The sequence below is a fragment of the Myxine glutinosa genome, chromosome 1 (assembly GCF_964187855.1).
Source record: "Myxine glutinosa chromosome 1, kmMyxGlut1.1, whole genome shotgun sequence".
Lineage (NCBI taxonomy): Eukaryota > Metazoa > Chordata > Myxini > Myxiniformes > Myxinidae > Myxine > Myxine glutinosa.
Window position 1 is genome coordinate 398879122 of NC_136261.1, and position 72089 is coordinate 398951210.

Here is a 72089-nt window from a genome sequence, read left to right on the forward strand (position 1 = left end):
CGATCCAACTTTCATCATGAAATCATCCCTTGTTCGAGCTTGGTCACCCTTGATGTCGCTATATATGATAATAAATCTTTATTGTCCCATTTTCAGGGAAATTATTCTTTGGTGACACCGTAAGTTGACCATCATTAAAACATAAAACACAAAGGGAATAAGAAAACAATATAAAAAGACATAAAATATAAAATAAATATAAAATATGGAAGATTGACGAAACAGCAAAATGTCGAGGAATTTGAATTTAACATTTGAATTGCACATGGTACAAATGACCTTTTGAAAATGTTCTTCTTCATCCTCCTTACACGAAAGCGTCTCCCTGATGGCAGTTTTTCAAAAAGTCCGTTCAAGAAATGACTTTCATCAGCACACACCTGCACCGCCTTCCTTTTCAATGCTCGCAGGTATAGAGACTCAAGACTAGTTGAAGGCCCACCTCCAGCTTTAAACGCCAATGTCATGACCTTTCTCAATCGTGACATTCCGCACATTAAGATAACTGCACCAGGAAATCAAATTAAATGATAAAACACTGATCAGTAAGAAAATGTTAACATCCGCATCACACGAGAGCTAACACCAAATGAATTCAACTTCCTGAGAAGATACAATCTGTGCATTGATTTCTTGTACACAGCATCAGTATTTCCATCAAAAGTTAGCTTGTTATCAATAAAGCTGCCCAGGTATTTAAATTTGTTAACAATTTCTACCTCATCACCATTTATGGTTGCAGGCTCATGATTGTGACCTTTCCGAAAGTCCAAAATCATCTCTTTTGTTTTGCACACATTCGGAGTAAGACAAAAGTCCCCACACCACTTATTCAATGTGTCAATCTCGTTGAGGTAAAGATACAAAAGATGATTTATCGGAAAGACAGCCAACAATGGCGGTATCGTCTGCATACTTCATAAAGTTACAAACTTCTTTAAGAGCCACGCATCCATTGGTGTACAAACTGAACAGTAGAGGTGACAATACACCGCCTTGTGGAGCATCAGTATTCAAGATTGATAACTTTGATAAGCTCCCATTCACCCTCACCTGCTGAGGACGGTCCCGTAAAAAACTTTCCACCCAGAGTATGATATGGGGGTTCAGGCACAGGTCACTCAACACGTTCAGAAGGGTAAATGGCTGCATGGTGTTAAAGGCTGATGAGAAATCAATAAATAACACGCGGACATAGGTTCCATTCTGGTCAAGGTGACTTGTGATTAGATGAAGTAAGCTGAGCCAGGTATCTTCAACACCTCGTCTTGGTTTGTATGCAAATTGTAAAGGATCCAGTTTAGGAGTTACATCTGATGCTATAAACTTCACCATCAATTTCTCCATACATTTACACAAGATGGAGGTAAGGGCAACAGGTGGAGAATCATTGAGCTGTCTTGGGTGAACCTTTTGTGGCACGGGAATAATAATGGACTTTTTCCAACAAATAGGAACAGTGTGAGTCGCCAAAAGTAACTGAAATAATCGAGTAAAAACATCACTCAAGTTCTAAACAGAACTCTTTCAGAATACAAGACTTAATGCCATCTGGGCCACAAGCCTTCCTTTTACTCAACGCCCTAAAACACCTCACGACATCAGGTTCACAAAAAACAGGTTTGGGACACGCTCGAGTATCCAGATCCTCACAGAGAGCTTCACATTTTACTCGGTTTCCTGGAACATCAAATCTCGTGTAAAAGTCGCTCAATTCATCCACAAATTTGGAATCTACAACATTAGTGGACAATCTACCATCCTTGAGCCTCTCATCCATGCCCATCATATGCCTGAGTCCCCTCCAAGTGTTACGAGCAGCACCATCGTGTCGTTGTTCTTCAATCTTATCCTTGTACGACCGTTTACACCTGCCAATGACAGAGCGCAATTCTTTCTTCGCCACCTTGATGGCCGAGTCATCCATCTTCAGGAATGCACGCTTCTTCTTCTTCAAACAAGCCTTCACTTCAGCGGTAACCCAAGGTTTGTTATTGGGAAACATGCGAATGGTTCTCTCTGTGGTCACGACGTCCTCACAGAACCTCAAAGAATGATATAAGAGTTGAGGTTGGCCCTTTGGAATAAATTGAAAAACACCTTCCGATACCACTTGTGGCAGCGGGCTTCCTTCATATAATTGGAAATCTTTTTGTCGCCGAGGTCTTCACCCCCCATCCCTGAATTGTACTGTGGTGGACACGAAAGCTCACTTGCGTGATGGCATCATTCCGCGCACCAAGTGGGCGGCGGCCACGCCCGAGGGGTAGGCGTGGCCTCGGGATATACACCGGGCGTGCAGCCCGGAGCGCTCGAGTGCTACAGTGGAGCTCTTGTAATAAAGACTTTCAACTTACCGCGTTGTCCGCTTCCTCCTTGCTAACAAGTAGCACGAGTAGCACCGCGCTTCATTGGTGACCCTCCGACGTTCTGGTCAGCCGTCGCTGACCACCCGAACCCACCACAGCAATGGCAACCAACGTGGTCACAATCAAACTCCCCGAGTTCTGGGAGGCTCAAGCTGAAGTTTGGTTCCTGCAGGCAGAAGCCCAGTTCCGACTTTGAGGCATCACGGTGGACGAGACCATGTACTGCCACGTGGCCGCCTCCCTCGGGCCCGGCACGGCCGCCCGCGTCGTGTCGGTCCTGAGGAACCCACCGGCCGACGGCAGGTACGAGGCGATCAAGCGTCTCCTCCTCGCCATGTTCGGCCTCACGGTGGACGCACGGGCCGACCGCCTCCTGGACCTCCCCGAGCTCGGTGACATGCGACCGTCGGTCCGCATGGACCATATGCTGTTGCTGATGGGCGACGAAACACCGAACGCTCTATTCCGGGCGTTATTTCGACGCCAGCTGCCAGCACGAGTACGCCTCACGTTGGCCGGTTCTGCGACGACAGAACCCCGAGCTCTCGCTGCCGAGGCCGACAAGTTCTTTGCGGCTTTGGACACGCAGGCGAGTTTTGGCGTGGCCGTTGCGCATCCCGAGGCTGATGCACACCTCGTGGCTGATGCTGATGCACACCTCACAGCCGCCGCCATGCCCCGCCCACCACCGCCGCCGCGGAGAAAACCGCGGCCTCCGCCGCCTACGCTGCCAACCTGGTGTTTTTTCCACGCCAAGTTCGGCCACGAGGCTCGGCAATGTCGCCCGCCGTGCTCATTCGGCAGGTCGGGAAATGCCCAGGCCGGCCCTCGGTAGTGGCACTGAGCGCCGGCCATTCAAACAGCCCACTGTTCATCACGGACACCTTATCCGGGTGCCGTTACCTGTGCGACACGGTAACGTTACCTGTGCAGGTGAGTGTCGTTCCCGCCAGTACGTCCGACAAGCAGACCGCGGGCCGGGGCCCCGCGCTGCTTGCTGCCAACGGTACGTCCATTCGCACATACGGAAAACGCTGCCTTTCTCTGCAGTTCGGAGGGCAGGTTTTCCGGTGGTCGTTCGTCACTGCCGACGTGCCTATGGCACTGCTTGGCGTGGACTTCCTCTGTGCCAATGGCCTGTTGGTGGACGTAAAGCACAGAAGGCTTGTCCAGGCCGAGACGTTCAGCTCGCTCGCTTGCGCGCTGCCCACCTCATTGAGCAGCTCCCGGAGCGGCTCGCCGAGCGGCTTTTTGAGCGGTTCGGTTCCGGCCAGGTTGATCTGTACTCTTCCGGCAGCGGACGAATTCACCCGCCTCCTCGCCAGCTTCCCGGCCCTCACGCGGCCCACCTTCTCGGCGGGGGCCGTCGAGCATGGGGTGGAACACCACATCCCCACCGCTGGGCCACCGGTCTTCGCCCGGGCACGCCGCCTCGAGCCGACGAAGCTCGCGGTAGCTAAAGCGGCGTTCGCTATGCTGGAGCGGCTCGGCATCGTGCGGCGCTCCGAGAGTGCTTGGGCGTCGCCGCTCCACATCGTGCCAAAGCCCGGGGGTGGATGGCGACCGTGCGGGGACTACCGGCGCCTCAACGACGCCACCACCCCCGACCGCTACCCCGTCCCCCACATTCAGGACTTCTCCGCCCGGTTGGCGGGCATGTCCTTCTTTTCAAAGGTGGACCTCATACGCGGCTACCATCAGGTCCCTGTCAGGCCGGAGGACATCCCGAAGACGGCGGTCATCACGCCATTCGGACTTTTCGAATTTCTTCGGATGCCCTTCGGTTTAAGAATGTGGCTCAGGCGTTCCAGCGACTAATGGACAGCGTCTTGCGCGACTTAGATTTTCTGTACGTCTACCTGGATGACATCCTCGTCGCCAGCGCGTCCCGCGAAGCGCACCTTCACCATCTCCGCACGCTTTTCGAAAGCCTGGGCCAGCATGGCCTCATCGTGAACCCCGCCAAGTGCTGGTTCCGGCGTCGCGGACATCGACTTTTTGGGGCACCGCGTCACCAGCCACGGGGCCGTCCCGCTACCGGCCAAGGTGGAGGCGGTGAAGGGATTTCCGCGCCCCCGCACGATCAAGGGGCTCCAGGAGTTCCTGGGCATGGTAAACGTTTACCATCAGTTCCTGCCCCGCATCGCCCAGCTCCTGCGCCCCTTGCACGAGGCCCTCCGAGGGAAGCCGGGCAAAGGTGACGTTACCTGGACCGAGCAGATGGACGCGGCGTTCGCGGGTGCGAAGCTCGCCTTGGCTAACGCCACCATGCTCGCGCACCCGGCGCCCGATGCACCGATCGCCCTCACCACCGACACCTCGGTCTACGCGGTGGGCGCGGTGCACGAGCAATGGGTGCGTGGTGCCTGGCAACCGCTGGCGTTCTTCAGCCGGCAGCTTCGCCCGCCCGAACGCCGTTATAGTACCTTCGACCGCGAGTTGCTTGGGCTTCACCTGGCGGTCAGGCACTTCCGCCATCTGCTCGAGGGCCGTGCGTTCACGACCTTCGTCGACCACAAGCCACTGGTCTTCGCGATGGTCAAAGTCGCCGAGCCGTGGTCGGCCTGGCAGCAGCGTCACCTCAGCCGTGTCCGAATATACGACGGACATCCGGCACGTCGCGGGGAAGGACAACCCGGTGGTGGATTGCCTTTCCCGGTCCATCGCCCACGCAGTCCACCTTGGCATCAACTATGCCCGGATGGCGGCGGACCAGGCCGCCGACCCCGGCGTCCAGGCCTTGTGGACCGCCGTCATGGGCCTCCGCGTCACCGAGGTGCCATTCGACGGCGCGGGCATGGCCCTCTTGTGCGATGTCTCCCTCGGGCGGCCTCGCCCCATCGTGCCCGCGGGCTGGCAGCGCCAGATTTTTGACGCCATCCACGGCCTGTCCCACCCGGGCACGAAGGCCTCCCAGAGGTTGGTCGCCTACAAGTTTGTCTGGCATTGCCTCCGGAAGGCCGTCCGCGGCTGGACCAGGACGTGCCTCGCGTGCCAGCGCGCGAAGGTGCACCGACACACCCAAGCCCCATTGGCCCCGTTTACGGTGCCGGAACGTAGGTTCGACCACGTTCACGTGGACCTGGTGGGACCTCTGCCCCCCTCGCGGGGTTTCACCCATGTCCTCACCATGGTGGACCGCACCACCCGGTGGCCGGAGGCCGTGCCTTTGGCGGCAACAACGGCGGCGGACGTCGCGCAGGCGTTCATCGCCACCTGGGTCGCCCGGTTCGGCGCCCCCTCGGTCATCTCGTCCGACCACGGCCCCCAGTTCACCTCGGAGCTCTGGGGGGCAGTCGTGCGGGGGCTTGGGGTCCAGCTGCACCGAACCACGGCCTACCACCCCCAGGCCAACGGCCTGTGCAAGCGGTTCCACCGCTCATTGAAGGCCGCGCTCCGGGCCACCCTCCACGACGGCGGCTGGTTGGCAGGCTCCCCTGGGTCCTGCTGGGCCTCCGGACGGCACCCAAGGACGACCTGCGCGCATCCGCGGTGGAGTTGGTCTTCAGACAACAGCTGCGGGTGCCCGGCGAGTTCCTCCCCGACCCCACTGCACCATGGTCCGCGGCGCAGGAGCGCTCCGCGCTGCAGGAGACCGCCCGGAGGTTCGCCCCGGTGCCGACGGTGCACCACGGGCACCCACCTACGCACGTCGCCCCGGAGCTTCGCACTGCAGAGTACGTCTTCGTCCTGTACGACGCCCACCGGACACCACTGCGGCCCCCGTACGACGGGCCTTTCCGCGTGCTGGAGACCGGGGTGAAACATTTCACCTTGGACATCGGCGGTACTCCCGACCGCATCTCAGTGGATCGACTCAAGCCGGCCCACCTCGACGTGGACCACCCACCGCCGGTGGCTCGGCCCCCGCGTCGAGGCCGCCCCCCTGCGGGCGGACCCCTGGCACCGCCCAGCCCCGCCGGCATGCCGCCCCCCGGTCCTGCACCCATCCCGGCTACAGCCGGAGGCATCCCGGCTGGCATCCCTGCACCCCGGATGCCGCCAGTCGCCAGAGGGCGTTTCGGCCGGGTCATCCGTTTGCCCCGCAAACTGGCCCTCCAGGTGCGCGGGAATTCTGGGGGGGGCGCGTGTGGCGGACAAGAAAGCTCACTGGCGTGATGGCATCATTCCGCGCACCAAGTGGGCGGCGGACACGCCCGAGGGGTGGGCGTGGCCTCGGGATATACACCGGGCGCGCAGCCCGGGGCGCTCGAGTGCGACAGTGGAGCTCTTGTAATAAAGACTCTTTCAACTTACCGCATTGTCCGCTTTCTCCTTGCTAACAAGTAGCGTGCGTAGCACCGCACTTCAGTCCACCTGAATCATTTGCGGAATGACAGCAGGCACATCGAATCCAGGAGGCGGTAATTGCGCGGTAAATTTGAATGCGTGCAGAGCCAATAAATTCGGCTTGGAGACATTTCGGCGCCTGCGTGAAGCCGATAGAATCAGCTTGAAGACTCCAGAGGGTTAAAATCCGGCAATGAGTCGATTCGAAAACACGCATATGGTGACGATGAAATATTACGGAACAATACTTTTATGGGAAACGTGTACGGGCTTAATTAAACTTTATTTATAATTTACACTTAACCCAAAGAAAGCCATGTGAAATCTGACGTAACAAAGCTGGACGGTGTATAATCAGCAGAGGCCTATACAAGCGTAATGTTAGGCCAACTTGGAAACAAGATGGAGGCAATATCATTTCGTCTCAGCCTTGGGTGGGTGGAGTCAAGAGACAACTGTAGGTGTGTTCAGGCAGCTGATCGACCAATAGGTGCACACTTCAAAAATCGACCCCCACCACGATCTGCAGCAGCAACGCGAACTGCTTGAAGATCTGCGACATGTTGAAGGTGCAACACGTGCGATTTATTTATTTATTTTGAATCTCTCGATGTGAGTTCCCAATGGACAATGGAGTCGGTGAGAGATCTAGGAGGCCTCGGTCTCATCCCGGCCTGGCTGAAGATCCAGGGTCTATCAGAGGAGTCTCTCCGAGCTCTGGTTACGGAGATGGGGATCAAGATCTTCGGGGCTCTCTGTGCCCGAGCCGAGCCCGCTCCGGTGAGGGTTCGACTCTGCGCTTTGGCCACACGAAAGTTCACCTTCACCATGTACGCGGAGCTCTGTCGCTGCATAGAGTCGAGCCATGCGGGGCGAGGATCGGGATGGACCGTCGCCCTGGAGACGGGACGACCGACTGGAGACATGCGCATCAAGGTAGAAGAATTGGACTCGTTTGTTCCTAAAGATGCCAGAAGAGACCTGGACGATGGTGAGTTGGAACAATTATGGACATTTTGTGATAAACTTTATTTAAAACCATCATATACATAAACCTACATTTGGAAAGTCCATTCTGAGGTTTCAAAAGTCCTGATGTCCTGATTCACCACCCACACTAGAGTCCCTGTATAAATGGAGTCCCGACGTGGCAGGTCCGAAAGATTCTGATCACATGGGCCGTGTCGGCCATTTTGTTTACAGCGACGTGTGTCGGTCGTTTCCGAGGAAGTAATGAATATCACATGATTGCACTGTGATCTGGTGGCACAATATGAAAAAAAAACATCAACATGGGTGAAAGACCTTTTTCTTGATGGCCAAATAACATTTAAATGAAGGAGGTCTATTTCATTGTTATGCTTTTACTCCTTACTAGGGGGTCCCCGTTGGTCCATTGGACCAAATTTTTTTATTGGTCTTCACCTTCGGGGAGCACACCTGCCTGCCGGATTTTGAGGGGGGGGAGGGCTTTTGGGTCATCTGGGTCTTTTGGCTCCTCGAGGCCTTTTTTTTTTGTGTACAAGATCGAGGCTCATGTAAGAGCTGACATTAATCACACAGAAAGACAAACCGACACATAAAACATATAACATCGTGAGCGGTAGACAAGATGGGGAGAGGGGGAAGGACACTCACACAACATTTGAGAGCAGGGACCGAGAGACATGGAGACATCGAGAGATCTGAGAGAGGGCGAGGGCTTTGGGGGGGGGGCATGGGAAGGGGGCGGTGGGAGAGGTATAAAACATATGGACACTGACAGGACTTCCAGGAAAGAAGTTGGAATTTCAAACAAGGTGGATCTGGGGTGAATTAGCGGGGGTAGAAAAGATCAAGGTTTTGGATGGGGGAAGATAAGAGATGGTGGTGAACAGCTGTTTTAAAGACCTGGAGGGAGGAGTAGGATTGAAGAGAGTGAGGGAGTTTCTTCCAGAGGTGGGAGAAAAGGGGAATGAAAGAGTGAAGGTGAGCAGAGAGCCTTGATTTTGGCAGTTTCACCATAAGAGGGTTGCTGGCAGATCTTGTGCGTCCTGCAGGAATATTTGGTGGACAGAGCACAGACAGACCTGGGGGACGTAGGCTGGAGAGGAGTCGGTAGAAGACAGAAAGACCACCAACCTGCCTGTCGTGAGCGAGTGAAAGGCCTTTGGAGTTGGCTTCATCACGGGAGATTCCAATGATTCTGAAGGCTTTGGTTTCATCAGCGTGAATACGAGCTAGGTGTGAGGCAGGAGCACCAGCCCAGAGGCGAGAACAGTATTCCATTGTGCTGTGGATGAAAGCCTTGTATGTGTTGAGGAGCTCAGGTGTGCCAAGGAAGGACTTCGCATGACGGAGGATGCCCAGTCTGCGACTGGCTCTGGAGGCCAGCTTGGAAATGTGGTTTTCCCAAGATAGATCATGGCAGATAGGTTGACCCAAAAGCTTGAGCGACAGAACTTCTTGGAGAGGATTGTTGAGAAAGTATATGGGAGGGTTGTCCAGTCTATCTTTTCGGAGAGACATAGTAAGAGTGTGAGATTTGTGAGGATTGAAAGACATGTTCCACTTGTTTGACCAGTCTGTGATTTTGTCCAGGTCTTCAGAGAGTGAGGAGGCTGCAGACTGCTGATCTGAGGGAACAGGAATGGAGCGGCAGAGAGTGGAGTCATCAGCAAAGAGATAGAGAGGATTTTCCAGAGAGTCGGAGAGATCATTGATAAAGACCAGAAAAAGCACAGGCCCCAGAACACTGCCTTGGGGAACTCCAGCCTGAACAGGAAGGGGAGATGAGAGAAATCCATTCAGGACCACACGTTGTCTGTGACCAGAGAGGAAGTCCGCAAGCCATGCAAGGAGATTTCCATGGATACCATACCACTGAGCTCCATACAGCCTCCAACTGCAGTTTGTTTGTGGTAATGTTCCCATGGATGGGTTTTTTAATCTCTGCAAGGTTCTTCTTTATCATTCCCGTTGCCCCAATTATCACTGGTGCAATTTTGGCGTTCATCAGCTTCCAGGATCTTTTCACTTCATTCTTGAGGTCTTGATATTTGGTGATTTTCTTGATTTCTGCATTATTTAGACCAAACTCACTGGTTACTGAAACCTCAATTAGCATTGCTGTCTTTTCCTTTTTGTTCCTGAGTGCTACGTCCAGTCGCAGTGCTTTTTTTCGATCTTCACCGTGGATGGTAACATCAGGTCACACATGAGCATGACGTTATTATTTTCAATGATTGCTTTTGGATCATGCTTCCATGAGTTTTCTGAAACAGGGATATTGAATTTTTTGCAGATGTGCCGGTGGATTACTCCACGTACTTTATTGTGCCTTTGTGTGCACAGCTTTTCTGACATGAGGTTTTTACATCAGCATCGGAAGTGGCTTGTGCTTTGTGTTTCTGCCATACAGAACCTACACTTGTCCCATTGGCTCAGTCCTGTCTTCTCAAAGCAATTTGTGCAGTGTCCTTGGTTTTGGGCATCTAATAGATAAAAGGAGCCTGTTTTCGGTGTGCTTGCTTGTGTGCGTGCGTTCGGTCCAGCCATCGATCTCGTCTTCAATTATCTTACCCATCTTCCCATTCTTGGTACTCTGAATCCTGTGGTGAGGCAGTTGCTTTAAAACAACTTGCATTTTCCTCCTGGAAAGCAAATCCAACTGAAGACAACCTCCGATCATGCCACAAAGCTCGCAATAAGTGTGTCTCTTCTGTGGAGAGCCAGAAACAACACCTGTCCAATCTTAAGAATGGGCTTTCAAACTTGTCTCCCTCCTCTAAAACCTGATGGTGACTTGTCAAGACTTGCACCTTCTGCCCTCTCCGTGCTTTGTCTCCCTCAGCTTTCTGCAAGATACACTCGGTCCACCAGCAACCCTCTCCGAGTGAAAATGCCAAAATCCAGAACCAATACTCACCTCCACTCTTTTATTCCTCTTTTTCCCACCTGTGGAACCACCTGCTATTCTCTCCTCAATGCCATCCTTCCTTCCATATCTTTAAGACAGCTGTTCACCACTATCTCAAGTCATCACCCATCTAAAATCATGATCTTTTCTACACCTGATGAACCACTCTACCCTTCCATAAAATGTTGCTTATGTATCCATCTTCTCCACCATTTGCATTGTCCTTCAGCCCCCGTTTGTTCGTCTCAGTCTATTTTCTCCCTCTGCCCTGCCGTTCGCGTTTCCACTTTTCTCCTGAGCTGTTCCTTTTGCTATGTTGTGTCCTGATTTGTTCTGTGTCAATGCTCTTCCATGAGCCAAAACCATGCAGAGTAAAAAAAATCCTTGCTTTACCCTATTCGAACAATGCCCCCACATTTGTGGATTTGACAGTGGTGTCGGCAAGATGGGCAGAATAGTCTTTCATTGCATTTCGTTGCCTGTGTACCTGTATGGTATATGTTAATTTGTGATGATTTGGAGAGTGACAGGTTCAACCAGAACATTCTGGGACAAAACACTTCCTAACGGCAGGACTCGCTGGGCTCTAGAATTACAGAATGTCAACTTATTGCAGATTATTTAGAGAGCGTTTATGTTCATTATTGAACTTGATATGTTCTCAACATACAATTTGGCGTCGGGAGTTTAAGCTTCCATTCAGTGTAAACTAGGTGCTGACATTTTTTAACATTGACGAATGCTCTTCACAGGAGAACAGAAGAAGCCCATCAAGAAGTTCACCTGCACCTCGTGCTCTCACAGCTTCACCAGAAAGGCAGATTTGAAGAGGCACAAGGAGAGGAACCGACAAGTTCCCAATGATGAAGAGTTCAAATGCACTGAATATTCTTGTTCAATGCAAAATAAAAGCATGTTCGTGAGTCATTTTGAGATTCACACAAGAAAGAAACAGTACACCTGTAAGGTGTGCCAAAAGAGATTCGGTTCTTCAACAACGCCTCAGAGGCACGTGAAATTTCACACAGGCGAGCGCCCGTATACATGCAATGTTTGTGGTAAGGGGTTCACTCGATCAACGCACTGTCGGGCTCACGAGCGGATTCACACGAGAGAGCACCCATATACATGCAATGTTTGTGGTAAAGGGTTCACTCGATCAACGCACTGTCAGACTCACGAGCGGATTCACACAGGCGAGCACCCGTATACATGCAATGTTTGTGGTAAAGGGTTCATTTGTTCATCGGACTGTCAGATTCACAAGCGAATTCACACCGGAGAGCGCCCATATACATGCAATGTTTGTGGTAAGGGGTTCACTCGATCAACGCACTGTCGGACTCACGAGCGGATTCACACAGGCGAGCGCCCTTATACATGCAATGTTTGTGGTAAGGGGTTCATTTGGGCATCGGACTGTCAGATTCACAACCGAATTCACACCGGAGAGCGCCCTTATACATGCAATGTTTGTGGTAAGGGGTTCACACGAGCAACGGACTGTCGGACTCACGAGCGGATTCACAGAGGAGAGGGCCCTTATACATGCAATGTTTGTGGTAAGGGGTTCACTCGATCAACGCACTGTCGGACTCACGAGCGGATTCACACGAGAGAGCACCCGTATACATGCAGTGTTTGTGGTAAGGGGTTCACACGAGCAATGGACTGTCAGACTCACGAGCGGATTCACACAGGAGAGCGCCCGCATACATGCAATGTTTGTGGGAAGGGGTTCACTCGATCAACGAACTGTCGGACTCACGAGCAGATTCACACAGGCGAGCGCCCTTATACATGCAATGTTTGTGGTAAGGGGTTCATTTTGGCATCGGACTGTCAGATTCACAAGCGAATTCACACCGGAGAGCGCCCTTATACATGCAATGTTTGTGGTAAAGGGTTCATTCGATCAACGCACTGTCGGACTCACGAGCGGATTCACACAGGAGAGCGCCCTTATACATGCAATGTTTGTGGTAAAGGGTTCATTCGATCAACGCACTGTCGGACTCACGAGCGGATTCACATGAGATAGCGTCCGTACATGTGTCCGGTTTGTGCAGAGACTTTCTCAAATGTAAGGTCTTTGAGGAATCATTTAAGGTGCCACAAAGGAGAACAGTTAACTTTTTGAGATATTCTAGTCACAGATGAAAAGACAGACTATCCACATTAAAAGCTTGGTTACCTGTCTCTCGTGGGCTGCCAAGGTGGCCTCGCCATACGCACACTCGCCTTTGAGTTGTCTTTTATCAATAAGATAAATTTTAACAACCTCTTTTATGTATCCTATGTAGTTCAGTGATTCTGTATTGATACTCAAGCATCCTAAATTCAATATTTACAAGTCAGGAGATGCCGATCGTTCATGAGCGAGTGGTATTCAATGACAAAGGACGGACTATAACCGAAACAGGCCCAGACAGGCCAGGCCCGGAAATGTCAAAACAAAGGTTACTGACCTTGAAATGAGATAGAAAATAATGTATAATCAGTTATGAGGTTTGTTTTAGCCCCACAATACTGAAAATTCGGAGAAAAATGAAAAATGAAAAATCGAGCTCCATGGGGCTAGACACATGACATTGGCCTCACCAAATGTCGAAATCCCTGTCATATTCCACCAAAACCCTCGGAGAAGATGTAGCTTGAACTCGATTACCCCCGAAAAAGACGTCTTTTCTGGGCGTGGCTCCGCCCAAAATGGGCACATACGCCCACTCTCGGCAGGACACAACTCGATCATGATATCAACCTCCCACCCAAGTTTCATCAAGATTGGATGACATCGTCGGGTAGTTATGCTGCGGACAGACAGACCCACACACATGACGAATATAGTGGTCACTTGATAACTCGTGAACCAAAAAGTTTACGGCGCATTTTAGCAATTTTTCTTCTTAAATGTTGATTGGTCCACTCACGGAGTATATAGTCCTCATCGAGGCCGGCGTAAAATAAAACTGCACTGAGAGAAACGTGAAGAGAGAACAGTCGCAGAGTTTTTGAGGAAGTAAAAAATCAGAGTTTTAAAAAGGGGAACGTCATAAGTGTTTGGAACGACATGAGAAGGTAAAGATTTCCAGAGTTTGGCAGTGGAGAGGAAGAAACGAGCATCATAACGGCCCACCCTTGAGTTTCCAATGGCCACACAATAATCATGAGATGTCGTGGCTTGTCAAATATTTTGTGGTCTCACTAATGGCGGAGGTACACAAGCAGCAAGTTCTTGGGAGCAAAAACTGAAGTAATATCTGTCGAAAAGAGAAAGAAAGCTAACTTTGTGGTGTAATTTGAGCGGGTGGAGTTTTGATGTCAGATTGGGAGAGTTGATAAATCAGATTACTTTGGATTCAATTCTGTCCAGTAAGTATATGGAGCTAGACCCTCCTCAGATGTAAGAGCAGTACTCTGTACAAGGACGAATCAATCCTTTATATTGTTGAAGAACAGGTTTATGCACATAAACAAGCCATGAACACTTGTCAATATTTTGAATAACATTGGGAAAATACTCATTTGGTTACAACAGAAATACATTATATATAAAACTCACCGCACAGGACCCGGGTCGAAATGAGAATTCTTCACCGATTGAGCGAACTTAGCTCAATTTATATCATTTTGAACAATAGGAGAATGATGATTGGGTCTTCACAGTAGGAGGGGGTAGGGGGGAGGAGATTCTGATGATGGATTAGGGAGGGGTAGATCTGGGGGATGGGGATCGCTGATTAGGAAGCAAGAAGTAGGGAGGGAGCAGATTGGGGGCCGAGGAAGTTTGATAGCCATTATCTTCTCAGCGGGTAGCGTGATTACAGAGAAGTTCTGTTCTTTGTTTCACAAACTCTATTCCCCACTTAGTATTTACACAAGACTGCACATGAACGATATGTATATCTTTCCATCACAAGGCAACTTTTGAGTCCACCAGAGTCTGAGTTATACTCTTGAATTCCGAAGTTTGTAATACATAGAAATACACACATCTCAATGATATAATTACTTCTTTTCTACAAGATCATTATGAACTGTAGCATAGTTTTTATTATGATTCATCAAAGAACTAAACTATTTCTATCTCATTGTCATTACAATTCATTTTATTAATTAAGAGGATCAGGGACAGGTTTGAATTTGAATGCCTGCGATAACTCGCCTCCTCCTGGCTTGCAGAGGTCTTTATAATTCTACAATATAGTTGAAGCAACTGTTGAGAGGAAAATAATCTTCAACATCTGAACAGGACTCCTAGTTTATTTGAGGCAGACGGAGCTATTTCTCCAATGTGTGGATTCCAGGATACATTTTATGTTTGGGTAATACCTAGTAGGTTTATGGAATCACATGGTGTAATTGTGGAGCTTTCAAAGAAGATTGGAGAGTTTAGAGAAGTTTTAGAGAGAGATGGGAAGACATTGAGTTTTAGAAGCATTAAACTTAACCTAATTACATTTGCCCCATTGGGAAATCTTGTCCAAATCTGAATTTAAAGAGGTGGGTGTGATCAAACGAGATGCAGATCGAATGAGGGAAGATGGGCAGATGGGCAAACATGGAGGAATGTAATGTCAAATCATCAACATACGAGTGCATTTGATTATTTTTAGAAGAAAAAGGTCATTGATAAAAAGAAGGAAGAGTGTCAGAGACAGGACAGAACCCTGATGGACACCACTGTTGATGGGGAAGGAGGAAGATGTTGAACCATAAACATTTATGGAGACAGAGCAGTCGGAGAGAAAGCTCGATATGAGAGAGCAGAGTGAAGGAGGAAAGCCGAAAGAGGGAAGCTTGGATATCAGACCCCAATGCCAAACTCTGTCAAAGGATTTTGAGATATCAAGGCCTCCAACAAAGGATTCCCCAAAGCCTCTCAGAGAAGATGCCCAGACATTCGTAATGTAAGAAAGGATATCACCGGTAGGTATGCGAAAGCCATATTGATGGTCAGATATAAGACTAAGATTCAAGATGCTTGAGGAAATGGTTATTGAGGAGACATTCAAAGACAATGGAAATAGTGGAAGTCAGAGCAATAGGACGGTAGTTGGAAAGATTTGAACGATCACCCTTCTTCAAAATAGGCTGGGGGTGAGGCATGCTTCCAGGAAAGACGTAAAGATTGGGGTTTTAAACAAAACAAACGAGCAAGTTCTGAAGACCCTCCTTCAATGCACAAGGAGGTATGTGTCTCTTGTCTGTATGACTTGCTTGTGTCCAGATAGGGGGGTACTTTTTTGACTACATGAAAAGAGATTATTGGAAGTGGCATGAGATTTCTGAGGGAACATCTGAGGGAGATGGAATGTTCGTCATGCAGTGTGGAATTAGAGGAGAAAAGAGAACCAAAAAGAGTTGCTCTGTCAGTCATAGAGACAGCTATGGTATCATCGGAACGGAAAAGTGAAGGTCAGGTCGAGCGACAGAAGTTGTTGGTGACACTTTTAGCTGAGGACCAGAAAGATCTATCGGTGGAAGAAGATGAGATGTTGTCACATTTATTTTGGATAAGGGAATGCTTCGCCTCACAAATAACATGTTTTAAATTATTTCTGGCAGATATGCAAGCTGAATGAGAGTTGGAGGAAGAAGACTTTTTCCATGTCCTTTTTGCCGCATCCTTTGCACGAAGAATGGCCGCACAGCAGGAATTATTGAACCGAGAGTTGGTAGGAGAGATAAACTTGAAAGGGAAGGGGATATAAGCTTCCATTACTGCAACAATAACCTCAGCTATACGTTCAGCAGAGATGGAGGCATCGCCTGAGGAGAGGCAGTCATCTTTCCATGGAAAACCAGAAAATATATTTCGTAAACAAGTCCAGTTGGTGCTATTGAAGTGCGAACACTGGTATTTAGTCGGAGCAGTCGGAGGAGAAGTGGTGGTAAGCAAAGTGATGTTCACAAGGTTGTGGTCAGAAGAACCAATTGGTGGTTAAATTGTGTAGCTGCAACGCAACAGATTGGAGATGAAGAACAAATCCCAAGTATTGGACAAGTGGTCATGACGATCTGGGATATGGGTCGGGTGGGTAATAATTTGTGCCAAATCATTGAGAATGGAAAATATAAGAGCTTCAACTCCCCCAACATCTGTGTGCGATGATTTCAAGCCCTCCCTGTGGTGTTTATTGAAGTCTCCTAAATGGAGGAATTCTGCTTGAGGATGTTGGGATGTCATGGCCTCATTGCAGGAATTAAGATCTTCAAAGAAAGCGATGAAGTTTGTGGAGTTGGGAGAGCAGAAAGTGAAACAGAGAAAAATAGTGATGGTCGTGAAACAAATCTAAAGCCAGATCTGACATCAAAGTTTGGAGATTTGGGGTCCACAGGGCGGACAGCAGACGTGTTGATGTTGGAGTAGATAACCCTAACCCTAACCCGACCCTAACTTCTCCTTTGAAGCGGCATCGTGAATGAAGATTGCAGCTTGAAATGTAAAATGAATTAACAAGAACATTATGTGACAATTGGGTCTCTGAGAGAAGCAAGACATGAGGAGAGGTACCTGCTGGTAATTTTGGTGGCCATTTCATCAAAATGGCCGCCATGTTGAATTTCGTGTTGGCTAATCGACTGTATTTAAAGATTATCTGCATTAGAACATCACTGCCAATAAACAGTAATTACAATGAAGGAAGAGAATGATGAATGTGGTTAAGAACAAGGGATTAGTTAAGGTAAGGGATTAGTTAAGAACAAGTTAAGAACAAGGGATTAGTTAAGGTAAGGGATTAGTTAAGAACAAGTTAAGAACAAGGGAACAAGGTTGTGAAAGACTGCAAGAGAAATTTGACAAGAAAAACTATTTTTATTTTTCGAGCAAGGAATCCAACACAGGAATGTTTCAGGTGACAGCACATTTACAGCTCATTCATGTCACTGGTCCGAAGGTTCACTGTTCAAAAAGGCTCACTTTCCACTTTCCATTTGTGGTCCAGTGAACCTACAGACCAGTGAACCTTTTCTTCACATTCGAGCCAATAAACCCGTTTTGAAAACGTTTTTCTCAAAAGGATTTCCGGACCAATGAACAGGGTTCTCACTGACCCCTGAAAAGTGTATTTTGAAGCGTGAAATTTGGACAGTGACCTTCATTGATGGGACAACTCAGGAGGTACAACCATTTCCTCAAAATAAAAATACATTATTGCATTCAGTACCAGTAATTTTTAGGTTTACTCTTCATGAAATGGAGAGTAACCTATTATTACTGCTAGAGTTTTTCTTATTATTATTCTTCCGCCCTATTTTGCACCTCCGAAAACTTCATAATTAATGTTCTCAGCAACCGCTGGTCGGATTGACAGGAAATTTTCATCAAATGATCGTCTCGGCTCCTAGAATTTTTTAATGCTAATGATGACGTCATAGGTCACGTGGTATGGGCGCCATCTTGTAAAACAAATTCAACTTTTCCCCTCTGTATCTCCGAAACGGCCCAATGGAAAAATTTGAGGAATGGCTCATTCTGAAGAACTCTTCAATGGGAACAAAAGGCATGTGTATCGAGTATATTAAAAATGCTAACGTTAAGAGGTTAGAATTCGTCAAACAATTTTCTCTCCCGAAAATGGGATTTTTTTCCCAGATGCTTATTTAAAAAAAACTCAGATTGCAAAAAATTTCGAAGTCATACGTCACATGGTTCGGCCGCCATCTTGTTTTTCGTGAAAAAAACACAAAAACCCCTTTTTCTCCACAACGGCTGAACGGATCGAGCCCAACCTTGGCATGAGTATTCGCATACCCATGTCGAAAAAAAACGTCAGCGAGCACGACGTCATCCGACACATGGTTTCAGAATTATGACGTTTTAAAGCTCAAACTAGAAATGGTATCACCTCCATAATTTGTGGAGATATCGAGTGAAAACTTTACACAAATGTTCCTCATGGGGGGATGTTTCAACGTCACTTGAGACGTTTTGATAAGTCACATGGTTTGGCCGCAATAAATAATGGAAGTTAAATTTTAAAAAGCTTGTAACTCTTGAACCACTGCATGGATCGACTTGACTTTTTAACGCAATGTAGCTCTCATCAAGCGGAGGAAGTGTGCAAAATTTCAAGATGACTGGATGTACGCTCTCGAAGCTATAAGTCTTTATTGTTGAAAGAAGAAGAAACACACCAATTTGTCCTTCCAGAACGTGCTCACGATAACGCGATCTCCCGCGGTCATTTCAACCTCAAATGAAATTCCAATTGCAGAATTATCAATAGGTGAGGCATCTATCTATAATTCCAGTAATCTCTGTCTGTACGTTTGTTTGTCTGTGACCGCTGTTTCTCGACAACCACGGGTCCGATATACTTTTAACTTGCCAGGTATATTGCTGGGGACCCGAGGATGTGCCTTTTCAAGGTTTCATATTAATCGGACAATTACTTACCGAGCTATGTCCAAAAAACGATTCAACCAATCAGTGAGCAGCGAACGATCGCGTGTGCCGGCGTTGCGAATGGACCAAACCATTTCATGTAAATAGAGGGGGGGGATTGTCACTGTACTCGCAAGCCGTTCGCCGTTCGCTTTGGCGTTGCGAATGGACCAAACCATTTCATGTAAATAGAGGGGGGGGATATAATTTTAGATAGATATATAGTACGGGCATATATATAGTACGGGCATGCCCTAGTATTAACAAACGAATGAAACAGAATTGATGAAATTCTGACTATTTTGAACTCGATCGCATTTCACTCAAAGTTAAGAGCTACTGAAGAAGAAGATGTCCAGCCAGGACGTGATCACTATCACACGATCTCCCGCAGTCATTTCAACCTCAAATGAAATTCAAATTGCAGAATTATCAATAGGTGAGGCATCTATCTATAATTCCACTAATCTCTGTGTGTATGTGTGTGTGTATGTATGCGACAACGATTTCTCGACAACTACCGGTCCGATATACTTGAAACTTGCCAGGTATATTGCTGGGGACCCGAGGATGTGCCTTTTCAAGGTTTGAAATTAATCGGACAAGTACTTACCGAGCTATGGCGATTTAGCCGTTCGCCGTTCGCTTTGGCGTTGCGAATGGACCAAACCATTCCATGTAAATAGAGGGGGGGGGTTCTGTGGTCGTTGCGAATGGACGAAACCATTTCATGTAAATAGAGGGGGGGGATTGTCACTGTACTCGCAAGCCGTTCGCCGTTCGCTTTGGCGTTGCGAATGGACCAAACCATTTCATGTAAATAGAGGGGGGGGATATAATTTTAGATAGATATATAGTACGGGCATATATATAGTACGGGCATGCCCTAGTATTAACAAACGAATGAAACAGATTTGGTGAAATTCTGACTATTTTTAACTCGATCGCATTTCACTCAAAGTTATGAGCTACTGAAGAAGAAGATGTCCAGCCAGGACGTGATCACTATCACACGATCTCCCGCGGTCATTTCAACCTCAAATGAAATTCCAATTGCAGATTTGTCAATATAGTCCGGCAGCTAAGCTAAATATAGCATAACAATTGTGCATTTTGTGGGGAAAGCACCAAATTTGGCACAGTAGTAGACTATCATATTATGAAAAGATCTGGATATTGGGCCATCTCAGATTCAGAGATTTGATTTTTGCAAGGATGTGTGTGTGTGTGTGTGTGTGTGTGTGTGTGTGTGTGTGTGTGTGTGTGTGTGTGTGTGTGTGTGTGTGTGTGTGGATGTGCGTGTGTGTGGATGTCTGTGAATGAAAGAGAGGGATAGAATTGTGAGGAACAGAAATTAAAAAACGAGATGTGTGTGTGTGTGTGTGTGTGTGTGTGTGTGTGTGTGTGTGTGTGTGTGTGTGTGTGTGTGTGTGTGCGTGCGGTGGGGTTTTGGGGTGTGCGTATGGAGGGGTGGGCAGATGTGTGTGTGTGTGGAGGTGGGGGATGTGTGTGTGTGTATGTGTGGAGGGGTGTGCGTGTGGGGGGAGGGATGTGGGGGTGTTTGTGTGTGTGGGTGTGGGGGGGGGGGTGGATATGTGTGTATGTGGGGGGGGGGGGGTTGGGGTGTGCGTGTGGAGGAGGGGGGGTTGGATGTGTGTGTATGTGTGGGTGTGTGGGGGGATGTGTGTGTGTAGATGTGTGTGTGGGTGTGGGGGGGTGGATATGTGTGTGTGTGGGGAGGGGTTGGGGTGTGCATGTGGAGGAGGGGGGGTTGGATATGTGTGTGTGTGTGTATGTGTGGAGGGGTGTGTGTATGTGTGGAGGGGTGTGCGTGTGTGTATGTGTGTGTGTGTGTGTATGTGTGTGTTGGGGGTGGGGGTGGGGGGATGTGTGGATGTGTGTGTGTGTGTGGATGTGTGGATGTGCGTGTGTGTGGATGTGTGTGTGTTGTGGGTGTGTGGGGCGGAGTGGATATGTGTGTATGTGGGGGGGGGGGGGTTGGGGTGTTCCTTGCGGAGGAGGAGGGGTTGGATGTGTGGATGTGCATGTGTGTGAATGTCTGTGTGTGTGTGTGGGTGGGGGGGGGGGTGAATATGTGTGGGTGTGTGGGGGGGGGTGGATATGTGTGTGTGTGGAGGTTGGAGGAGGTTGGGGTGTGTGTGTGGAGGAGGGAGGGTTGGATGTGTGTGTGTGTTTGTGTGTGTGTGTGTGTGTGTGTGTGTGTGTGTGTGGAGGGGTGTGTGTGTGGGAGGTGTGTGTGTGGGGGGTGGGGGACTGTGTGTGTGTGTGGGGGGGTGGGGGACTGTGTGTGTGGATGTGTGGATGTGCGTGTGTGTGGATGTCTGTGTGTGTGTGTGGGTGGGGGGGGGGGTGGTGGATATGTGTGTGTGTGTGTGTGGGTGGGGGGGTTGGGGTGTGTGTATGGAGGGGGGTGGGTGTGTGTGTGTGTGTGTGTGTATGTGTGGAGGTGGGGGGTGTGTGTGTGTATGTGTGGAGGGGTGTGTGTGTGGGGGGAGGGGTGTGGGGGTGTTTGTGTGTGGGTGTGTGGGGGGGGGTGGATATGTGTGTATGTGAGGGGGGGGTTGGGTGTGCGTGTGGAGGAGGGGCGGTTGGATGTGTGCATGCATGCGTGCGTATAAAAGAGAGAGATAGAATTGTGAGGAACAGAAATGAAAAAAAGACGTGTGTGTGTGTGTGTGTGTGTGTGTGTGTGTGTGTGTGTGTGTTGGGGTGTGTGTGTTGGGGTGTGTGTGTTGGGGTGTGTGTGTATGTTTGTGTGTAGGGGGGATGTGTGTGTGGGGGGGGGGGGGGATGTGTGTGTTTAGGCCGGGGGTGTGGGGGTTGGTGTGTGTGTGTGTGTGTGTGTGTGTGTGTGTTTGGAGGGGTGTGCATTTGGGGGGAGGGGTGTGAGTGTGTGTGTGTGTGTGTGTCGGGGTTGTATCCAAGGGGGTTGTGTCAAACCATGTCCAATGAAAGTGGGGTTGTCGCAAAAGTGGGGTTGTATCAAAAGTGGGTGCGAGTAAACCGGTCATCACTGCCAGCAGTTTTAAAATGGCAGTTCTAGTTTTCAAGTATTTCTGAGTGAGAGAATGTAGTTCATGCAGGCCACAAACAAGACAGCCATTGCCATTCAACAAGGGTTTATCTCAAAAACATAAGGCAAAAATACCAGAGTCAAATCAGGCTGGATTGCAGATCACAACAATTCAACAATTCCAGTTGTACAAACTTCAAATGAAAGGCATTGAACTTGAAGTAACTGGTTGAACTCGAGGCAACCAAGGACAGGAAATGTGAAAACCCTCACCAGAGAATTCTGAGACCAGGAGCAACACTGATCAAATGTGCCCTCACCTCAACCATGCCATCTATGATTTGGGATGCGTTCTTTACAAATGCCAATGTCACATCTTGTGCAGACCGACGGCGCCCATTGCCTGCCCTTTTGCAAATGTCACAGTCCCGTTCAACTTGGCGACGTTTGCCTGTTCTTGTGATAACAACGGGCACACGACGTATGACGTCACCATGAACAGTGTACTCCTGGGCATCCGGAGGGTGACGCACAGGCTGCTCTGGATCAACAACATTTGCCCGGCTGGTTTAGTGTTGTTCCGCAATCGGCTCGATCCAACTTTTATCATCAAATCATCCCTTGTTCGAGCTTGGTCACCCTTGATGTCGCTATAAATGATATAAGAGTTGAGGTTGGCCCTTTGGAATAAATTCAAAAACACCTTCCGACACCACGTGTGGCAGCGGGCTTCCTTCATATAATTGGAAATCTTTTTGTCGCCGAGGTCTTCACCCCCCATCCCGGAATTGTACACCTGAATCATTTGCGGAATGACAGCAGGCACATGGAATCCAGGAGGCGGTAATTGCGCGGTAAATTTGAATGCGGTCAGAGGCAAAAAATTCGGCTTGGAGACATTTCAGCGCATGCGTAGAAGGTAGAAGCCAATAGAATCGGCTTGAGGACTCCAGAGGGTTAAAATCCGGCAATGAGTCGATTCTAAAACACGCAGATGGTGACGATCAAATATTACGGAACAACACTTTTATGGGAAACATGTACTGGCTTAATTAAACTTTATTTATAATTCACACTTGACCCAAAGAAAGCCATGGGAAATCTGACGTAACAAAGCTGGACGGTGTATAATCAGTAGAGGCCTATACAAGCGTAATGTTAGGCCAACTTGGAAACAAGATGGAGGCCATATCATTTCGTCTCAGCCTTGGGTGGGTGGAGTCAAGAGACATATGTGGGTGTGTTCAAGCGGCTGATCGACCAATCCGTGCACACTTCAAAAATCGACCCCCACCACGATCTGCAGCAGCAACGCGAAGTGCTTCAAGATCTGCGACATGTTGAAGGTAAAACACGTGCGATTTATTTATTTATTTTGAATCTTCCGATGTGAGTTCCTCATGCACAATGGAGTCGGTGAGAGATCTAGGAGGCCTCGGTCTCGTCCCGGCCTGGCTGAAGATCCAGGGTCTATCAGAGGAGTCTCTCCGAGCTCTGGTTACGGAGATGGGGATCGAGATCTTCGGGGCTCTCTGTGCCCGAGCCGAGCCCGCTCCGGTGAGGGTTCAACTCTGTGCTTTGGCCACACGAAAGTTCACCTTTACCATGTACGCGGAGCTCTGTCGGTACATGGAAACGTACCGTGCGGGGCGAGGATCGGGATGGGCCGTCGCCATGGAGACGGGACGACCAACTGGAGACATGCGCATCAAGGGAGAAGAATGGGACTCGGTTTTTCCTGAAGATGCCAGAAGAGACCTGGAGGATGGTGAGTTGTAACAATTATGGACATTTTGTGATAACCTTTATTTGAAACCGTCATATATATAAACCTACATTTGGAAATTCCATTCTGAGGTTGCAAAAGTCCTGATGTCCTGATTCACCACCCACACGACAGTCCCTGTATATATACAGTCCCGACGTGGCAGGTCCGAAAGATTCTGATCACATGGGCCGTGTCGGCCATTTTGTTTACAGCGACGTGAGTCGGTCGGTTCCGAGGAAATAATGAATATCACATGATTGCACGGTGCTCTGGTGGCAAAATATGAAAAAAAAACCATCAACATGGGTGAAAGACCTTTTTCTTGATGGCCAAATAACATTAAAATAAAGTCAGTCTATTTCATTGTAATGCTTTCACTCCTTACTCGGGGGACCTTTTTGGTCCATCGGACCAAATTTTTTATTGGTCTTCACCTCCGGGGAGCATGCCTGCCTGCCGGATTTGGAGGGGGGTGGGGGGGAGGGGGGAAGGGTCTTTTGGGTCATCTGGGTCTTTTGGCTCCTCGAGGCCTGTTTTTTGTGTACAAGATCGAGGCTCGTGTAAGAGCTGACATTAATCACATAACAACAAACTGACAAAAAAAAACATATAATCTAGGGAGCGGGAGACAAGATAGGGAGAGAGAGGCAAACACACAAGTACAACAGCAGAGAACAGGGACATCGGGAAATCTGTGGAAGGGAGAGGGCTTGGGAGGAGGAGGCATGGGAAAGGGGGTGGAGAGGTGGAGGGGAAGAGGTATAAAACACATGGAGACTGCTCGGACTTCAAGGAAAGAAGTCTGTATTTCAAAAAAGTGGATCTGCGGTGAATTAACAGGGGTAGAAAAGATCAAGGTTGTGGATGGGGGAAGATAAGAGATGGTGGTGAACAGCTGTTTTAAAGACCTGGAGGGTGGAGTAGGATTGAAGAGAGTGAGGGAGTTTCTTCCAGAGGCGGGAGAAAAGAGGAATGAAAGAGTGAAGGTGAGCAGAGAGTCTTGATTTTGACAGTTTCACCATAAGAGGTTTGCTGGCAGTTCTTGTGCGTCCTGCAGGAATATTTGGTGGGCAGAGCACAGACAGACCTGGGGGAGCTCGGCTGGAGAGGAGTCGGTAGAAGACAGAAAGACCACCAACCTGCCTGTGGTGAGCGAGTGAAAGGCTCTTGGAGTTAGCTTCATCGCGGGAGATTCCAATGATTCTGAAAGCTTTAGATTCAACAGCATGAAGACGAGCCAGGTGTGAGGCAGGAGCACCAGCCCCGAGGCGAGAACAGTATTCCATTGCGCTGCGGATGAAAGCCTTTCATGTGGTGAGGAGCTCAGGTGTGCCAAGTAAGGACTTCGCATGACGGAGGATGCCCAGTCGGCGACTGGTTTTGGAGGCCAACCTGGAAATGTGGTTTTTCCCAGGAAAGGTCATGGCAGATAGTGAGACCCAAAAGCTTAAGTGACAGAACTTCTTTGAGAATATTGTTCACAAAGTAGATGGGAGAATTGTCCAGTTGGTCTTTTTGGAGAGACTTAGTGAGAGTGTGAGATTAGTCAGGATTGAAAGACATGTTCCACTTGTTTGACCAGTCTGTGATTTTTTCCAGGTCTGCAGAGAGTGAGGAGGCTGCAGACTGTCGATCTGAGGGATGAGGTATGGAGCGGCAGAGAGTGGAGTCATCAGCAAAGAGACAGAGAGGATTTGAAAGAGAGTCAGAGAGATCATTGATGAAGACCAGAAAAAGCACAGGGCTCAGCACTGCCTTGGGGATCTCCGGCCTGAACAGGAAGGGAAGATGAGAGAAACCCATTCAGGGCCACACGTTGACTATGACTAGAGAGGAAGTCCGCAAGCCATGCGTGGAGATTTCCATGGATACCATAGGAGGAGAGTTTGTTGAGCAGGGCGGGGTGCCAGACCATATCGAAGGCACGTGATATGTCAAGGGAGACAGCTATAATTTCCTGTTTGGCATTGAGGACCTCCATCCATTGTTGAGACAGAAGAAGCAGCATGTCCAGAGTAGAGTGACCTGGTCTGAAACCAAATTGATGATCAGAGATCAAGCCTTTGGAGAAGAGGAAGGATTTGATATCCGAAGCAATGATGGATTCCAGGACTTTGCTGACAATAGGGAGCAGGCTGATTGGACTGTCGGTGCAAGGATCTGTTTTTGCAATTTTTTTGTGTAAAGTGGAAATGTTTGCTGATTTCCAAGCTGATGGCAGTAGACCTTGAGCAAATGAGAGGGTGAAGAGAACAGAGAGAGGGTGTGAAAGAGTGGCAGAGCAGGATTTTAGGACCCGTGGGCTGATGCTGTCTGGTCCAGTTGCAGCATGAGAGTTGAGGATTGACAGAAACTTCTGCACCTTGTCAGGAGAGAAGGAGACAAAGTCCAGGAGCAGCTGTGTACGACTGAGTACAGTGGGTACAGAGAGAGATGTGTTTGGGACACAATATTTTGAGGCAAACACAGAGAGCAGCAGACATTTGCAATCAGCTTTTTCACGTGTGGAGTCAGCTGTTTAGCCGTTTGAGGTAAGGGAGGGCATGGAGGGGAAACAAACACCAGAAACAGATTTTACCAGACACCACCAGGATTGGGAAGAGGGATATAGGTTTGAGAGTTCAGTCTTGAGAGTGGAGGGATATTGCTTCCTGGCTCTCCTGAGGGTGGAAACACACTTGTTCCGGGCTTTGTGAAAGGAAATGAGATTTCCTTCCGTTGGATTTGCCTTCCAGGAGGCAAAGGCAAGTTGTTTCAGGGCAACTGCCTCACCACAAGAATCCGTGTACCATGGACGGGAGGAAGGGCATGACAACTGAAGACCAGATGGGATAAATCTGTGCAATCGAGAGAGCCATTTACTTTGGAAGAATTCCCAGGATGAGTTGATGTCAGAGGCAGTAGAAATGGGAGACCAGTCCAGATGAATGATGGCTCCTTGAAGACCGTGCCAGTTGGCCTATGTGAAATGTCAGACTCATCGATGCTGAGGAGGCTCTGTGAGAATGGCCAGAGAGATGTCCACTTTAACAAGCATGTGGTCAGATGAACCGATTGGAGCAGAAGAAGAGCAGCAGACATTTGCAGGGAAGTTTGTCATAACCAAGTCCAGAAGAGAAGATGCTCCGTTGACTGAGATCCGGGTCGGGAAATTGACAGATTGAGTCAGTCCCAGTTGGTCTCATAAGTTCTTTGCTGATGAGACATGGCTGGTGAGAGAGGTACCCACACCCAGCCAGCTGGCATGATGACAGTTGAAATCACCACATATGAGGAAGAGAGAGTTGGGATGAGCAGATAGAAGTTTGTCCATGTTATCAGACAGCGAGATGTAGATGGAGTCATCACTGTTTGGTGGACAGTACAACACACGTGAACAAAAGGTGGGAGCGAAGGGGAAGCCATAGTTGGAGGTACTCCTGGGGGTGAGATCGAGACAGGGCAGTGCAGAGAGAGTGAAGAAGAGAGTTTTTGATAAAGATAGCAACCTCACCTCCAGGACGAGGCTCAGGTCTATCATACCGGAGGAGGGAGTAACCAGGGAGAGATATTAATGAATCGGAGACATTAGGAAGAAGGAAAGTTTCTGTTAAGCAGAACAAGTCTGGTTTGTCAGAAGCAACCTGAATGGAGAGATCAATGAGGTTTGAGCGAAGGCCCTGGATGTTTGAGATCCATCCCGTTAATGAAGAGGAATGGGGAACATCGGATACATGACAGGGGAGAGGAGGGGTAGGGTAAGATGTGGAAGAGGAGGAGGTAGGGAGAGCAGTTGATAATATGTCAGAGATTTCAGAATAGCAAGGAGAAAGGGAAGGATGAGGAGGACAAAAGTTTGATGGTGATTGAGTGAGGAACAGTGAGGTGTTGTTTAAGGGGAGGCAGAGTGAGGAAGAAGGTTGGAGGAGATGGAGATGGAGGTGAGAGTTGGAAGGGAGAGGAATCAGGGAGGATGCTTTGAGGAGGAGGGGTAAGAGGGGAGCATTGCAGAAAAAGGAGGAAGGGGAGTTTTGAAGGGGAGGGGTAAGGGGGGAGTTTTGAAGGGGAGGGGTGAGGGGGGAGTTTAAGAGAGGAGGGGTGAGGGGGGATTTAGGTGGGAAGGGGAAAGGGGGGAGATTTGAAAGGGATGGGTGAGGGGGGTGTTTAGGAGGGGAGGAGTGAGTTTGGATTTTAGAAAGTGTTGAACAATTAATGGAAAATGAACATTTATTGCAAAATGATTTTCTTGTGATTTTCGAGTCAGAGATCTGTTTGAAAACGTTGGAGGAGGGGTGGCATGCATGTGAGTTTTGGGAATGTAGAAAGGAAGAGTTGCAAGAGATGGAATTTTTATTTGAAATGAAAAGATTTGGTGAGCAAATCGAATACAACCTTTTAAAGAAGAAGAAGAAAAATGTGTTGTAATATACGACAGACTGCAATACTTCGGGGGAAAGTTTAAACATTTTAAAACTAAACCATGAAATATATGTGGGGAAATTCCCTAAATGAGGGCAGGAAGGATTCCAAAGGGGGATTAATGATTCCAGGACAGGTTCAGATGCAGGAACAGAAGAATATGAGATTGACAGCTCGGAGAGCAGAACACGAAGGAATAGTGAGGTGTGTAAGTGAAAATGTGTCAGAACGGGAAGATAGGCCTGCTTATTAAATTATTCGTTGATTTGTTTTTTTGGAAGGTGAGGTGAAAGGGAAGGGAAGGGAAGGGAATGAAAGGGAATCAGGGGAAGAAGGAGAAAGTTGAAGGCATATGGTGAAAATTAGCTAGAATTGGAAAGGTGTCTTTTGGCTGGAGAGGATTGAGTTAGGAAGGAAGGAGAGCAAAAACAGAAAAAAACGGGTGGGGTGAAACACGTGGTCGAAGAACGAACCAACAAAGAAGGAAATAATTATTTATTTATTTTTGAATTAAGATTTTAAACAAAGGTAAGAATTTTGGGTGTTCTGAGACTTTTGGGTCTTCGGGAACTTTGGGTTTCCGGGATCTTTTGGGTCCTCTGCGTCTCAGGGGTCTTAAAGGGTTTACAAAAGTTGAAGGGGTCTCAGCAGTCTTAAGAGTTAAAAGTAAATTTGAATGGCCTGTAATTAAAAGACACAAAAAGTAACACACACACACACACACACACACACACACACACACACACGATTCATCCATATACAACAACAACAACAACAACAGGCATTTTAAGGCCATTTTCCCTGCTAGAGTGGGGGTTAGCCTGGCGGGCCCCATGACAATCTTCTCCATTTTGCCCTATTTTCTGCATCTCCCCTTGTTAACGCCCTTGCCCACATTTCTTCTTCCACCACCTTTGGCCAAGTCTTTCTCGGTCTTCCCCGTCATCTACTTCCTTCTACATTCATTTCCATCATTCTTCTCAACCAGTCACTTTCATCCTTCCTCAACACATGACCAAACCATCTCAACCTGTTTCTCTTCACAGCATCAATCACAGGCTCTATTCACATCATCTTCCGCAATTCATCATTTGGCTTCCTCTCTCTCAACGAAACTCCGCACATCCACCGAACCATTCGCATTTCCACCCTTTCCAGCCTTCGTTGCTGCTCTACGTTCATTACCCATGTCTCGCTTCCATAAATCATAACACTTCTCACACATGCAGCATACACCTTTCCCTTCAGCTTCAACGACACTCCCCTCCTCATCAGCACGCCACTCAATTCCCGAAACTTCTTCCATGCCCATCTCGCTCTGGCAACCATTGCCCAGTCTGATCCACCTTCTCCATTCAACATGTCTCCAAGGTCGCGAAATGTTTTCGCACCTTCCAGCTTCACACCATCTCCAAGATCCAACTCAACATTTCCTCCATCTGCAGCTCCCTCTGTGCACACCTTGTACTTGAATGTAGCTGCCACACTGGTTAATGACCCTCTCAGACCACTACATTTTTGATGACCCCACTCAGCGCACATTATACATTGAATGGAGTTCACTCTGACACCCTTCCTGCACACAGCACACGGCCACTTCCCAGTTCTTTCCACCTCACCACATGCTTTACCACAAGCCATCACCTTCGTTTTTCTGATATTCACCTTCAGACCTTTTGTCTCCATACATGTCTCCATACATGTCTCCTTACATCAGTGTGTGAAATTGGGGCATATAGTTACCAGCCATTTGGGCTGGTAACTTTTGAGAGTTACCAGACCGAAGAAAAGGTTACCAGCCCGAAGAACTGAGATGAAAATAAGGACTCAAATTGGTGCATTTTAGGAGTGTTCAGGAATAAACTCCCTAAAAACCTAATAGCAACGATAGGTCTTCTCGAATAATTAAATTTAAAAACACTAGTGAATAATATTTTCATGACACCAAATACGTTTTATTGTCAGAAAAGTGAGGAAATTTTATAAAAGGTTTGTGCATAGATTTATCAACATGTGCAGGACAGTCACAGTTGATAACTTGATGGTGAGTTAAAGTAATACAAAGTTGAGAAAAAGCTGAGGTCTAGTAGTCGGTCTATGATCTATCACATTTCTTGTTAGTTTTACATATCTTCCACGGCAGCCTGTAAGTCCTCAATGTCATCCAGAACCACGTCTTCGCAGTCAGTGTCAAGGCCGGACTCATAACCCGACTGTTTGTCAGCTGCTGATATTGGCTCCGGCAGACCAGCTCCCTCAGGTTCACCACCTGCAACAGCAGCAGCATCTATCTCTGTGACCTGATCCCGCACCAGCTCTGGCAACAAGCTGGCCCCTGCTCCGCTTCGGGTGAAGTTGGGCCTTCTCGTTCTCTTGGAACAGCTGTTCCAGAAGTTGATTGCTGGCTTAGGCTCAAAGTCGGTGATGTCCGCAGATTCTAGTTGGATGCAGAGCAAATCCGACATTGTTGTTGACTTGAGCCTGTTCCTGAGATCATTCTTCATGATCTTCATTTGTGAGAATCCTCGCTCACATTCGGCCGAGCTGGCTGGCAGTGTCAATATCAGGTCAATGACTGCCAGGATGTTGGGGCACACAGGCTGATAGGAGTCATTCACCTCTGGCCCCTGCAGATCTGTCATTTTCCGACTGTTAAATACAAATGGCTATCATAAGCATACTTTAAAATACAAAAATGAGAGAAAATACTCCACAACAGTTTGCAGTTCTGTTGCACAGATCATTTAAAAAAAAAAAATGCATACTACATCTATAGTCATTCATAAATCTCCCGCATACGGCATATTAGTTCCGTTTCGTATATTAGTTAATTTAGCTCCGTTCCGTTTGACCAACGGAGTTAGTTTCGTACTATACAGCGAACCGTATATAAGGCGTATCCTCATTGGCTCTCGCTCGAATGGCACATCCAATCAAATACCACGAAAGAAAATATAAATGGCGTCGAATGTCAGACCCCGGATATAAACAAAAACAATTTGCAAACGCAGAAAAAAGTATTAATTTGAGGGAAACATGCATTTTCAACAGAAAAAGTCGATTTTAAACGAAAGTGTAGGGCAAAATCTATCCAGACCACCGGGCTGGCAACTCAATAAAGATACCAGCCCGGGACAAAAGTTACCAGCCACGGGCTGTCGGGCTGGGGTTAATTTCGCACACTGCCTTCCATCCATATACAACAGAATAATTATTTATTTAATATTTACTCATTCCTCATGTTCACTTTTTCTTTTCCTGTTTGTGTTTCCATCATTGTCTACGCTTCACCTTTTTATCTGCTTGTTGCATTTCTCTGCCCATCTCACTTCCTTTTCCTTTCCTCTCTCCCGAGAAATTTACTTTGTGGACATAGATTATGTTACATTATTTCAGAAAAATGAACGAAAAAAAATGATCGAATCGTCATCTTGGATTCAGGGAAAGTTTGATAAAGTGAAAGAGCGACCATGCTGATGATTTTTTTTTTCACTTAATTAACTTTTTGCTGTAACTTTTAGGGGAGTTAACTTTTTGCTATTTTTCTACTCCTCCCTTATCACAAGTCTGATTGTTCTGAAACTTGACACATGAATACAAGACAGTCGTTCGCACAATCTTCGATTTTTCGGGTTTCGATTTTGGATCATGTGGGCCCCCAGGGACGGAGGGTTACCCCCCAAAACTTAGGATCTTGACTCGACTGATTCACCAACTGATTACCCTGAAACCCGATACAGCCCTTATTCTTGATGGACTGCACAAAAGCACGAATTTTGCTGACAGCTTGGTTGCCTGCCCCTAGTGGGCGGCCAAGGTGGCCTTGACAGACGCGCACTCGCCTCTAAGTTGTCTCGGTCATTCATCAATGTGTGTGCCTTCTCTCGGGTGGACGTCAAATGGGGCATCGCATCTACCGGTATTAGTTGATGGATGTTAAATATCCCAGGGTGTCCTTCGTGAAGAGTAACTCGGCTGTCGGCACCATGAACAAATAACAAATTCCTGCCCGAAACTACAGGGGGCACTGCATCAGCGGCAGAGCCATGTCCTCACCTCATGGTGCAACCCACAGCCTGCTGCATATGAATGAAGAAGAAGTCCTATCCCTAAACCGTATCTATCCCCTAACTTACCTTGTCTTTTATCGACCCCTTCAATCCCTTACCAATTAGTTTGGGGTTTTAAACCAAAACCATTACCCCAGACAGGGAAGACATTGTCTGTTTGTGGGTTTTATAGCAGCGTGATAGTAAACACGTACTCTTAAGTCCTGCTTCCTATTCCTCCCATCCGTAAAGACGCGCTCTTTGCTGGTAATAAAGTAAACAAATTGTTATGCATTTCAAAGAAGATATGATATCCATATTTTGTGTGAAAGGTGGTGTGTTGTTTGCGATGTACCCACTCACCCTTCTATCCTCACTATTCATTTTCCCATTTCCATGACCCTACTACCTCCCTCATCCCCACTCTTGCCCTCCCCCCATCCATCTTTCCATTTCACTCCTGCATCCAAACACCTTCCACCACAAGTGTGTGTGTGTGTGTGTGTGTGTGTGTGTGTGTGTGTGTGTGTGTGTGTATCTAGGTGTATGTGTGTGTGTATGTGTGTGTGTGTGTGTGTGTGTGTGTGTGTGTGTGTGTGTGTGTGTGTGAGTGTGTGTGTGTGTGTGTGTGTGTGTGTGTGTGTGTGTGTGTGTGTGTGTATCTAGTTGTGTGTATATTTGTCTCTGTATCTGTGCCTTTGTGTGTTGTTAATTGTTTTCTCCATAATTTGGGTTTCAGAAGGTGGAACGGAGTCCTCCCAGGAAACGAAGTATCGTGACTCATGGACTAAGTTGTGAAGTTTTGTTGTTCTCAGAGTTTTGTTCCAAGGGCTCTTTTCAGGATTGTCATTGAGCTCCATTCAGCCTCCAACTGCAGTTCGTTTGTGTTGATGTTCCCATGGATGGGTTTTTTAATCTCTGGAAGGTTCTTCTTTATCATTCCCGTTGCCCCAATTATCACTGGTGCAATTTTGGCGTTCATCAGTTTCCAGGATCTTTTCACTTCATTCTTGAGGTCTTGATATTTGGTGGATTACTCAACGTACTTTGTTATGCCTTTGTGTGCACAGCTGTTCTGACATGAGGTTTTTACATCAGCATCGGAAGTGGCTTGTGCTTTGCGTTTCTGCCTTACAGAACCTACACTTGTCCCATTGGCTCAGTCCTGTCATCTTAAAGCAATTTGTGCAGAGTCGTTGGTTTTGGGCATCTAATAGATAAAAGGAGCCCGTTTGCGGTGTGCCTGCTTCTGTGCGTGCGTTCGGTCCAGCCATCGATATCGTCTTCAATTATCTTACCCATCTTCCCACTCTTGGTACTCTGAATCCTGTGATGAGGCAGTTGCTTTAAAACAACTTGCATTTTCCTCCTGCAAAGCAAATCCAACTGAAGACAACCTCAGATCATTCCACAAAGCTCGCAACAAGTGTGTGTCTACTCTGTGGAGAGCCAGAAAACAACACCTGTCCAATCTTAAGAATAAGATTTCAAACTTGTCTCTCTCCTCTAAAACCTGATGGTGCCTTGTCAAGACTTGCACCTTCTGCCCTCTCCGTGCTTTGTCTCCCTGAGCTTTCTGCAAGATACACTCGGTCCACCAGCAACCCTCTCCGAATGAAAATGCCAAAATCCAGAACCAATGCTCACCTCCACTCTTTTAAGCTGCTTTTTCCCACCTGTGGAACCACCTGCTATTCTCTCCTCAATCTCATCCTTCCTTCCATATCTTTAAGACAGCTGTTCATTACTATCTCAAGTCATCACCAATCTAAAATCATGATATTTTCTACACCTGATAAACCACCCTACCCCTCCATGAAATGTTGCTTATGTATCCATCTTGTCCACCATTTGCATTGTCCTTCATCCCTCGTTTGTTCATCTGTCTATTTTCTCCCTCCACCCCGCTGATGGCGTTTCCACTTTTCTCCTGCTGTTCCCTTTGAGATGTTGTGTCCTGATTTGTTCTGTGTAAAAGCTCTTCCATGAGCCAAAACCATGCAGAGTTAAAAAAAAAAAAAATCCTCCCTTTACCCCATTCAAACAATGCCCCCACATTTGTGGATTCGACAGTGGTGTCGGCAAGATGGGCAGAATAGTCTTTCACTGCATTTCGTTGCCTGTGTACCTGTATAGTATATGTTAATTTGTGATGATTTGGAGAGTGACAGGTTCAACCCAGAACATTCTGGGACAAAACACTTCTTAACGGCAGGACAGGGTGGGGTCTAGAATTGCAGAATGTCAACTTATTGCAGATTATTTAGAGAGCGTTTATGTTCATTATTGAACTTAATATGTTATCAACATACAATTTGGCGACGGGAGTTTAAGCTTCCATTCAGTGTAAACGAGGCGCTGACATTTTTTAACATTGATGAATGCTCTTCACAGGAGAACAGAAGAAGCCCATCAAGAAGTTCACCTGCACCTCGTGCTCTCACAGCTTCACCAGAAAGGCAGATTTGAAGAAGCACAAGGAGAGGCACCGACAAGTTCCCAGTGATGAAGAGTTGAAACGCACTGAATATTCTTGTTCAACGCAAAATAAAAGCATGTTCGTGAGTCATTTTGATAATCACACAAGAAAGAAACAGTTCACCTGCAAGGTGTGCCAAAAGAGATTCGGTTCTTCAACATCGATTCAGAGGCACGTGAGAATTCACACAGGCGAGCGCCCTTATACATGCAATGTTTGTGGTAAGGGGTTCATTCAGTCGACGGACTGTCGGATTCACAAGCAAATTCACACGGGAGAGCGCCCTTATACATGCAATGTTTGTGGTAAGGGGTTCACTCGGTCAACGCATTGTCGGACTCACGAGCGGATTCACACGAGAGAGCGTCCGTACATGTGTCCGGTTTGTGCAGAGACTTTCTTAAATGTGAGGTCTTTGAGGAATCATTTAAGGTACCACAAAGGAGAGCCCTTAACTTTTTGAGATATTCTACTCACAGATGAAAAGATAGACTAACCACATTAAAAGCTTGGTTACCTGTCCCTCGTGGGCTGCCAAGGTGGCCTCGCCATACGCACGCTCGCCTCTGAGTTGTCTTTTATCAATAAGATAAATTTTAACGACCTCTTATATGTATCCTATGTAGTTCAGTGATTCTGTATTGATACTCAAGCATCCAAATTTCAATATTTACAAGTCGGGAGACGCCGATGGTTCACGAGCGAGCGGTATTCAATGACAAAGGACGGACTATAACCGAAACAGGCCCGGACAGGCCAGGCCCGGAAATGTCAAAACGAAGGTTACTGAACTTGAAATGAGATACAAAATAATGTATAATCAGTTATGAGGTTAGTTAGCTGTACAATAACGAAAATTCGGTGAAAAATGAAAAAAAATGAAATGAAAAATCGAGCTCCGTGGGGCTTTGCACCTGACATTGGCCTCACCAAATATCGAAACCCCGGTCATATTCCACTAAACCCCTCGGAGAAGATGCAGCTTGAACTCGATTACCGCTGAAAAAGACATCTTTTCTGGGCATGGCTCCGCCCACAATGGGCACAATACGCCCACTCTCGGCAGGACACAATTGGATCATGACATCAACCTCCCACCCAAGTTTCATCAAGATCGGATGACATCATCGGATAGTTATGTTGCGGATAGACAGACACACACAGACACACACACAGACAGACGCACACACATAGTGGTCACTTGATAACTCGTGAACCAAAAAGTTTGTGGCACATTTTCGCAATTTTTATTTTTAAATGTTGATTGGTCCACTCACGGAGTGGGGAAGTTGTAAGATTGTTGGAAGTAAAACTTTGAGGAAGTAAAAAAATCCGATTTTTGAAAAGGGGAAGGTCGTACGTGTTTGGAACGGCATGAGAAGGTAAAGATTTCCAGAGTTTGGTAGTGGAGAGAAAGAAACAAACATCATAACGGCCCACCGTTGAGTTTCCAATGGCCACACAATAATCATGAGATGTCGTGGCTTGTCGAATATTCCGTGGTCTCCCTAATGGCGAAGGTACACAAGCACCCCACTTAGTATTTACACAAGACTGCACATGAACGATATGTATATCTTTCCATCACAAGGCAACTTTTGAGTCTACCAGAGTCTGAGTTATACTCTTGAATTCCTAAGTTTGTAATACATAGAAATACACACATCTCAATAATATAATTACTTCTTTTCTACAACATCATTATGAACTGTAGCATAGTATTATTAGGATTCATCAAAGAACTAAACTATTTCTATCTCATTGTAATTACAATACATTTTCTTAATTAAGAGGATCAGGGACAAGTTTGAATTTGAATGCCTGCGATAACTCGCCTACTCCTGGCTTGTCGACGTCTTTATAATTCTACAATATAGTGGAAGCAACTGTTGAGAGGAGTCTTCAACATCTGAACACGACTCCTAGTTTATTTGAGGCAGACGGAGCTATTTCTCTAATGTGTGGATTCCAGGATAAATTTTATGTTAGGGTAATACCTAGTAGGTTTATGAAATCACATGGTGTAATTGTGGAGCTTTCAAAGAAGATTGGAGAGTTTAGAGAAGTTTTGGAGAGAGATGGGAAGACATTGAGTTTTAGAAGCATTAAACTTTACCTAATTACATTTGCCCCATTGGGAAATCTTGTCCAAATCTGAATTGAAAGAGATGGCTGTGATCAAACAAGATACAGATCGAATGAGGGAAGATGGGCAGATGGGAAAAACATGGAGGAATGTAATGTCAAATCATCAACATACTAGTGCATGTGATTATTTTCAGAAGAAAAAGGTCATTGATAAAAAGAAGGAAGAGTGTCAGAGACAGGACAGAACCCTGATGGACACCACTGTTGATAGGGAAGGAGGAAGATGTTGAACCATAAACATTTTTGGAGACAGAGCAGTCGGAGAGAAAGCTCGACGTGAGAGAGCAGAGTGAAGGAGGAAAGCCGAAAGAGGGAAGCTTGGATATCAGACCCTGATGCCAAACTCTGTCAAAGGATTTTGAGATATCAAGGCCGACAACAAAGGATTCCCCAAAGCCCCTCAGAGAAGATGCCCAGACATTCGTAATGTAAGACAGGACATCACCGGTAGGCATGCAAAAACCATATTGATGGTCAGATGTAAGAATAAGATTCAAGATGCTTGAGGAAATGGTTATTGAGGAGACATTCAAAGACAATGGAAATAGTGGAAGTCAGAGCAATAGGACGGTAGTTGGAAAGATTTGAACGATCACCCTTCTTCAAAATAGGCTGGGGTGAGGCATGTTTCCAGGAAAGAGGTAAAGATTGGGGTTTTAAACAAAAACAAAACAAACGAGCAAGTTCTGAAGACCCTCCTTCAATACACAAGGAGGAATGTGCCTCTTGTCTGTGTGACTTGCTTGTGTCCAGATAGGGGTGTACTTTTTTGACTGCATGAAAAGAGATTATTGGGAGGGGCATGAGATTCTGAGGGAACATCTGAGGGAGATGAAATGTTCGTCATGCAGTGTGGAATTAGAGGAGAAAAGAGAACCAAAAAGAGTTGCTCTGTCAGTCATAGAGACAGCTATGGTATCATCGGAACGGAAAAGCGAACGAAAGGTGGAGCGACAGAAGTTGTTGCTGACACTTTTAGCTGAGGACCAGAAAGATCTATCGGTGGAAGAAGATGATATGTTGTCACATTTATTTTGGATAAAGGAATGCTTCACCTCACAAATAACATGTTTGCAATAATTTCTGGCAGATATGCAAGCTGAATGAGAGTTGGAGGAAGAGGACTTTTTCCATGTCCTTTTTGCTGCAGCCTTTGCACGAAGAATGGCCGCACAGCATGAATTATTGAACCAAGAGTTGGTAGGAAAGATAAACCTGAAAGAGAAGGGGATATAAGCCTCCATTCCTGCAACAATAACCTCACCTGCACGTTCAGCAGAGATGGAGGCATCGCCTGAGGAGAAGCAGTCGTCTTTCCATGGAAAACCAGAAAAGAAATTTCGTAAACAAGTCCAGTTTGAAGTGCAAATACTGGTGTTTAGTCTGAGCAGTCGGAGGAGAAGTGGTGGTAAGCAATGTGATGTTCACAAGGTTGTGGTCAGAAGAACCAATTGGAGGTGAAATTGTGTAGCTGCAACGCAACGGATTGGAGATGAAGAACAAATCCCAAGTATTGGACGAGTGGTCATGACTATCTGGGATATGGGTCGGGTGGGTAATAATTTGTTCCAAATCATTGAGAATGGAAAATATAAGCGCTTCAACTCCCCCAACATCCGTGTGGGAAGATTTTCAACCACTCCCTGTGGTGTACATTGAAGTCCCTTAAATCGAGGAATTCTGCTTGAGGTTCTTCGGATGTCACGGCCTCATTGCAGGAATTAAGATCGTCAAAGAAAGCGATAAAGTTTGTGGAGTTGGGAGAGCAGAAAGTGAAACAGAGAAAAATAGTGATGGTCGGGAGACAAATCTAAAGCCAGATCTGACATCAAAGTTTGGAGATTTGGGGTCCACATGGCGTACAGCAGATGTGTTGATGTTGGAGTAGATAATCCTAACCCGACCCTAACTACTCCTTTGAAGCGGATTCGTGAATGAAGATTGCAGCTTGAAATGTAAAATGAATTAACAAGAACATTATGTGACAATTGGGTCTCTGAGAGAAGCAAGACATGAGGAGAGGTACCTGCTGGTAATTTTGGTGGCCATTTCATCAAAATGGCCACCATGTTGAATTTCGAGTTGGCTAATCGACTGTATTTAAAGATTATCTCCATTAGAACATCACTGCCAATAAACAGTAATTACAATGAAGGAAGAGAATGATGATTGTGGTTAAGAACAAGGGATTTTTTTTCTTTTACCTCAGTTTTGTCGTGTCTCTCTTTCTCTGTCTTTCACCCTCCCCCTCTCTCTCTCTCTCCTGTGGTAATAAACGTTTTGTTCATTAAAACCTGTACGTGGTCATTCATGGTACGGGACTTGTGCCATTATTCGCGACTGAATTGGATTTTAACCCTCTGGAGTCTCCTATTAAACCATTACATAACCTTTCCAGTCTACTGCCCATTTAGGTCATTAGCATTTTTAATTCCCATTTCACAAATGGTCAATTTTCAGGAGGAAAATTACCAGTGAGACCCCGAAGACTACATACCATCACGTAGGGTATTAAATGTCCTTGCACTTTACAAAGGTCACCAAGGTCATTCAAAGTCAACTTCAAGGTCACAAGCTCAAAAAATGGCTGATTTGACATTTTCATGCTTTTTCAGTCTACTTTCACACATCATTACAAAAATATTGTTGTGGATCTCGCCACCGGCCTTCTCCCCTTACCAAGGGGGGATTAGTCCTCTTGTCTTTGACTGGCCGACGGGACCCGGGACCTATGATGTCCTTCCCGGACAGCGCAAAATAGGGTCTTCGGACTAGAATCACTATTACCTATTTACTCGTGCTGCCCTGAAACGAGGAAATAAGCCCCGCACGAATCACACGTGTTGAGACGCCGAGCTGTGCATACACGTGATCCGTGCCGTTTATATGGTGACCCCGGTTCTCGCGATCTTGTTCGTACCACGCTTAGCCAATGGAGATATCACAAAAGCGATCGAATTAGGAAGAAAGGAATAACAAGATTTATTTACACTGTACAGGGATTCCAGAAAAAGGGGACACAGTGCAGCCTTAAAACAGTCTTAACTTAATCCCCAGGACAAACGGGCCTGTCTCACACACAGACACACTCAGACAGGGCTTGCAAGTGCAGGATGATGGTCCGCATCCAAGGACGGCTTTCGTGCAGCTTCCTCCGGCCTCCGGTTCGTCCCGTGCAGATGGTAAGTAGAGAGGCAGGAGCTCTCCGCTTGTCGTTTGGTGCACAAGGGTTAATACGGGGCGATTTGGTAGGGAGCGGACTTCGGCAGTTAGCGGTGATCACTGGCGGCTTTTGCCGCGTTTACTCGCGTGGCTGAGTAGGCGATATTCACCACCGGCATGTCTAGCTGCCTTTCCTCCGGCGCGTACGTTATCACGAGATATAGTGCAATGCCTCCAAAGCGAGCGCTGTGAAGCAAGTTCTCCAAAGTCCTCTTGATCAACAAGTCCTCTCACGTGCGCTCTCTCCTTGCGAGTCCTGACCGATTCTTTTCACGTGCGCTCTCCCCTTGCGAGTCCTGACCGAGTCCTTTTACATGCGCTCTCCCCTTGCGAGTCCTGACTGAGTCTTTTTACGTGCGCTCTCCCCTTGCGAGTCCTGACCGAGTCCTTTTACGTGCGCTCTCCCCTTGCGAGTCCTGACCGAGTCCTTTTCCGTGCGCTCTCCCCTTGCGAGTCCTGACCGAGTCCTGTTCAAGGGCTTTGTGTGGCGACTTTTATAGGCACGCCCCGTGAACTCACCAGACGCGCCTCTCCATGACACCTCACGCTATGCCGTTAGAGCCCTGGTTGGCTGGTGGCTCTTACCGTCATCGCCTCTGACGCTCCGCCTTGACGCCGCCCCACCCTGACCCCGCGCTCCTCTTAGGCCTACCTCGTGTTACTCGACTAGTGAGCGAACAAAGGGCAGCGAATGCTGCTGGCAGCCAAAGCGTAACAAAATGCAGTGGGCAGCCAAAGCATAACAAACTGAGTGGATCAGCCAAATGGGGCACAGGATCAATTATGCCCATAGAGGTGGCAGTGGAGGGTGGACGCAAAATGAAGGGACGTAAACTCATGTCTTTACACAACGCAGATATCAATAGGGGAAATGGCCCATACTTACACATACTATGACATAACTAATACTTCAGGTGGCCTACGTGTTGCTCGTGGAATAACTATGGGGGGCAAACCTTTAACCTTTAATGACCAATATGTGCAAATCTCAAAACCGTATTAATATAGTGGACAGCAAGGATGTTTTTTCACATAAAAGACCTCAGCAGGGACAAAAAATTCAATGTGATAATATTTCATAAGTTTCCATGGAGTTGGTGGGGCACAGCGGCACATTTAGTGAGGAACGAGACCAATTTTCTTTGGGTTATTTCGAAGGTAATGCTTTAGAAATAGTGAAATACATCTTTGCCATCACTATTCAGGATGAAGATTGCAAGTTACACCCCAAAGACCATATACCATCATGTAGAGAATGAAATGCCCTTGCAGAATATACAGGTCATCAAGGTCAAGGTCACAAGGTCATAAATTGGCAGATTTGCCATTTTCAGGCACTTACCCATCACGAACAGGTTGTGAAAGACTGCAAGAGAAATTTGACAAGAAAAACTTTATTTTTATTTTTCGAGCAAGGAATCCAACACAGGAATGTTTCAGGTGACAGCACATTTACAGCTCATTCATGTCACTGGTCCGAAGGTTCACTGTTCAAAAAGGCTCACTTTCCACCTTCCATTTTCCATTTGTGGTCCAGTGAACCCGCAGACCAGTGAACCTTTTCTTCACATTCGAGCCAATAAACCCGTTTGAAAACATTTTTCTCAAAAGGATTTCCGGACCAATGAACAGGGTTCTCACTGACCCCTGAAAAGTGTATTTTGAAGCGTGAAATTTGGATAGTGACCCTCATAGATGGGACAACTCAGTAGGTACAACCATTTCCTCAAAAGAAAAATACATTATTGCATTCAGTACCAGTAATTTTTTTCAAGTATTTCTGAGGGAGAGAATGTCGTTCATGCATGCCACAAACAAGACAGCCATTGTCATTCAACAAGGGTTTATCTCAAAAAAATAATGCAAAAATACCAGAGTCAAATCAGGCTGGATTACAGATCACAACAATTCCATAATTCCACAATTCCAGTCATACAAACTTCAAATGAAAGGCATTGAACTTGAAGTAACTGGTTGAACTCGAGGCAACCAATGACAGGAAATGTGAAAACCCTCACGATAGAATTCTGAGACCAGGACCAAAACTGATCAAATGTGCCCTCACCTCAACCATGCCATCTATGATTTGGGATGCGTTCTTTACAAATGCCAATGTCACATCTTGTGCAGACCGACGGCGCCCATTGCCTGCCCTTTTGCAAATGTCACAGTCCCTTTCTCCTTGGCGACGTTTGCCTGTTCTTGTGATAACAACGGGCACACGACGTATGACGTGACCATGAACAGTGTACTCCTGGGCATTCGGAGGGTGACGCACAGGCTGCTCTGGATCAACAACATTTGCCCTGGCTGGTTCAGTATTGTTCCGCAATAGGCTCGATCCAACTTTCATCATGAAATCATCCCTTGTTTGAGCTTGGTCATCCTTGATGTGGCTGTGAATGATTTTAGAGCTGAGGTTGGCCCTTTGGAATAAATTGAAAAACACCTTCCGACACCACGTGTGGCAGCGGGCTTCCTTCATATAATTGGAAATCTTTTTGTCGCCGAGGCCTTCACCACCCATCGCTGAATTGTACACCTGAATCATTTGCGGAATGACAGCAGGCACATCGAATCCAGGAAGCGGTAATTGCGTGGTAAATTTGAATGCGGTCAGAGCCAATAAATTCGGCTTGGAGACATTTCGGCGCATGCGTGAAGCCAATAGAATCGGCTTGAAGACTCCAAAGGGTTAAAATCCGGCAATGAGTCGATTCGAAAACACGCATATGGTGATGATCAAATATTACGGAACAATACTTTTATGGGATACGTGTACGGGCTCAATTAAACTTGATTTATAATTTACACTTGACCCAAAGAAAGCCATGGGAAATCTGATGTCACAAAGCTGGACGGTGTATAATCAGCAGAGGCCTATACAAGTGTAATGGTAGGCCAACTTGGAAACAAGGTGGTGTGGCGGGCAACAGGGACAAGAATTCCGCGCACCAGCAGATGGCGCGAACGTCCGGGCGGGGAACTGTAAGGCATGCCCCGCCTATCGGCCGATCGGCAACGCCCGGGGGCAAGGCGTGGCCTCGGGACATATATGCGGGCTCTAAGCTCGAGCCCACCCAGTGCTGAAGTGCGAGCTTTGAATAAAGACTCTTTGTTGTACCAACGCGTTGTGGCCTACCTCTCTGGCAATAGAGTCATGTGTGCTCAGCACCACACTGGTGACCCCAATTGGTTCAGCCGTTGCTGACCCCCGAACGCGCCATGGCTACCAACGCCGTCGCCGTCAAGCTCCCAGAGTTTTGGGAAGCACAAGCCGACGTTTGGTTTGTGCAGGCCGAAGCTCAATTTCAGCTCCGAGGCATCACGGCGGACGAGACCCGGTATTACCACGTGGTCGCCGCCCTCGGGCCCAGCACTGCCACCCGAGTCGTGTCTATCCTTCGGCGCCCGCCGGGCGACAACAAGTATGAGGTGCTCAAACGTCTCCTCCTCGCCACGTTCAGGCTCACGGAGATCGAACGGGCCGACCGCCTCCTGGACCTTCCCGCCCTCGGCGACACACAACCATCCTTCCGGATGGATTTCATGCTGTCTCTGTTGGAGACCAGCCCCCGGATTTCTTATTCCAGGCGATTTCCCTATGCCAGCTACCTGTACAGGTACGCCTCACGCTGGCCAGTTCCAAAATAAAGGAACCCCGCGCCCTGGTCGTGGAGGCCGACGAGTTTTTCGCGGCCTGCGACACGCGGTCGGTTTACGGTGCTGCCGTAGTGGATCCCGGGGCAGAGGCTGCAGCGCCCCCGGCTTCCCTCATGGCCGCTGCTGCGCCCCGCCCACTACCGCCACCACCACCACCACGGCCGCCGCGGCCGCCGCCGGCGCAAACCTGGTGCTATTACCACGCCAGGTTCGGCCGCAAGGCTAAAACGTGTCACCCGCCGTGCTGTGCTCTTTTGACGGGTCGGGATACGACCGGGCCGGCGCTCATTAGGGGCCCTGAGCGTCGGCCATTCCGGCAGCCTCCTGTTCATCACGGACACCTTGTCCGGGCACCGTTTTCTTTGCGACACAGGAGCGCAGGTAAGCGTCCTCCCCGCCTCCACGTCCGACAAGCAAGCCGCGGGCCGGGGCCCCGCTTTGCTTGCCGCCAACGGTACACCCATCCGCACATTCGGGAAGCATTGCCTCTCTGCGGTTTGGAGGGCAGCGCTTTCAATGGTCGTTCGTGACCGCCAGTGTGCCAAAGGCCCTGCTGGGCGCGGACTTCCTATGTGCGCATGGACTGTTGGTCGACGTAAAGCGCAGACGGCTCGTCCAGGCCGAAACCTTCAGCTCACTCGCTTGTTCACTGAGCGGCTCGTTGAGCGGCTCACTGAGTGGCTCACCGAGCGGCTTGCCAAGCGGCTTGCTGGAAGGTTCCGTCCCGGCGAGTTTAGTTTGCACGCTTCCGGCAGCGGACGACTTTACCCGCCTCCTAGCCAGTTTCCCGGCCCTCACACGGCCCACCTTCTCAGCAGTGGCCGTTAAACACAGGGTGGAGCACCATATACCCACGGTTGGGCCGCCGGTCTACGCCCAGGCACGCCGACTCGAACCCACCAAGCTCGCCATGGCGAAAGCGGTGTTCGCCACGCTGGAGCGGCTGGGGATCGTACGGCGCTCCAACAGCGCTTGGGCTTCTCCTCTGCACATTGTGCCGAAGCCCGGCAGGGGATGGCGGCCGTGCGGGGACTACCGCCGGATCAATGATACCACCACCCCCGACCGCTACCTGGTCCCGCATATACAGGACTTTTCCGGCTGGTTGGCAAACACGACCGTGTTTTCCAAGGTGGACCTCATCCGGGGCTACCACCAGGTCCCCGTCCAAACGGACGATGTCCCGAAGACGGCCGTCATCACCCCTTCCGGCCTCTTCGAGTTCCTGCGGATGCCTTTCGAGTTGAAGAATGCGGCCCAGGCATTCCAACGGCTTATGGACAGCATCTTGCATGACTTACCTTTCCTCTTTGTCTACCTGGACAACATCCTAGTCGCGAGCGTGTCCCGGGAGGAGCACCTGCTCCACCTCCGCACGCTTTTCGAACGCCTGGGCAAGCATGGCCTAATCTTCAACCCCACCAAGTGCCGTTTCGGTGTCGCCACCATCGACTTCTTGGGGCACCGCATCACTAGGCATGGGGCCGTCCCTTTACCGGCCAAGGTGGATGTGGTCAGGGATTTCCTGCGACCCTGCACGATCAAGGGGCTCCAGGAGTTCCTGGGCATGGTAAATTTTTACGACCGCTTCGTGCCCCACGTCGCCCAGCTCCTCCGCCCCCTGCACGAGGCCCTCCGGGGCAAGCCGGGCAAAGGTGACATCACCTGGTCGGAGCCGATGGCCGCGGCGTTTGCGGGCGCAAAGCTGGCCCTGGCCAATGCCACCATGCTGGCGCACCCGGCGCCCGATGTGCCAATCGCCCTCACCACCGACATGTCGGACTACGCGGTGGGCGCGGTGCACGAGCAGTGGGTGCGTGGTGCTTGGCAACCGCTGGCGTTCTTTAGCCGGCAGCTTCGCCCGCATGAATGCCGCTATAGCACCTTCGACCACGAGCTGCTCGGGCTCCACCTGGCGGTCCGACACTTCCGCCATCTGCTGGAGGGCCGCCCATTCACGGCTTTCGTCGACCACAAGCCCCTTGTGTTCGTGATGGCCAAGGTCGCCGAGCCATGGTCGGCACGGCAGCAGCGTCACCTCTCTGCCGTGTCCGAGTATACGACGGACATCCGTCACGTGGCGGGTAAAGACAACCCGGTGGCGGATTGCCTTTCACGGTCCGTCATGCACGCGGTCCACCTCGGGATCGACTATGCCCGGATGGCGGAGGACCAGACCGCCGACCCCTGCGTCCAGGCCTTGCGCACTGCCGTCACGGGCCTCTGCGTCACCGAGGTGCCATTCGACGCCGCGGGTGCGGCCCTCCTGTGCGACATCTCCCTCGGCCGGCCTCGCCCCATCGTGCCCGCTGGCTGGCAGCGCCCAGTGTTCGACGCCATCCACGGCCTGTCCCACCTGGGCAGGAAGGCCTCCCAGAAGCTCGTCGTGGCGAAGTTCATCTGGCATGGCCTCAGGAAGGACGTCCGCGACTGGGCCAGGACGTGCCTCGCGTGCCAGCGCGCAAAGGTCCACCGCCACACCCAGGCCCCGTTGGCCCCATTTACGGTGCAGAGCGTCGGTTCGACCTCGTTCACGTCGACTTGGTGGGACCTCTGCCCCCCTCGCGAGGGTTCACACACCTCCTCACCATGGTGGACCGCACCACACGATGGCCAGAGGCCGTGCCATTGGTGGCGACGTCTGCGGCTGATGTGGCACACGCCTTCATCGCCACTGGGGTTGCCCGGTTCGGTGCCCCCTCGGACATCTTGTCCGACCGTGGCCCCCAGTTTACCTCGGAGCTCTGGGGTGCGGTGGCGCAAGGGCTCGGCGTAAAACTACTCCGCACCATGGCCTACCACCCCCAGGCCAATGGCCTGTGCGAGCGCTTTCATCGCTCGATGAAGGCCGCGCTCCGGGCCAGCCTCCGCGACGGCAGCTGGGCCGACAGGCTCCCCTGGGTCCTGCTGGGCCCCAGAACGGCACCCAAGGACGACCTGCATGCGTCCTCGGCGGAGCTGGTCTTCGGTCAACCTCTGTGGGTACCGGGCAAATTTATCCCCGACTCCACGGCTCCTTGGTCCGTGGCGCAACAGCGCTCCACCCTGCAGGAGACAGCCCGGAGGTTCGCCCCGGTGCCGACGGCACACCACGGTTGCCCATCTTCCCACGTCGCCCCGGAGCTTCACACGGCGGAGTACGTCTTCGTCCGGCACGACGCCCACCGGGCACCGCTACGGCCCCCATATGATGGTCCCTTCCGCGTGCTGGAGACCGGGGACAAGTATTTCACCATCGACATCGGCGGTGCCCTGGATCGTGTCTCCGTGGACCACCTCAAGCCAGCCCACCTCGATCTGGACCACCCCCCGCAAGCAACTCTGCCTCCGCATTGAGGCCGCCCCCCGGCGGTCAGACCCCCAGCATCCCCCAGCCCGGCCGTCCCGCTACCCCCCAGCCCTGCATGCATCGCCAGGGAGCATTTCGGCCGGGTCATCCGGCTTCCCCACAAACTCACCCTTCAGGTGCGCGGGAATTCTGGGGGGGCGCATGTGGCGGGCACAAGGGACAAGAATTCCGCGCACCAGCAGGTGGCGCGAACGTCCAGGCGGGGAACTGTAAGGCATGCCCCGCCTATCGGCCGATCGGCCACGCCCGGGGGCAAGGCGTGGCCTCGGGACATATATGCGGGCTCTAAGCTCGAGCCCACCCAGTGCTGAAGTACGAGCTTTGAATAAAGACTCTTTGTTGTACCAACGCGTTGTGGCCTACCTCTCTGGCAATCGAGTCGTGTGTGCGCAGCACCACAATGGATTGTTTTGGCTCTTGAATGGATTATAGACTTTAATCCCCTCAGCGCGGTCATATTTTCCGACTCTCTCTCTGCACTGATAGCGCTTAGGTTGTTCCAGCCTGGCAGTAGGAACGAATTGGTTCTGGAGGTAATTCACCTCGTAAGTTTGGCCCATTGGAGGGGCACGGTCGTCGATCTATGTTGGGTCCCGGCCCATGTGGGCATTGCAGGCAATGAAGTGTGTGATCAGGCGGCCAAACGCGCCCTCAATCAGGATTTCGAAACCCCGGTTCCGCGAGGCCAGGCAGACCTCTCTATTTTAATTAAACAGAAAATTGTGGCGGACACGATGGCTCGCTGGCACGGTGACATCATTCCGCGCACCAAGAGGGTGTCGGCCACGCCCGAGGGGTAGGCGTGGCCTCGGGATATACACGGGGTGCGCAGCCCCGAGCACTTCAGTGCTATAGTTGAGCTTTGTAATAAAGACTCTTTTTGGTTACCCGCGTTGTTGCTTATCTTCTTGGCAAACAAGTCGTGCGCATAGCACCGCACTTCACTGGTGACCTCGACGCTGGTTCAGCCGCCGCTGACCAACAGAACGCGCCAATGTCAAACAACGCGGTCGCGGTGAAGCTCCCTGAGTTTTGGGAAGCTCAGGCCGAGGTATGGTTCGTGCAGGCCGAAGCACAGTTCCAACTTCGAGGCGTAACGGCAGATGAGACGCGTTATTACCATGTCATCGCCGCCCTCGGGCCCGGCACAGCCGCCCGAGTCATGTCCGTCCTGCGGAACCCACCGACCGACCACAGGTACAAAGCTCAAGCGTCTCCTCATCGCCACGTTCGGCCTCACGGAGTGCGAAAGGGCCGACCGCCTCCTGGACCTTCCCAAACTCGGCGACACACGACCATCGGTGCGGATGGATTACATGCTGTCGTTTCTGGGTGACAAAGCCCCAGATTTTTTATTCCGGGCGCTCTTTCTACACCAGCTGCCGGCACAGGTACACCTCGCATTGGCCGGTTCCAAAATAAAGGAACCCCGTGCTCTGGCCGTCGAGGCCGACAAGTTTTTCGCGGCTTGTGACACGCGGGCGAGAGTCGGTGCGGCCGTCGCGGATCCTGAGGCTGATGCTGATGCACACCTCGTGGATCCCGAGGCTATTGCCGATGCACACCGCATGGCCGCCGCCATGCCCCACCCACCACCACCGCGAAAACCGCGGCCTCCGCCTCCGCCGCAAACCTGGTGCCGTTTCCACGCCGGGTTTGGCCACAAGGCTAGGAATTGTTGCCCGCCGTGCTCGTTTGGCAAGTCGGGAAACTACCAAGCCGGCGCTCGGTAGCGGCCCTGAGCGTCGGCCATTCCGGCAGCCTCCTTTTTGTCATGGACACCTTGTCCGGGCGTCGCTTCCTCTGCGACACGGGCACACAGGTGAGCGTTATCCCCGCCTCCACGTCCGACAAGCGAACCGTGGGCCGGGGCCCCGCGTTGCTTGCAGCCAACGGCACACCCATACGCACATTCGGGAAGCGCTGCCTCTCCCTGCGGTTCGGAGGGCAACGCTTTCAATGGACGTTCGTAATCGCCAGCGTGCCCATGGCATTGCTCATTGCGGACTTCCTATGTGCAAATGGGTTGTTGGTGGACATGAAGAACAGACGCCTCATCCAGGCCGAAACGTTCAGCTCGCTGGCTTGCACACTGAGCAGTTCGTTGGGCAGCTCCCTGAGCAGCTCACCGAGCGGCTCGCCAAGCGGCTTGCTGAGCGGTTCGGTCCTGGCGAGGTTGGTCTGTACGCTTCCGGCAGCGGACGAGTTCACCCGCCTCCTCACCAGCTTCCCGGCCCTCACGTGGTCCACCTTCTCGGCGGTGGCCGTCAAGCACGGGGTGGAGCATCACATCCCCACCATCGGGCCACCGGTCTACGCCCGGGCACGCCGCCTCGAGCCGACGAAGCTCGCGGTGGCAAAGGCGGAGTTCGCTACGCTGGAGCGGCTGGGCATCGTACGGCGCTCCAAGAGCGCTTGGGCATCGCCACTGCACATTGTGCCGAAGCCCGGCGGGGGATGGCGGTCGTGCGGAGACTACCGCCACCTCAACGATGCCACCACCCCCGACCGCTACCCGGTCCCTCACATTCAGGACTTTTCCGCCCGGTTGGCGAAAATGTCCTTCTTTTCTAAGGTGGACCTCATCCGTGGATACCACCAGGTCCCCGTCAGGCCGGAGGACATACCGAAGACGGCCGTCATTACACCATTCGGCCTCTTTGAGTTTCTTTGGATGCCCTTCGGGTTGAAAAATGCGGCTCAGGCGTTCCAACGGTTGATGGACAGCGTCTTGCGCGACTTGGATTGCGTTTACGTCTACCTGGATGACATCCTCGTCGCAAGCGCATCCCGCGAAGAGCACCTCCGCCACCTCCGCACGCTCTTCGAACGCCTGGGCCAGCATGGCCTGATCGTAAACCCCGCCAAGTGCCGGTTCGGCGTCGCCGAAATCGACTTTTTGGGGCACCGCATCACCAGGCACGGGGTTCTCCCCCTTACCGGCAAAGGTGGAGGTGGTCAAGGGGTTTCCGCACCCCCGCAAGATCAGGGGGCTCCAGGAGTTCCTGGGCATGGTGAACCTTTACCACCGTTTCCTGCCCCACGTCGCCCAGCTCCTGCGCCCCCTGCACGAGGCCCTCCGGGGGAAGCCGGGCAAAGGTGACGTTGTTTGGACTGAGCAGATGGACGCGGCGTTCGCGGGCGCGAAGCTCGCCTTGGCTAACGCCACAATGCTCGCGCACCCGGCGCTCGATGCACCGATCGCCCTCACCACTGACGCGTCAGACTACGCGGTGGGCGCGGTGCACGAGCAATGGGTGCGTGGCACTTGGCAACCGCTGGCGTTTTTCAGCCGGCAGCTTTGCCCGCACGAACGCCGGGACAGCACCTTCGACCGCGATTTGCTCGGGCTCCACCTGGCGGTCCGGCACTTCTGCCATCTGCTCGAGGGCCGTTCGTTCACGGCCTTCGTCGACCACAAGCCCCTGGTCTTCGCGATGGCCAAGGTCGCCGAGCCATGGTCGGCCCGGCAGCAGCGTCACCTCTCGGCCGTGTCCGAGTACACGACGGACATCCGGCACGTCGCGGGTAAGGACAACCCGGTGGCGGATTGCCTTTCCCGGTCCGTCGCCCACGCGGTCCACCTCGGGATCTACTATGCCCGGATGGCGGCGGACCAGACCGCCGACCCTGACGTCCAGGCCTTGCGGACCACCGTCACGGGCCTCCGCATCACCGAGGTGCCGTTCGACGGCGCGGGCACGGCCCTCTTGTGCGACGTCTCCCTCGGGCGGCCTCGCCCCATCGTGCCCGCGGGCTGGCAGCGCCGGGTTTTTGACGCCATCCACGGCCTGTCCCACCCAGGCACGAAGGCCTCCCAGAGGCTGGTCGTCGACAGGTTCGTCTGGCATGGCCTCCGGAAGGCCGTCCGCGATTGGACCAGGACGTGCCTCGCGTGCCAGCGCGCGAAGATGCACCGCCACACCCAGGCCCCGTTGGCCCCATTCACGGTGCCGGAACGTCGGTTCGGCCACGTTCATGTGGACTTGGTGGGACCTCTGCCCCCCTCGCGGGGTTTCACCCACGTCCTCACCATGGAGGACTGCACCACCCGGTGGCCGGAAGTCGTGCCTTTGGCGGCGACGACGGCGGCGGATGTCGTGCAGGCGTTCATCGCCACCTGGTTTGCCCGGTTCGGCGCCCCCTCGGACATCTCGTCTGACCACGGCCCCCAGTTCACCTCGGAGCTCTGGGGGTTGGTCGCGCGGGGGCTCAGCGTCCAGCTGCACCGCACCACGGCCTACCACCCCCAGGCCAACGGCCTGTGCGAGCGCTTCCACCGCTCCTTGAAGGCCGCACTCTGGGCCACCCTCCGCGAGGCGGCTGGGTCGACAAGCTCCCCTGGGTCCTGCTGGGCCTCCGGACGGTGCCCAAGGACGACCTGCGCGCATCCGCGGCGGAGTTGGTCTTCGGACAACCGCTGCGGGTGCCGGGCGAGTTCCTCCCCGACTCCATGGCACCATGGTCCACGGCGCAGAAGCGCTCCGCACTGCAGGAGACCGCCCGGAGGTTCGCCCCGGTGCCGACGGCGCACCACGGCTGCCCGCCAACGCACGTCGCCCCAGAGCTTCGCACGGCGGAGTACGTGTTCGTCCACCACGACGCCCACCGGACACCGCTGCGGCCCCCGTACGACGGGCCCTTCCGCGTGCTGGAGACCGGGGCGAAACACTTCACCCTCGACATCGGCGGTACTCCTGACCGCGTTTCCATGGACCGCCTCAAGCCGGCCCACCTCGACGTGGACCACCCCCCGCCAGTGGCTGGGACCTCCGGCGCCACCCAGCCCCGACGGCACGCCCCCCCCCCCCCCGGTCCTGCACCCATCCCAGGTGCCGCCGGGGGTATCCCAGATGACATCCCGGCATCCCAGACGCCGCCAGCCGCCAGAGGGCGCTTCGGCCAGGTCATCCGTTTGCCCCGCAAACTGACCCTTCAGGTGCGTGGGAATTCTGAGGGGGCGCGTGTTGCGGACACGATGGCTCGCTGGCGCGGTGACATCATTCCGCGCACCAAGAGGGTGTCGGCCACGCCCGAGGGGTAGGCGTGGCCTCAGGATATACACGGGGCGCGCAGCCCCGAGCACTTCAGTGCTATAGTTGAGCTTTGTAATAAAGACTCTTTTTGGTTACCCGCGTTGTTGCTTATCTTCTCGGCAAACAAGTCGTGCGCATAGCACCGCACTTCAATATTAATGTTATATGGCAAAGTCAGTGGGACTCCTCCCCTAAGGGGAGGTGGTGTCACAAGGTGTATCCATCGATCCTGTCCTTGGGGTCGTCTCCCCGGCTCCCTCGCAGGGAGCAGTCTATCTTATCTCGACTTAGAATTGGTCATTGTTCTCTCAATTTTTATCTTCACAGGATCGGGCGCCATCCCTCGGGGTGGTGCGTCGGTGTAAGGTTCCCGAAGATCTGGACCATGTTTTTTCTTTTTGTCCGCGTTATAATAATGCGAGATCTCGTCTTCAGCTTTCTGTCCGCGGAATGGGGATCACGTGGTCAGGTCTGCAGGAAGCCTTTTGCTGGCTGGATCTGAAACATCCTGGGTTTTGTAGATCAGTTTTAAAGTTCATCAAAGATACGGGGTTAGCAGTGTGAGTCTAATTTTTCTCGTGTAAACCTCGTGGTTTGGTTTTGTTTGGATGTTAGGGTGCGTGGCGTATTTCGAGCCTCGCGGCTCTGAAAGCGCCATTAAACTTTAAAAAGAAGAAGAAGAAGAATATGAAGGCCAAATCATTTCGTCTCGGCCTTGGGTAGGTGGAGTCAAGAGACATAAGTGGGTGTGTTCAGGCGGCTGAGCGACCAATGGGTGCACACTTCAAAAATCGACCCCCACCACGACCCGCAGTAGCAACGCGAAGCTCTTGAAGATCTCCGACATGTTGAAGATGAAACACGTGCGATTTATTTATTTATTTTGAATCTCTCGATGTGAGTTCCTCATGCACAATGGAGTCTGTGAGAGCTCGGAGCGGCCTCGGTCTTGTCCCGGCCTGGCTGAAGATCCAGGGTCTATCAGAGGAGTCTCTCCGAGCTCTTGTTACGGAGATGGGGATCGAGATCTTCGGGGCTCTCTGTGCCCGAGCCGAGCCCGCTCCGGTGAGGGTTCAACTCTGTGCTTTGGCCACACGAAAGTTCACCTTCACCATGTACGCGGAGCTCTGTCGGTGCATGGAGTTGTGCCGTGCGGGGCGAGGAACGGGGTGGACCGTCGCAATGGAGACGGGACGACCAACTGGAGACATGCGCATCAAGGTAGAAGAATCGGACTCGTTTGTTCCTGAAGATGATAGAGGAGACCTGGAGGATGGTGAGTTGTAACAATTATGGACATTTTGTGATAAACTTTCTTTAAAACCGTCATATACATAAACCTACATTTGGAAAGTCCATTCTGAGGTTGCAAAAGTCCTGATGTCCTGATTCACCACCCACACTAGATTCCCTGTATATATAGAGAGTCCCGACGTCGCAGGTCTGAAAGATTCTGATCACATGGGCGGTGTCGGCCATTTTGTTTGCAGCTACGTGAGTCGGTCGGTTCCGAGGAAATAATGAATATCACATGATTGCACGGTGATCTGGTGGCAAAATATGAAGAAAAAAAAAGCATCACCATGGGTGAAAGACCTTTTTCTTGATGGCCAAATAAAATTTAAATGAAGTAGGTCTATTTCATTGTTATGCTTTTACTCCTTACTAGGGGGGCCCAGTTGCCCCGTTGGTCCATTGGACCAAATTTTTATTGGTCTTCACCTCCGGGGAGCTTACCTGCCTACCGGACTTGGAAGGGGGGGGGGAGGTGGGGGAGGGTCTCTTGGGTCATATGGGTCTTTTGGCTCCTCAGGGCCTTTTTTTGTTTGTTAAAATTCATTCATTCATTCATTCATTGTACAAGATCGAGGCTCGTGTAAGAGCTGACATTATTAATCACATAAAAACAAACTGACCAAAAAAACAGATGATTAAGGGAGCGGGAGACAAGATGGGGAGAGAGAGGCAAACACACAAGTATAACAGTAGAGCACAGGGACATTGGGAGATCGGTGGAACGGAGAAGGCTTGGGAGGAGGCGGCATGGGAAAGGAGGTGGGAGGTGGGGGGAGGGGGGGGGGGGAAGAGGTATAAAACACATGGAGACTACTAGGACTTCAAGGAAAGAAGTCGGTATTTCAAAAAAGTGGATCTGGGGTGAATTAACGGGGGTAGAAAAGATCAAGATTGTGGATGGGGGAAGATAAGAGATGGTGGTGAACAGCTGTTTTAAAGACCTGGAGGGAGGAGTCGGATTGAAGAGAGTGAGGGAGTTTCTTCCAGAGGTGGGAGAAAAGAGGAATAAAAGAGTGAAGGTGAGCAGAGAGTCTTGATTTTGGCAGTTTCACCATAAAAGGGTTGCTGGCAGATCTTGTGCGTCCCGCAGGAATTATTTTTTTTTTTTTTTTGTATACAAGATCGAGGCTCGTGGAAGAGCTAAAGATTTGGTGGACAGACCACAGACAGACCTGGGTGAGCAAGGCTGTAGATGAGTCGGAAGAAGACAGACCACCAACCTGCCTGCAGTGAGCGAGTGAAAGGCCCTTGGAGTTGGTTAGCTTCTGAACGCTTTGGTTTCAACAGCGTGAAGACGAGCTGTGTGTGAGGCAGGAGCACCAGCCCAGAGGCGAGAACAGTATTCCATTGCGCTGCGGATGAAAGCCTTGTTTGTGGTGAGGAGCTCAGGTGTACCAAGGAAGGACTTCGCATGACGGAGGATGCCCAGTCGGTGACTGGTTTTGGAGACCAACTTGGAAATGTGGTTTTTCCCAGGAAAGATCATGGCAGATAGTGAAACCCAAAAGCTAAAGTGACAGAACGTATTGGAGAGGATTGTTCAGAAAGTAGATGGGAGAATTGTCCAGTTGGTCTTTTCAGAGAGACTTGGTGAGAGTGTGAGATTAGTCAGGATTGAAAGACATGTTCCACTTGTCTTTCAAATGAGGGTGAAGAGAACAGAGAGAGGGTGTGAAAGAGTGGCAGAGCAGGATTTTAGGACCCGTGGGCTGATGCTGTCTGGTCCAGTTGCAGAATGAGAGTTGAAGATTGACAGAAACTTCTGCACCTTGTCAGGAGAGAAGGAGACAAAGTCCAGGAGCAGCTGGGTACGACTGGGTATGGTGGGTACAGAGAGAGATGTGGTTGGGACACAATATTTTGAGGCAAACACAGAGAGCAGCAGACATTTGCATTCAGCTTTTTAACGTGTTGAGTCAGCTGTTCAGCCATTTGAGGTAAGGGAGGGCATGGAGGGGAAACAAACACCAGAAACAGATTTTACGAGACACCACAAGGATTGGGAAGAGGGAGACAGGTTTGAGAGTTCAGTCTTGAGAGTGGAGGGATATTGCTTCCTGGCTCCCCTGAGGGTGAAAACACACTTGTTCCGGGCTTTGTGAAAGGAATTGGATTTCCTTCCATTGGATTTGCCTTCCAGGAGGCAAAGGCAAGTTGTTTCAGGGCAACTGCCTCACCACAAGATTCCGTGTACCATGGACGGGAGGAAGTGTATGACAACTGAAGACGAGATGGGATAAATCTGTGGAAGAGAGAGAACAATTTACTTTGGAAGAATTCCCAGGATGAGTTGATGTCAGGCAGTAGAAATGGGAGACCAGACCAGTCCAGTCCAGAGTCCCTGTTTTCCTTTGTGAAATGTCAGACTCGTCGATGCTGAGGAGGCTCTGTGAGAATGGCCAATGGGATGTGCACTTTAACAAGCATGTGGTCAGATGAACCGATTGGACCAGAAGAAGAGCAGCAGACATTTGCAGGGAAGTTTTTCATAACCAAGTCTCGAAGAGAAGATGCTCCGTTGACTGAGATCTGGGTCGGGTCCAGTTGGTCGCAGAAGTCCTTTGCTGAGGAGACATGGCTGGTGAGAGAGGTACCCACACCCAGCCAGCTGGCATGATGACAGTTGAAATCACCACATATGAGGAAGAGAGAGCTGGGATGAGTAGATGGAAGTTGGTCCATGTTATCAGACAGTGAGATGTAGATGGAGTCATATGAACACACACATGAACAAAAGGTGGGAGCGAAGGGGAAGCCATAGTTCAAGGTACTTCTGGGGGTGAGGTGGAGAGAGGGAAGTGCAGGGAGAGTGAAGAAGAGAGTTCTTGATAAAGATAGCAACCCCACCTCCAGGATGAGGCTCAGGTCTATCATACCGTAGGAGGGAGTAACCAGGGAGAGATATTAAGGAATCAGAGACATTAGGAAGGAGGAAAGTTTCTGTTAAGCATATCAAGTCTGGTTTGTCAGAAGCAACCTGAATGGAGAGATCAATCAGGTTTGAGCGAAGGCCTCGGATGTTTGAGATCTATCCCGTTAATGAAGAGGAAGGGCGAGCATCGGATACATGACAAGGGAGAGGAGGGGTAGGGTAAGATGTGGTGGTGCAGGAGGAGGTAGGGAGAGCAGTTGATAGTGTGTCAGAGATTTCAGAATAGCAAGGAGAAAGGGAAGGATGAGGAGGACAAAAGTTTGATGGTGATTGAGTGAGGCACAGTGAGGTGTTGTTTAAGGGGGGGGGGGGTCAGAGTGAGGAAGAAGGTTGGAGGAAATGGAGATGGAGGTGAGAGTTGGAAGGGAGAGGAATCAGGGAGGACGCTTTGAGGAGGAGGGGTAAGAGGGGAGCATTGCAGAAAAAGGAGGACGGGGAGTTCTGAAGGGGAGGGGTGAGGGGGGAAGTTTGGGAGGGGTGAGGGGTGAGGGGTGAGGAGGGAGTTTAGGAGAGGAGGGGCGAGGGGGGATTTAGGTGGGAAGGCGCAAGGGGGGAGATTTGAAAGGGATGGGTGAAGGGGGTGTTTAGGAGGGGAGGAGTGAGTTTGGATTTTAGAAAGTGTTGGACAATTAATGGAAAACAAACATTTATTGCAAAATGATTTTCTTGTGATTTTCGAGTCAGAGATCTGTTTGAAAACGTTGGAGGAGGGGTGGCATGCATGTGAGTTTTGGGAATGTCGAAAGGAAGAACTGCAAGAGATGGAATTTTTATTTGAAACGAAGAGATTTGGTGAGCAAATCGAATACAACCTTTTAAAGAAGAAGAAGAAGAAAAATGTGTTATAATATATGACAGAATACAACACTTCAGGGGAAAGTTTAAACACTTTCAAACTAAACCGTGAAAACGATGTGGGGAAATACCCTAAATGAGGACATGAAGGATTCCGAACGGGGATTAATGATTCCAGGACAGGTTCAGATGCAGGAACAGAAGAATATGAGATTGACAGCCAGGAGAGCAGAGCACGAAGGAATAGTGAGGTGTATAAGTAAAAATGTGTTGGAACGGGAGGAAAGGCCCGCTTATTAAATTATTCGGTGATATGTTCTTTTGGAAGGTGAGGTGAAAGTGGATCAGAGGAAGAAGGAGAAAGTTGAAGGAGTATGGTGAAAATTAGCAAGAATTGGAAAGGTGTCTTTTCACTGGAGAGGATTGAGTTTGGAAGGAAGGAGAGGAAAAAAGAGAAAAAAACGGGTGAGGTGAAACACGTGGTCGAAGAACGAACCAACAAAGAAGGAAATAATTATTTATTTATTTTTGAATTAAGATTTTAAACAAAGGCCAGAATTTTGGGTGTTCTGTGACTTTTGGGTCTTCTGAGTCTTTTGGGTCCTCGGGCACTTTGGGTTCTCGGGATCTTTTGGGTCCTCTGCGTCTCAGGGGTCTTAAAGGGTTTTCAAAAGTTGAAGGGGTCTCAGCAGTTTTAAGAGTTAAAAGTAAATTTGAATGGCCTGCAATTAATAGACACAAAAAGTAACACACACACACACACACACACACACACACACACGCACACACACACACACACACACACACACACACACACACACGATTCATCCATATACAACAACAGGCATTTTAAGGCCATTTTCCCTGCTATAGCGGGGGTTAGCCTTGCGGGCCCCATGAATATCTTCTCCATTTTGCCCTATTTTCTGCATCTCCCCTGGTTAACCGCCTTGCCCGCATTTCTTCTTCCACCACCTTTGGCCAAGTCTTTCTCGGTCTTCCCCATCGTCTACTTCCTTCCACATTCATTTCCATCACTCTTCTCAACCAGTCACTTTCATCCTTCCTCAACAAATGACCAAACCATCTCAACCTTTTTCTCTTCGCAGCATCCATCACAGGCTCTATTCACATCATCTTTCGCAATTCATCATTTGTCTTCCTCTCTCTCAACGAGACTCCACACATCCACCGAACCATTCGCATTTCCACCCTTTCCAGCATTCGTTGCTGCTCTACGTTAATTACCCATGTCTCACGTCCAGAAATCATAACACTTCTCACACGTGCAGCATACACCTTTCCCTTCAGCTTCAACGACACTCCCCTCCTCATCAGCACGCCACTCAGTTCCCGAAACTTCTTCCATGCCCATCTTGCTCTAGCAACCGTTGCCGAGTCTGATTCCCCTTCTCCATTCAACATGTCTCCAAGGTAGCGAAATGTTTTCGCACCTTCCAGCTTCACACCATCTCCAAGATCCAACTCAACATTTCCTCCATCTGCAGCTCCTTCTGTGCACACCATACACTTGAATGTAGCTGCCACACTGGTAAATGACCCTCTCAAACCACTACATTTTTGATGAACCCACTCAGCGCACATTATACTTTGAATGGAGTTCACTCTGACACCCTTCCTGCACACAGGACACGGCCACTTCCCAGTTCTTTCCACCTCACCACATGCTTTACCACAAGCCATCACCTTCGTTTTTCTGATATTCACCTTCACACCTTTTGTCTCCACACATGTCCCCATACATGTCTCCACACATGTCTCCTTACATCCATAAAAAAAAAAAATACCTCCTTACATCCTCATCCTCCTCTCCTTACATCCATACATAACAGAATAATTATTTCTTTAATATTCACTCGTTCCTCATGTTCACTTTCTTTATTTTTCCATTTGTGTTTCCATCATTGTCTACTCTTCACATTTTTATCTGCTTGTTGCATTTCCCTGCCCATCTTCACTTCCTTTTCCTTTTCTCTCTATACCGAGAAATTTACTTTGTGGACATAGATTATGTTACATTATTTCAGAAACATGAACTAAAAAAAATGATCGAATCATCATCTTGGATTCAGGGAAAGTTTGATAAAGTGAAAGAGCGACCATGCTGATGATTTTCTTTTTCACTTAATTAACTTTTTGCGATAACTTTTTGGAGAGTTAACTTTTTGCTATTTCTCTACTCCTCCCTTATAATCCGTCTGATTGTTCTGAAACTTGACACATGAATACAAGACAGTAGCTCGCACAATCTTCGATTTTTCGGGTTTCTATTTTGGATCATGTGGGCCCCCAGGGACGGAGGGTTACCCCCCAAAACTTAGGATCTTGACTCGACTGATTTACCAACTGATTGCCCTGAAACCTGATACAGCCCTTATTCTTGATGGACTGCACAAAAGCACTAATTTTGCTGACAGCTTGGTTGCCTGCCCCTAGTGGGCGGCCAAGGTGGCCTTGACGTACGCACACTCGCCTCTAAGTTGTCTCGGTCATTCATCAATGTGTGTGCCTTCTCTCCGGTGGTCGTTGAATGGAGCATCGCATCGACCGGTGTTAGTTGATGGATGTTAAATATCCAATGGTGTCCTTCGTGAACAGTAATTGAGCTGTCAGCACCATGAACAAATAACAAATTCCTGCCCGAACCTACAGGGGGCACTGCATCAGCGGCAGAGCCATGTCCTCACCGAATGGTGCTACCCACAGCCTGCTGCATATGAATGAAGAGGAAGACCTATCCCTAAACCGTATCTATCCCCTAACTTACCTTGTCTTTTATCCACCCCTTCAATCTCTCACCAATTAGTTTGGGGTTTTAAACCAAACCACTAACCCAGACAGGGAAGACATTGTCTGTTTGTTTGTGGGTTTTATAGCGGCGTGACAGTAAACACATACTCTTAAGTCCTGCTTCCTATTCCTCCCATTCGTAAAGACGCGCTCTTTGCTGGTCATAAAGTAAACAAATTGTTATGAATTTCAAAGAAGATATGATATCCATATTTTGTGTGAAAGGTGGTGTGTTGTTTGCGATGTACCCATTCACCCTTCTTTCTTCACTATTCCTATTACCATTTCCACAACCCTACTACCTCCCTCATCCCCTCTCTTGCCCTCCCCCCCACCCATCTTTCCATTTCACTCCTGCACCCAAACACCTTCCACCGTGTGTGTGTGTGTGTGTGTGTGTGTGTGTGTGTGTGTGTGTGTGTGTGTGTGTGTGTGTGTGTGTGTGTGTGTGTGTGTGTGTGTGTGTGTGTGTGTGTGTATTTGTCTCTGTGCCTTTGTGTGTTGTTGATTGTTTTCTCCATAATTTGGGTTTCAGAAGGCGGAATGGAGTCCTCCCAGGAAACGAAGTATCGTGACTCATGGACTAAGTTGTGAAGTTTTGTTGTTCTCAGAGTTTTGTTCCAAGGGCTCTTTTCAGGATTGTCACAGAGCTCTATACAGCCTCCAACTGCAGTTCGTTTGTGGTGATGTTCCCATGGATAGGTTTTTTTTTTATCTCTGCAAGGTTCTTCTTTATCATTCCCGTTGCCCCAATTATCACTGGTGCAATTTTGGCGTTCATCAGTTTCCAGGATCTTTTCACTTCATTCTTGAGGTCTTGATATTTGGTGGATTACTCCACGTACTTTGTTATGCCTTTGTGTGCACAGCTGTTCTGACATGAGGTTTTTACATCAGCATCGGAAGTGGCTTGTGCTTTGTGTTTCTGCCTTGCAGAACCTACACTTGACCCATTGGATCAGTCCTGTCATCTTCAAACAATTTGTGCAGTGTCCTTGGTTTTGGGCATCTAATAGATAAAAGGAGCCCATTTGCGGTGTGCCTGCTTCTGTGCGTGCGTTCGGTCCAGCCATCTATCGTCTCCAATTATCTTACCCATCTTCCCACTCTTGGTACTCTGAATCCTGTGGTGAGGCAGTTGCTTTAAAACAACTTGCATTTTCCTCCTGGAAAGCAAATCCAACTGAAGACGACCTCAGATCATTCCACAAAGCTCGTAACAAGTGTGTGTCTACTCTGTGGAGAGCCAGAAAACAACACCTGTCCAATCTTTAGAATGAGCTTTCAAACTTGTCTCCCTCCTCTAAAACCTGATGGTGACATGTCAAGACTTGCACCTTCTGCCCTCTCCGTGCTTTGTCTCCCTCAGCTTTCTGCAAGATACACGGTCCACCAGCAACCCTCTCCGAATGAAAATGCCAAAGAGCAGCATCAATGCTCACCTCCACTCTTTTATTCCTCTTTTTCCCACCTGTGGAACCACCTGCTAATCTCTCCTCAATCTCATCCTTCCTTCCATATCTTGAAGACAGCTGTTCACCATTATCTCAAGTCATCACTAATCTAAAATCATGATCTTTTCTACACCTGATAAACCACCCTACCCCTCCATGAAATGTTGCTTATGTATCCATCTTGCCCACCATTTGCATTGTCCTTCATCCCATGTTTGTTCATCTGTCTATTTTCTCCCTCCACCCCGCTGATGGCGTTTCCACTTTTCTCCTGCTGTCCACTTTGTGATGTTGTGTCCTGATTTGTTCTGTGTCAAAGCTCTTCCGTGAGCCTACCATGCAGAGTAAAAAAAAAAAAAAATCCTCCCTTTACCCTATTCAAACAATGCCCCCACATTTGTGGACTCGACAGTGGTGTCGGCAAGATGGGCAGAATAGTCTTTCACTGCATTTCGTTGCCTGTGTACATGTATAATATATGTTAATTTGTGATGATTTGGAGAGTGACAGGTTCAACCCAGAACATTCTGGGACAAAACGCTTCTTAACAGCAGGACCGGGTGGGGTCTAGAATTGCAGAATGTCAACTTATTGCAGATTATTTAGAGAGCGTTTATGTTCATTATTGAACTTGATATTGTTGCGAATATGGAATTTGGCCTCCATATCCGCTTGTAAATATTCCCCTATTTTCTCCAATACTCCCCAACTTTCCCCGATCCCCCATTCCCTAGTCCCATTGCATGTAAATAACAATCAGTAGAGCCGACCTTCCCCTTATTCCCCCATTAAATGTCGTGCCCAGGTCCACCGCACCACACGTAGACAACTTTCGGACATCTTCCTAGTTATTCTTATTCTATGTCAGTTAAGGCCTCGTTTCCATTAATTATGACTCTTCGTTGCACCAGAATGTGATTATATGGCATCAGTAGTGAGTTTAGGACCTTTCCCATACCTCCTTCCATCTTCTTCCCCAACAATTACAACAACAACAGAGGAGATGGCGGCGGAGCGGGGGAGGATGCGTCCTCACACCGGCTCGATTAGCTCCAGACCATGCGCTCCACGGGGTTACCACGAAGGGGCTCCTTGTCAGCTCCTCGTCAAGGGCGGAGCCTGGTAAACCCCCCGCACGCACCCAATGAGAAGCAACGTGCCGATTCCACGAGGCGGAGCTAACGAGCCGAGGGCGTGTCACTCCCCGCCGGATATACGCGGCCCCGCGCCGGATGTGACGTCAGATGCGCACCCAGCTTGGAGAAGGAAAGCCACCTGCGAGCGCTGAGTCAGATGCGCACCCAGCTTGGAGAAGGAAAGCCACCTGCGAGCGCTGAGTCAGATGCGCCCCCAGCTTGAGCAGACAAGACGCCATCCGAGCGCTGCGACCTCCCCGCATCTCTGGACCGGACCGAGTCGATTCTGACCTTTGAGCCCAGGTGCACCTGGAGCCATCGCTACCCGCCTGTCCTTTCCATCAATCCCCGTGTGAGTCAGCCTTGTCCCGTTTACCTGTCGTCTGTCCGGGGTTAATATAAGAGTGTGTCTAAGTGCTTGTCTTTCTATGCTGTCCCTCTTGTAGTTGTAATCTAACCTTCCGCCTTAATATAACCTCCTCCGGAGGTCTTGAGAACTGAACCCCTGGTGTCGTATTGTGTTATTGTAATCCAGCCGGGTGTCTTCTTTTTCTTATTGAGCCAGCATAGCGCGACTAGTCAACGTTCGGGCACAATCGGGTAACTTGTGCAGACGTGGTCATACCAATAAACCGCTCGGTAAATAACATCCAAGCCACGTCTGTAACAATTGGTGTCGAGGAGTGGAATTCGAACCCGGGACTAAATTTATTAGGCCCAAATTTTGGGAGGGAAAATCGATTCGGAGCGCGTACTGCGCTCGACGGAATTATAACGAAAAAAAAAAAAAATTTGGATTTGTTTTACGAAACTCGAATTTTGCAAGTCGCGCTATGGCGGATCAAGACGGCTGGGGTCCGGTAGGGGAGAGTGAAGCAGGGTCGGTCCAGGACCAAATTGAGGGACATGAGGGACATGAGGAGAGCGAAACAGCGAGGGTAGCAGGCACGCAAAATGGCGCCTCGCAAGAGCGCGCGGTAGCCGAGCCCGCTGTATCACCGGGCTTTAACATGCAGCCGATTGACATACAGGCCCTCATTGCGCAGCTACAGGCAGCTGTACAGATGAGTATGGGGAGCCAGATTGAGCGATTGGGTGAGCGGATGGGGAACCGGATGGATGCTCAGAGTGAGCAAATGAGGGTTGATAGTGGGCGAATGGAGGGCCAAATGGGGGTAATGGGAAACCAAATGGGGGTAATGAGGGACGAAGCGAGGGGTACCAGTGAGAAGTTAGACAATAATTTTGAGGGGTTAGACAACGGGATAAAAGAAGTGAAAAATGGGTTAACGGGGGTAGAAAACAGAATGGCCGCTCAAGAGAATCAAATGGAAGGGATGCAAAAGGGGTTAGAGGGGGTAGAAAATAGAATGGCTGCCCAGGAGAATCAGATAGAGGGAGTGAAAAATGGGTTAGAGGGGTTAGAAAACAGTATGGAAGGCAAATTGAGGGACATGAGGGACCAAGCGGAAAGGGAAGTTAAACAAATGGAGCAGCAGATAGAGGGGGTCAGAATGGGGGTAGAAGCCAAACTGGATGCTCACAGGGAGGAAATGGAGCAGATGAGGGTGGCATCTGGGCAGGAGAAGCAAGTGATGGGAGAGGAGATCAGAAGAGGAGTGAGTGAGGAGGTCGGAGGAGTGCGCGAGGAGGTGAGGCACTGTAAGGAGCACATGGAGAAAGAGGTGAGAAAGGGGACTGTAAAGTTACAGGGGGGCATAGAGGTCCTGACGCAGGAGGTGGAGCAGCTGACGGTGGGACAGACGGAGTTAGTGGAGCAGGTTCAAAGGAACACTGCGGTATTAGGAGGGTTGAAAGCGACACAGAAGGAACTAAAGGATGACTTGGTAGCGACGAAGAGGGAATGTCAGATGGTACGTGAGGGACTGACAACGAGGTTGGACGAGGTGATAGAGGTAATGGAGACGAAGGACCGGCAGGTGAGGACGCACATGGAAACGGTCAAGGTAGCCTTGGAGGACGAGCTTGAGGAGACGTACCGGGGAATAAAAGAAGTGAAGCACAAATTAGAAGAAGTGGAAGAAGGGGTGAGCGAAATTAAGAAGCGACGGAGAGAGGATAAGAAAGAAATAAAAGAGGAGATAAAAGAATTGGTCCAAAGTCTGTGTTTGGATCGTGATGATGTGCTCATTAACCGGATGAGGGATTCGCAGGTGATGGAGGAGAAGCGAAGAGGAAGAGGACCCGGTGTAAGTGGTGACCAATATGGTCGTGCGTATGATGCGCCAGGGGATTTAAGGAGCTTGGGGGTCGAGATGGACCCGGGTGTTCGTGAGAGGCCGTTGGTGAAGTGTGCGACAGGTCTGGTGTGCGAAAAAGGAGGTGTGCGAGAAAATCCGACTCTGGGGTGTGTGAGGAAAAAGTGCGTGCCAAGGAGTGAGTGTGCTGGCGAGAGTGAGTCGGTCGTAGCGCGTGTGCGAGGGAGCACGTGGAAGCGCGGTGTGGTGAGTGTTACAGAGGGTGTAACGGGAGAGTGTGCGCGAGAAAGGTGTGTGACGGACAGGTGCATGAGGAAAGAGTGCGCTGTCAGAAGTAAGGAAGAGTGTCCACCTGTGGTGAGTGTTACAGAGGGTGTAACGGGAGAGTGTGCGCGAGAAAGGTGTGTGACGGACAGGTGCATGGGGAAAGAGTGTGCTGTCAAGAGTAAGGGTGAGTGCGCTGTCAGGAATGGAGGTGAAAGTAGTGAGAGTGACATGGAGCGTGAGTTAGTTGTGACAGGTGAGCGAGGATGTACACCTGGGATGGAAGGATGCACACCTGGAATGGTAGAGCGTGAGTGGGAATGCACGCTGGAGTTGGTGGTGAGGCACGTGGTTGGGTGTGCGAATGAGAGCACACCTGTGATTGTCACAGAGGAGGTGACCGCGGAGGGGGCGCGAAGCGGTGTATTGGTGAGGTGTGCGACCAACGAATGTGTGCCAAAGTGTTCGGTGGTCAGGTGTGTGACCAAGGCTGTGAGTGGAATGGGTGTACCTGGGTGTGTAAGGAAAGGTACGAGGAGCATGGGCACGGCTGGATGTGTGAGCAAGGAACGGGCTGCGGGGTGTAAGCGTCCAGGTGAAGCATCGACGTTACACGGGTTAGAGGTTAGAGCGACTTTTAGCCGAAGCAGGCCCTCGGTGCGTGCCGGGCCTCGCTTTGAACGGCCGCGTCCGTGCTCCACTAGGCGGAGCTGGCAGCCCGATAGAAAGGGTCGTCATGGCGACCACCTTTTGTTGAGGCATTCCGGCAGGTCGAGATCGGGACATTGGATGGCTCCACGCCGAGGTGATGCGTGGGATCTCGGCCCGGGTAAGCCCCCGTCCCTGCACCGAGTGCCGGACGCATCCAGCCGCTGGCACAAAACAACCAGCATCCATTGCTTGGCTTTACGAAGCCGGGCTTTGGACAGGGATTGGCGCACCGAGAGGTATTAGTGAGTAGACTGGGTGATGAGGTTAGTGTTTTGGACCCAAAATTAGAGAAAAGCAAAATTTGATGATTGGCAAGGGATTGGCAGTAGTGATTGGCAGATGATGGGCAGTGATTGGCAAATTTTTAATTTGTTGAAATTTGATGTGCAAAATTGGTAGTGAGAGACCCCCGATGTGGTGGGATGGCAAATCCACCATCCCTCACAGGTGGGGGCAAAGGAGCAATAGTTTATGGGGTGTATGGCAGTGAAAACTAGCCCGGGTGGGTTAGGATATTGTGTGTAGGGATCTAGAAGAGATTGACATTAGGTAACGTTAAGTTTAGTTAGTGACTGATACCTGTAGTGGGGACGCAGGTAGATTAGTGTGGATGATAATGACGTGGGAGCGCAATAGTTTAAAGGGACGACTGGGAAGCGCAAGTTTCAGAAGGGAGTAGTTAGCTGAGATGATGCCATGTGTGTGAGGATGGAACAGGTGTGATTGCACAGGTGTGCAATTGGACAGGTGTGTGGAGCAGTGTATGAGTAGTGAGTGTTGTGGATCAGCGCGAATGCGCTTGGGGAGAGAAGGGTGCAGGTGGCACCAGGTGTGAGAGCACAGGTGTGCAGGTACAGGTGTGTGGAGAGAGTTGGAGTGAGTGGTACGGAGTGGTGTGCATGGTGCGAAGGTGTGGATGGGGGAAGAGTGGACCCCTTTCACGAGTACCCGGGGCGGGTAGTGTAAGTGTTAGGTAGAGGGTGCAGGTAAATTGTGGTTGGATATTGGCATTTGTGGTGCGGTTGCAGAATGGTGTTGTGAATGGGTGCATTAGTGTTGTGGAAATGGCTGGGCGTGTAGCCTGTTAGTGTGTGTAGTTGGTTGGGCACTCCACCACTGTGAGGATGTCGGCCAGGTGAGGCCGCAGGTGGGCTCTGGGAGCCGGTAGTTGTGAGTGGGTGCCTGAGGATCCCGGGTGTGGATCGGGCAGCCCAGTGCCAGAGAGGGCACGGAGTGGGGAGAGAGCCAGAGGGCCTTCCCCAGGTAGTTAGGTTAGGGTGAGGAGCAGGTAAGCTCGGAGGCAACTGCAGTGGTGGAGGTGTGCAGGTGGGTAGACCCACTGGGAGAGGTACACACCGCAGCCCAGAAATTGTGCGAGGGCACCGGGAGATGAATCGGGGGAGTGAGACCCCAAATTGAAGAGCACCACAGGTAGGCCAATGGGAATTGGTTTTTAGAACCCATAGAGTAAGAGGGCCAATGGTTTGGCCGGAGAAAGACCCCGGGTAGTGTAAAGTTGTTAAAGTCATTTAGGAAATAGTTAGGATTGAAGAACCTGTCGCACCATACGCAGCCACTTACCTGTGGTGATGATGATGACTCCACACCTGTGTTTTCTTTGTTTGTGTTGCAGAAATGAGAATTGCTGTTGGATTTGTGAGACGCATCACGACGTGGATGAGACATTGGGGTGATTCCATCTCTCCCTCCCTAGGAGGGACTGATGATGAATTGGTAATGGCAAATTTTGATGTGCAGTTGGAGATGGCAAATTTTGATGAGAGTTGAAAATGGCAAATTTGATTGGTTAGGAGGGAGAGAAGACGAATTTGGTATATGGGAGGAACGGGGAAGACAGTAGGGATGTTTGTTGATTTGTAAAGTAGATGTTTATGGGTAGTGTTGTGTTTTGTGGATACAGTAAGGGGTAAGGGAGGGGCCATGTAGGTTACCTGGTGGGGGGAGGGGGCGTACGATAGGAACGTACCTGTCTCACCTGGTTCCCATGTGCCCCCAGTGTGCATCACCTTACATTGCGTGCACTTTTGCGCCCTTACCACCTTACTCACTTGTCTTCTTCTTTTGTCTCCCACCTCCGAGGATCTGGCTTTGGGGTAGAGAGAGAGGAGAGAGAGGTGCTGGCTGCGCAGTTGTGGGCCTGCACTTTCGCTGTTTGCTGCCGGGATCGATACACCATATGGACCGCAATGTTTGTGGCCACCCACAATGGACCGCAGTTCGTTTGCGGCCAAGCACCACCCGGGGATGGACCTATGGGTCAACGTGGCACCTATGCCATACAGGTGAACCACTTTTAGTTACCACCAAGTGCACCACAAGAAGAGCAAGAGACACCTGCAGGGTTAGGGGTTGTCGAATTTATTTTTATACCAATGAACAATGGTGACTGCACCGGATGGTGCTGACTGTGTGGTGGGGTGGTGCTTTTGATGCTGGGAAAGGGTGCTCTGCACGTTATTAAAGGCCGTCGGCCACAGAGCACTCGTGGGTTGGTGTATCGATGCTGGCAAGCGCGCTCTCTCTATGCATAACATCTGCATGTGTTCCTCCAAAGACAGGTCCTGGATCGTAGTGTAAATAGCAGCGTAGTCTTGTAAATAATGCTCCCTACCGGCTGTATGTTTAGTTTGAGGATTCTTTCCGGATTCGGTTATCCTGTGGGTGTGTTTCTGTGAGGAGAAGGGTGCAACGTCGCAGGGGGACATATTTACTCATTTGTGAATATCTGTAAAACTGTCGCACTCAGGGTAGAGTTAATAGTAGAGGGAACTACATTGCGTGCCACACTAAAGTAGGTAAAAATTTATCGGGTCGGGACGCCCCGAGGGTAGAGAAGGGTGCAATGTTGCGAATATGGAATTTGGCCTCCATATCCGCTTGTAAATATTCCCCTATTTTCTCCAATACTCCCCAACTTTCCCCGATCCCCCATTCCCTAGTCCCATTGCATGTAAATAACAATCAGTAGAGCCGACCTTCCCCTTATTCCCCCATTAAATGTCGTGCCCAGGTCCACCGCACCACACGTAGACAACTTTCGGACATCTTCCTAGTTATTCTTATTCTATGTCAGTTAAGGCCTCGTTTCCATTAATTATGACTCTTCGTTGCACCAGAATGTGATTATATGGCATCAGTAGTGAGTTTAGGACCTTTCCCATACCTCCTTCCATCTTCTTCCCCAACAATTACAACAACAACAGAGGAGATGGCGGCGGAGCGGGGGAGGATGCGTCCTCACACCGGCTCGATTAGCTCCAGACCATGCGCTCCACGGGGTTACCACGAAGGGGCTCCTTGTCAGCTCCTCGTCAAGGGCGGAGCCTGGTAAACCCCCCGCACGCACCCAATGAGAAGCAACGTGCCGATTCCACGAGGCGGAGCTAACGAGCCGAGGGCGTGTCACTCCCCGCCGGATATACGCGGCCCCGCGCCGGATGTGACGTCAGATGCGCACCCAGCTTGGAGAAGGAAAGCCACCTGCGAGCGCTGAGTCAGATGCGCACCCAGCTTGGAGAAGGAAAGCCACCTGCGAGCGCTGAGTCAGATGCGCCCCCAGCTTGAGCAGACAAGACGCCATCCGAGCGCTGCGACCTCCCCGCATCTCTGGACCGGACCGAGTCGATTCTGACCTTTGAGCCCAGGTGCACCTGGAGCCATCGCTACCCGCCTGTCCTTTCCATCAATCCCCGTGTGAGTCAGCCTTGTCCCGTTTACCTGTCGTCTGTCCGGGGTTAATATAAGAGTGTGTCTAAGTGCTTGTCTTTCTATGCTGTCCCTCTTGTAGTTGTAATCTAACCTTCCGCCTTAATATAACCTCCTCCGGAGGTCTTGAGAACTGAACCCCTGGTGTCGTATTGTGTTATTGTAATCCAGCCGGGTGTCTTCTTTTTCTTATTGAGCCAGCATAGCGCGACTAGTCAACGTTCGGGCACAATCGGGTAACTTGTGCAGACGTGGTCATACCAATAAACCGCTCGGTAAATAACATCCAAGCCACGTCTGTAACAATATGTTATCAACATACAATTTGGCGACGGGAGTTTAAGCTTCTATTCAGTGTAAACTAGGCGATGACATTTTTTGACATTGATGAATGCTCTTCACAGGAGAACAGAAGAGGCCGTTCAAGAAGTTCGCCTGCACCTCGTGCTCTCACAGCTTCACCAGAAAGGCAGATTTGAAGAAGCACAAGGACAGGCACCGACAAGTTCCCAGTGATGAAGAGTTCAAATGCACTGAATATTCTAGTTCAACGCAAAATAAAAGCATGTTCATGAGTCATTTTGATATTCACACAAGAAAGAAACAGTTCACCTGCAAGGTGTGCCAAAAGAGATTCGGTTCTTCAGCATCGATTCAGAGGCACGTGAGAATTCACACAGGCAAGCGCCCTCATACATGCAATGTTTGTGGTAAGGGGTTCATTTGGTCATCGGACTGTCGGAATCACAAGCGAATTCACACCGGAGAGCGCCCTTATACATGCAATGTTTGTGGTAAGGGGTTCACTCGGTCAACGCACTGTCGGACTCACGAGCGGATTCACACGAGAGAGCGTCCGTGCATGTGTCCGGTTTGTGCAGAGACTTTCTTAAATGTGAGGTCTTTGAGGAATCATTTAAGGTGCCACAAAGGAGAGCCCTTAACTTTTTGAGATGTTCTACTCACAGATGAAAATACAGACAAACCACATTAAAAGCTTGGTTACCTGTCCCTCGTGGGCTGCCAAGGTGGCCTCGCCATACGCACGCTCGCCTCTGAGTTGTCTTTTATCAATAAGATAAATTTTAACGACCTCTTAAATGTATCCTATGTAGTTCAGTGATTCTGTATTGATACTCAAGCATCCTAAATTCAATATTTAAAAGTTTATGGCACATTTTCGCAATTTTTCTTCTGAAATGTTGATTGGTCCACTCACGGAGTGTATAGTCCTCATCGAGGCCGGCGTAAAATAAAACTGCATTGACAGAAAAGTGAAGAGAGAACAGTCATAGAGTTTTTGAGGAAGTAAAAAAAATCTGATTTTTGAAAAGGGGAAGGTCATAAGTGTTTGGAACGGCATGAGAAGGTAAAGATTTCCAGAGTTTGGCAGTGGAGAGGAAGAAACAAACATCATAACGGCCAAATCTGTCCAGTAAGTATAAGGAGCTGGAACCTCCCCAGATGTGAGAGCAGTACTCTGTACAAGGACGAATCAATCCTTTATATTGTTGAAGAACAGGTTTGTGCACATAAACAAGCCATGAACACTTGTAAGTATTTTTAATAACACTGGGAAAATAGTCATTTGGTTACAACAGAAATACATTATATATAAAACTCACAACACAGGACCCATGTCGAAATGAGCATTCTTCACCGATTGAGCGAACTTAGCTCAATTTATATCATTTTGAACAATAGGAGAATGATGATTGGGTCGTCACAGTAGGAGGGGGTAGGGGGGAGGAGATTCTGATAAGGGATTAGGGAGGGGTAGATCTGGGGGACGGGGATCGCTGATGAAGCAAGAAGTAGGGAGGGAGCAGATTGGGGGCCGAGAAAGTTTGATAGCCATTATCTTCTCAGCGGGTAACTTGATTACAGAGAAGTTCTGTTCATTGTTTCAAAAAGTCTATTCCCTACTGAGTATTTACACAAGACTGCACATGAAAGATACGTATATTGTTACGTGCTCCTTCCCAAACCCCGGTCACGGTGTACCTCCGACCCTCGAGAGGAGTCACGGCAGAAAGATGTGTTATTCTGTGTGTCAACAATCAATGGTGAAACCACACCAATTGTTACCAACAAACAAGTATTGTATTAAGGTCACACAAGAATAACAGTACAATAACAATAGTACTCAATTGTACAACCAATATATCATTCCTATGATGGTACCATCAGTTTTGTACAATATAACTCACTGTGCTCCAAGTGAGCGAAAATAACATTCCCAATGTCTCTGTCCCAGCTTCAAACCAAAGTCGATCCACGCTCCAATGATCATCAGAACGATGTATCGAGACCAGAATCCCGCTCGGTTGACAGTCACACTGCCAAAGATGGGCAAAGGTACCCTCAAGAGGTGATTGGGAAATAACACCTTCGGGTATGGACGTTCAACGGCACAGACGGCGAACCGCAAATTCCCACTCAAAATCCACGTCACACACGCACACCAGATTAACGTCTGGATGGTTGTGAAAATGGTTGAAGCGAGGTGAAAAACCTGGAGCGATGCGAAATCTGTCGCGAGGCAAAGTGGCCAATGGTACGTTCTCGAGACTTAACGGCACTCCAATGATTCTCTTTGGAATCGACCGAAAAACCTGTCACACAGGTTTATCTGTCACAGCGATAACAA

General features: G+C 49.7%; 1 protein-coding gene across 1 annotated transcript; it reads left to right on the forward strand.

Moving 5' to 3' along the window:
• Nucleotides 1-7289: 7289 nt before the first annotated feature.
• LOC144893983 (uncharacterized) lies at nucleotides 7290-42382 on the forward strand. Its single transcript, XM_078785325.1, has 6 exons — nucleotides 7290-7650; nucleotides 11310-11388; nucleotides 11566-12566; nucleotides 21970-21976; nucleotides 34849-35088; nucleotides 42178-42382. Exons 1-6 carry the CDS (start codon nucleotides 7290-7292, stop codon nucleotides 42380-42382), a joined length of 1893 nt encoding a protein of 630 aa, XP_078641451.1.
• Nucleotides 42383-72089: the final 29707 nt, after the last annotated feature.

Excerpts from the sequence above, each read along its gene's own strand:
- LOC144893983 (XM_078785325.1), top strand. The coding sequence starts at position 7,290 with ATGGAGTCGGTGAGAGATCTAGGAGGCCTCGGTCTCATCCCGGCCTGG. Across the intron at positions 7,651-11,309 it reads CAGAAGAGACCTGGACGATG|GAGAACAGAAGAAGCCCATC; the intron begins GTGAGTTGGAAC and ends TGCTCTTCACAG. Across the intron at positions 35,089-42,177 it reads GAGACTTTCTTAAATGTGAG|ACCGACGGCGCCCATTGCCT; the intron begins GTCTTTGAGGAA and ends CATCTTGTGCAG.